The 72,089-nt window shown below is 38.4% G+C and overlaps 5 protein-coding genes across 8 annotated transcripts in view; all 5 read right to left on the reverse strand.

Annotated features, from left to right (window-relative positions):
* Positions 1 to 11,549, reverse strand: part of LOC131342046 (integral membrane protein 2C-like) — a 14,845-nt gene extending 3,296 nt beyond the window's left edge. The window contains exons 1-5 of the mRNA XM_058372763.1: positions 11,378 to 11,549; positions 10,683 to 10,805; positions 9,393 to 9,581; positions 7,922 to 8,047; positions 7,626 to 7,773 (exon numbers count right to left, since the gene is read on the reverse strand). Coding sequence (XP_058228746.1) covers positions 7,626 to 7,773; positions 7,922 to 8,047; positions 9,393 to 9,581; positions 10,683 to 10,805; positions 11,378 to 11,470 — 679 coding nt within the window. The 5' untranslated portion in view covers positions 11,471 to 11,549. The remainder of the gene's footprint in view (positions 1 to 7,625; positions 7,774 to 7,921; positions 8,048 to 9,392; positions 9,582 to 10,682; positions 10,806 to 11,377) is intronic.
* Positions 11,550 to 13,938: 2,389 nt separating this feature from the next.
* LOC131370618 (rho guanine nucleotide exchange factor 28-like) lies at positions 13,939 to 40,900 on the reverse strand. 4 transcript variants are annotated; one of them, XM_058417995.1, is made up of 26 exons: positions 40,764 to 40,900; positions 40,039 to 40,171; positions 39,317 to 39,598; positions 38,876 to 39,044; positions 22,403 to 22,601; positions 22,158 to 22,215; positions 22,032 to 22,078; positions 21,887 to 21,947; positions 21,755 to 21,810; positions 21,511 to 21,547; positions 20,703 to 20,763; positions 20,421 to 20,530; positions 20,162 to 20,269; positions 19,713 to 19,963; positions 19,517 to 19,642; positions 18,822 to 18,936; positions 18,488 to 18,742; positions 18,307 to 18,383; positions 18,052 to 18,230; positions 17,619 to 17,683; positions 17,163 to 17,315; positions 16,965 to 17,027; positions 15,513 to 15,565; positions 15,306 to 15,353; positions 15,037 to 15,126; positions 13,939 to 14,750 (listed from the first exon to the last, which is right to left on the reverse strand). In XM_058417995.1, the coding sequence occupies exons 1-26, from the start codon at positions 40,794 to 40,796 to the stop codon at positions 14,460 to 14,462; spliced, it is 3,120 nt and encodes a 1,039-aa protein (XP_058273978.1). In that variant the 5' UTR covers positions 40,797 to 40,900; the 3' UTR covers positions 13,939 to 14,459. The 4 variants fall into 4 exon arrangements, with proteins under 4 accessions (XP_058273978.1, XP_058273977.1, XP_058273980.1 ...); XM_058417994.1 differs by having other exon boundaries at positions 18,822 to 18,939; XM_058417996.1 differs by having other exon boundaries at positions 14,612 to 14,750; positions 15,302 to 15,353; positions 18,822 to 18,939.
* A 455-nt stretch (positions 40,901 to 41,355) lies between these two features.
* On the reverse strand, positions 41,356 to 42,147 carry insl3 (insulin-like 3 (Leydig cell)). Its single transcript, XM_058419118.1, has 2 exons — positions 41,924 to 42,147; positions 41,356 to 41,803 (listed from the first exon to the last, which is right to left on the reverse strand). The coding sequence occupies exons 1-2, from the start codon at positions 42,108 to 42,110 to the stop codon at positions 41,571 to 41,573; spliced, it is 420 nt and encodes a 139-aa protein (XP_058275101.1). The 5' UTR covers positions 42,111 to 42,147; the 3' UTR covers positions 41,356 to 41,570.
* Positions 42,148 to 43,191: 1,044 nt separating this feature from the next.
* si:rp71-39b20.4 (potassium voltage-gated channel subfamily V member 2) lies at positions 43,192 to 46,310 on the reverse strand. The gene is made up of 2 exons (XM_058418326.1): positions 44,997 to 46,310; positions 43,192 to 43,476 (listed from the first exon to the last, which is right to left on the reverse strand). Exons 1-2 carry the CDS (start codon positions 46,308 to 46,310, stop codon positions 43,192 to 43,194), a joined length of 1,599 nt encoding a protein of 532 aa, XP_058274309.1.
* Positions 46,311 to 47,974: 1,664 nt separating this feature from the next.
* On the reverse strand, positions 47,975 to 52,651 carry angptl4 (angiopoietin-like 4). The gene is made up of 7 exons (XM_058418864.1): positions 51,989 to 52,651; positions 51,422 to 51,532; positions 51,263 to 51,329; positions 49,780 to 49,893; positions 49,433 to 49,528; positions 48,981 to 49,259; positions 47,975 to 48,891 (listed from the first exon to the last, which is right to left on the reverse strand). Exons 1-7 carry the CDS (start codon positions 52,487 to 52,489, stop codon positions 48,725 to 48,727), a joined length of 1,335 nt encoding a protein of 444 aa, XP_058274847.1. The 5' UTR covers positions 52,490 to 52,651; the 3' UTR covers positions 47,975 to 48,724.
* Between the last annotated feature and the right edge of the window lie 19,438 nt (positions 52,652 to 72,089).

Genomic DNA, 72,089 nt, shown 5'->3' on the forward strand with positions numbered 1-72,089 from the left:
CACACTCACTATAATCACACACTTATTATAATCACACACACTATATTCACACACTTATTATAATCACACACACACACTATAATCACACACTTATTATAATCACAAACTCATTATAATCACACACACTATAATCACACACTCACTATAATCACACACTTATTATAATCACACACACTATATTCACACACTCACTATAATCACACACTTATTATAATCACACACTCACTATAATCACACACTCACTATAATCACACACTTATTATAATCACACACTTATTATAATCACACACTCACTATAATCACACACTTATTATAATCACACACTCACTATAATCACACACTCACTATAATCACACACTCACTATAATCACACACTCACTATAATCACACACTTATTATAATCACACACACTATAATCACACACTCACTATAATCACACACTTATTATAATCACACACACTATAATCACACACTCACTATAATCACACACTTATTATAATCACACACACTATAATCACACACTTATTATAATCACATACTCACTATAATCACACACTTATTATAATCACACACACACACTATATTCACACACTTATTATAATCACACACACTATAATCACACACTTATTATAATCACATACTCACTATAATCACACACTTATTATAATCACACACACACTATAATCACACACTTATTATAATCACACACTCATTATAATCACACACACATTATAATCACAAACTCATTATAATAACACACACTATAATCACACACTCACTATAATCACACACTTATTATAATCACACACACACACTATATTCACACACTTATTATAATCACACACTCACTATAATCACACACTTAGTATAATCACACACTCACTATAATCACACACTTATTATAATCACACACTCACTATAATCACACACTTATTATAATCACACACACACTATACCAGTAATCACACACTCATTATAATCACACACACACTATAATCACACACTCATTATAATCACACACTCACTATAATCACACACTTATTATAATCACACACTCACTATAATCACACACTTATTATAATCACACACTCACTATAATCACACACTTATTATAATCACACACACTATAATCACACACTTATTATAATCACACACTCACTATAATCACACACTTATTATAATCACACACACTATAATCACACACTCACTATAATCACACACTTATTATAATCACACACACTATAATCACACACTTATTATAATCACACACACTATAATCACACACTTATTATAATCACACACACTATAATCACACACACTATAATCACACACTTATTATAATCACACACACACTATACCAGTAATCACACACTCATTATAATCACACACACACTATAATCACAAACTCATTATAATCACACACACTATAATCACACTCACTATAATCACACTCACTATAATCACACACTTATTATAATCACACACTCACTATAATCACACACTCACTATAATCACACACTTATTATATTCACACACACTATAATCACACACTCACTATAATCACACACTTATTATAATCACACATACATTATAATCACAAACTCATTATAATCACACACACTATAATCACACACTCACTATAATCACACACACTATAATCACACACTATAATCACATACACACTATAATCACACACTATAATCACATACACACTATAATCACACACTATAATCACACACTCACTATAATCACACACACTATAATCACACACTCATTATAATCACACACACTATAATCACACACTCACTATAATCACACACTTATTATAATCACACACACACTATACCAGTAATCACACACTCATTATAATCACACACACACACTATAATCACACACTCATTATAATCACACACACACACAATAATCAAACACTCATTATAATCACCCCCCCACACACTATAATCACACACTCACTGTAATCACACACACACACACACACACACACACTATAATCACACACTCATTATAATCTCACACACACACACACAAACACAATAATCACACACTCATTATAATCACACACACACACTATAATCACACACTCATTATAATCACACCCACACTATAATCACACACTATAATCACACACTAATCACACACTCATTATAATCACACACACACTATAATCACACACTATAATCACACACTCACTATAATCACACACACACTATAATCACACACTCATTATAGTCACACACACTCACTATAGTCACACACTCATTATAATCACACACACTATAATCACACACTCACTATAGTCACACACACTCACTATAGTCACACACTCATTATAATCACACACACTATAATCACACACTCACTATAATCACACACACACTATACCAGTAATCACACACTCATTATAATCACACACACTATAATTACACACTCATTATAATCACACACACACACTATAATCACACACTCATTATAATCACACACACACTACAATCACACACACTCTATAATCACACACTCATTATAATCACACACACACACAATAATCAAACACTCATTATTATAATCACACACTCACATTATAATCACACACTCACTGTAATCAGAGACACACTATAATCACACACACAGTATAATCACACACACACTATAATCACACACTCACTGTAATAACACACACACACACACACTATAATCACACACTCCTTATAATCACACACTCACTGTAATCACACACACTCATTATGATCACACACACACACACACTATAATCACACACTCATTATAATCACACACACACACACTGTAATCACACACACACTATAATCACACACACTGTATAATCACACACTCATTATAATCACACTCATTATAATCACACACTCATTATAATCACACACACACAATAATCAAACAATCATTATAGTCACACACTCATTATAATCACACACACACACACACACACACACTATAATCACACACTCACTATAATCACACACTGTAATCACACACACACTATAATCACACACTCATTATAATCACACACGCACTGTAATCACACACTATAATCACACACTATAATCACACACTCACTGTAATCACACACTATAATCACACACTCACTGTAATCACACACTATAATCACACACTATAATCACACACTCACTGTAATCACACACTATAATCACACACTCACTGTAATCACACACTATAATCACACACTATAATCACACACTCACTGTAATCACACACTATAATCACACACTCACTGTAATCACACACTATAATCACACACTCACTGTAACCACACACTCACTGTAATCACACACTATAATCACACACTCACTGTAATCACACACTATAATCACACACTATAATCACACACTCACTGTAATCACACACTATAATCACACACTATAATCACACACTCACTGTAATCACACACTCACTGTAATCACACACTATAATCAAACACACTGTAATCACACACTCACTGTAATCACACACTATAATCACACACACACTGTAATCACACACTCACTGTAATCACACACTCACTGTAATCACACACACACTGTAATCACACACTCACTATAATCACACACTCACTGTAATCACACACTATAATCACACACACACTGTAATCACACACTCACTGTAATCACACACTATAATCACACACTCACTGTAATCACACACTATAATCACACACTCACTGTAATCACACACTCACTATAATCACACACTCACTGTAATCACACACTCACTATAATCACACACTCACTGTAATCACACACTATAATCACACACACACTGTAATCACACACACACTGTAATCACACACTCACTATAATCACACACTCACTGTAATCACACACTATAATCACACACTCACTATAATCACACACTATAATCACACACTCACTGTAATCACACACTATAATCACACACTATAATCACACACTCACTGTAATCACACACTATAATCACACACTATAATCACACACTCACTGTAATCACACAGTATAATCACACACACACTGTAATCACACACTCACTGTAATCACACACTATAATCACACACTCACTGTAATCACTCACTGTAATCACACACTCACTGTAATCACACACTGTAATCACACACTCACTGTAATCACACACTATAATCACACACTAACTGTAATCACACACTCACTATAATCACACACTCACTGTAATCACACACTATAATCACACACTCACTGTAATCACACACTCACTGTAATCACACACTATAATCACACACTCACTGTAATCACACACTATAATCACACACTATAATCACACACTAACTGTAATCACACACTCACTATAATCACACACTCACTGTAATCACACACTATAATCACATACTCACTGTAATCACACACTATAATCACACACTCACTGTAATCACACACTATAATCACACACTCACTATAATCACACACTCACTGTAATCACACACTATAATCACACACTCACTGTAATCACACACTCACTATAATCACACACTCACTGTAATCACTCACTATAATCACACACTCACTGTAATCACACACTCACTATAATCACACACTCACTGTAATCACACACTATAATCACACACACACTGTAATCACACACACACTGTAATCACACACTATAATCACACACTCACTATAATCACACACTCACTGTAATCACACACTATAATCACACACACACTGTAATCACACACTCACTGTAATCACACACACACTGTAATCACACACTCACTGTAATCACACACTATAATCACACACTCACTATAATCACACACTCACTGTAATCACACACTATAATCACACACACACTGTAATCACACACACACTGTAATCACACACTATAATCACACACTCACTATAATCACACACTCACTGTAATCACACACTATAATCACACACACACTGTAATCACACACTCACTGTAATCACACACACACTGTAATCACACACTATAATCACACACTCACTGTAATCACACACTATAATCACACACTCACTATAATCACACACTATAATCACACACTCACTGTAATCACACACTATAATCACACACACACTGTAATCACACACACTGTAATCACACACTATAATCACACACTCACTATAATCACACACTCACTATAATCACACACTCACTGTAATCACACACTATAATCACACACACACTGTAATCACACACTCACTGTAATCACACACACACTGTAATCACACACTATAATCACACACTCACTGTAATCACACACTATAATCACACACTCACTATAATCACACACTATAATCACACACTCACTGTAATCACACACTCACTGTAATCACACACTATAATCACACACACACTGTAATCACACACTCACTGTAATCACACACACTGTAATCACACACTATAATCACACACTCACTGTAATCACACACACACTGTAATCACACACTATAATCACACACTCACTATAATCACACACTCACTGTAATCACACACTATAATCACACACACACTGTAATCACACACACACTGTAATCACACACTATAATCACACACTCACTATAATCACACACTCACTATAATCACACACTCACTGTAATCACACACTATAATCACACACACACTGTAATCACACACTCACTGTAATCACACACACACTGTAATCACACACTATAATCACACACTCACTGTAATCACACACTATAATCACACACTCACTATAATCACACACTATAATCACACACTCACTATAATCACACACTCACTGTAATCACACACTATAATCACACACACACTGTAATCACACACTATAATCACACACACACTGTAATCACACACTATAATCACACACTCACTGTAATCACACACTATAATCACACACTCACTGTAATCACACACTCACTATAATCACACACACACTATAATCACACACTCACTGTAATCACACACTATAATCACACACTCACTGTAATCACACACACTGTATAATCACACACTCATTATAATCACACACACTATAATCACACTCATTATAATCACACACTATAATCACACTCATTATAATCACACACTATAATCACACACTCACTGTAATCACACACACTGTATAATCACACACTCATTATAATCACACACTATAATCACACTCATTATAATCACACACTATAATCACACTCATTATAATCACACACATACTACAATCACACTCATTATAATCACACACACTATAATCACACTCATTATAATCACACACTATAATCACACTCATTATAATCACACACTATAATCACACACTCACTGTAATCACACACACTGTATAATCACACACTCATTATAATCACACACTATAATCACACTCATTATAATCACACACTATAATCACACTCATTATAATCACACACATACTACAATCACACTCATTATAATCACACACACACAATAATCAAACACTCATTATAGTCACACACTCATTATAATCACACACACACACTCACTGTAATCACACACTGTAATCACACACACACTATAATCACACACACACAATAATCAAACACTCATTATAGTCACACACTCATTATAATCACACACACACACACTCACTGTAATCACACACTGTAATCACACACACACTATAATCACACACTCATTATAATCACACACTATAATCACACACACACTATAATCACACACTCAATATAATCACACACTCATTATAATCACACACACACACTATAATCACACTCATTATAATCACACACTCAATATAATCACACACTCATTATAGTCACACACACACACTATAATCACACTCATTATAATCACACACTCAATATAATCACACACACACACTCACTGTAATCACACACTGTAATCACACACTATAATCACACACTCACTGTAATCACACACTATAATCACACACACACTGTAATCACACACTATAATCACACACACACTGTAATCACACACTATAATCACACACTCACTGTAATCACACACTATAATCACACACTCACTGTAATCACACTCACTATAATCACACACACACTATAATCACACACTCACTGTAATCACACACTATAATCACACACTCACTGTAATCACACACACTGTATAATCACACACTCATTATAATCACACACACTATAATCACACTCATTATAATCACACACTATAATCACACTCATTATAATCACACACTATAATCACACACTCACTGTAATCACACACACTGTATAATCACACACTCATTATAATCACACACTATAATCACACTCATTATAATCACACACTATAATCACACACTCAATATAATCACACACTATAATCACACTCATTATAATCACACACTATAAACACACACTCAATGTAATCACACACTAACTATAATCACACACACACACACTATAATCACACACTCTTTTTTCTGTTCTATTTGGCCACCTTTAGTTTTTTGGTTTTCACTTATTAAATTCTTTCCGTCTTCAATTTCTTCAATATTTTCAGTTTGTGGAATTTCAATAAATACTTCTACTTCTTTATAGAATCTTATAATTAAGACAATTAAGACGTTATTAACACACGGCGGCGTGTGAGGCGGCGGCGTATCTGGTAGGTGGGTTTCCCTTCACATAGTCTGTGGATGAAGACGCCAAAGTCACGTGTGTTCATCACTTGCTCAGACACCACCATCTCCTCCTGAACCATGTACGTCTGTGGAAAAGAGGCCTCCTGAAGAAGGGGGACATGATGCAGTCAGTGGTGAGATTTACACAAACACACAAACACACACACACACACACCATCTCTCTCTCTCACACGCATACAACACACACACACACATCATCTCTCTCTGTCTTTTACACACGCACACACATACATTGCCAGTTCTCAGTTTCACATTGATGAGGAGTTTCCACAGGTTCCTTGGTGGCAGAACGACGCTGTTGTTCAGGACACTGATGTAACACTTATCCAGAGTGATGTCATGATATGCAGTCAAACCCTAAACACACACACACACACACAGAGTGTAGCTGTACAGTACTGCTAGCACTATATATATATACAGCTCTGGAAAAAATAAGAGACCACTGACCAATCTCCAGATGTGAACCCTACTGAAAACCTCTGGAATGTCATCAAGAGGAAGATGGACCACACACTACACACAATACACTCCGGTTTATACAGAACTCTCAATAAACTGAAATTTGTACAGGACTCATAAACACGCAGTTTTTGCACATCAACTAGGTCTGTAACCTTAAACACTTGTTTTGCACATTACTTATCTTGTTTTTCATCTCATTCTCCATATTTATTCCTAAATCTCTGTATTTAGCTGTATTTATTTCTGCTATATTTTGTAATATTTTATATTTTGTTATTTGATATATTTTTTGTTATATTTTTGTACATTAATTTGGGTATTCTATCTATCTATCTATCTATCTATCTATCTATCTATCTATCTATCTATCTATCTTGATGGTCACAAACCATCAGGTAAAGCTGTACTGTTTGCTTTTTTGTAAAAAGAGTGATATAAAGTTCCCCAACAGCAGTGTGAGAAACTGGTGGAGATCATGGAGCCAAAACACATGCAGATCGGGGTTATTCCACCAAATACTGATCTCTTAATGTTATTTATCCAAAGCATTAACACAATTTATTCACAAGTGATTTACATTTTGTTTTATTTGAGTTATTAAAGTTCTGTAATACTGCATGATCTTGGGTTATTTTGATGTGTTGCCATTTCCTTTAAATATACACTCTAAATAACAATAGTTATATTTGGAATTTAGGAGAAATATTGTCAGCAGTTCACAAAAAATCAAACAAAACTCTTCATCTGACCAATACATGACCCTGGAAGAAAAAAACAGAAGAAACTCATTATTTTGCAGTGGGCTCGTATTTTTTTCCAGAGCCGTATATATGTATATATTTTGTAAATCTTTTCATGTGACAACACTGAAGAAATGCCCCTCTGCTCCAATGTACAGTAGTGAGTGTCCAGCCTGTATAACAGTGTAAATTTGCTGTCCCCTCAAAAGAACTCAACACACAGCCATTAATGTCTAAACCGTTGGCAACAAAAGTGACTCCACCCCTAAGTGGAAATGTCCCCCTCATCTCTGTAGGCTGTCGCATCTGCATTAATTATGAGACCCAAGATAGAAGCAACCTCAGCAAACTTAAATATAATGTAGGAGCTGTGTATGTGAACAGGGAGTACAGAGGGGGCAGAGGACACACCCCTGTGGAGCACCTATGCTCAGAGTCATGCTTTAATCAATAAAGAGCATTCTTACAGGTGTGTGTGTGTGTGTGTGTGTACACACCTTGGTGAAGTCATGTATAATGGTGGCAGGGCGTGTGCGTGGGTTTGTGTTGCCAGCATTGATGCTAATCCTCTCATAGTTGCTCTGCAGGTTGATGTTGACATTCTCCTGCAGTTCCTCCCGATTGTGCTGGGGTGCCTTCAGATTATCTTCATAATACACATTGCACCGGAACTGAGACTCATTTGCCTACACCCACCCCCCCACATACACACACAAAATGAACAATACTTTTTATTTCTCTTGAACTGCATGTTTTTATACACCGTTCAGCCATAACATTGTGAGCAGCATACTCATCATGGCACCTGTTAGTGGGTGGGATATATTAGGTAGCAAGTGAACATTTTGTCCTCAAAGTTGATGTTAAAAGCAGGAAAAATGGACAAGTGTAAGGATTTGAGTGAGTTTGGTGAAAAGGACTAAATTGTGATGGCTAGACCACTGGATCAGAGCATCTTCAAAATTGCAGCTCTTGTGGGGTGTTCCTGGTCTGCAGTGGTCAGTATCTATCAAAAGTGGTCCAAGGAAGGTCAGGTCATGCCGGCCAAGGCTCACTGATGCACATGAGCATCAGAACTGGACCACGGAGCAATGGAAGAAGGTGGCCTGGTCTGATGAATCACGTTTTCTTTTACATCACGTGGATGGCCGGGTGCGTGTGCGTCTCTTACCTGGGGAACACATGGCACGAGGATGCACTATGGGAAGAAGGTGAGCCGGTGGAGGCAGTGTCCTGCTTTGGTCAGTGTTCTGCTGGGAAACCTTGGGTCCTGCATCCATGTCGATGTTCCTTTGACACGTACCACCTACCCAAGCATTGTTACAGATCATCTACACCCTTTCATGGAAACAGTATTCCCTGATGGCTGTGGTCTCTTTCAGAGGATAATGCGCTGTGCCACAAAGCAGAAATGGTTCAGGAATGGTTTGATGACCACAACAACCAGTTTGAGGTGTTGACTTGGCCTCCAAATTCCCCAGATCTCAGTCCAATCCAGCATCTGTGGGATGTGCTGGACAAACAAGTCTGTCCCATAGAGACCACACCTAACAACATACAGGACTTAAAGGATCTGCTGCTAACATCTTGGTGCCAAATACCACAGCACACCTTCAGGGATCTAGTGGAGTCCATGCCTCGACGGGTCAGGGATGATTTGGCAGCAAAAGGGGGACCAACACAATATTAGACTGCTGGTCATAATGTTATTGCTGATCAGTGTAATGTCTATCAAAAAGAACACATTTATTAAATCATGTATCGTGTATGTGTGTGCGTGTGTGTACCTGAGGGACAATATAATAGCGGTAGATGTAGACTGAGGCGTACACCAGGCTGCAGGTGCTAATGATGAGAGCAATCAGTAAACAACAAAGTCCACTCAGAGACGATCGCCGGAACACGCCCACCTGCAGCGAGAGAGAGAGAGAGAGAGAGAGAGAGAGAGAGAGAGTAATTGGTCCGGCCTGCTGGTCTAACAACACATACAGTGTGTTACGGTCATGTCACACACACACACACACACACACACACACACACACACATGAAAGCATTTTTTTTCAGAGCTGAGATAAAAGTATAAATGTACCAATCGGATCTGCACACGTCACTGCGGAACCCAGAAGCATGACGTCAAGTGTTCCATAGCCAAAATGTGTACATTTATATGATTACATGTTTACAGATTTACAGAAATACATTTACATTTTCTACATTATTAATCAGTCCATCTGCGGTGTGTGTATGTGTGGTTGTGTAATAACGGACATTATTATTTTCTATAATAATATTTAGTGTGAGGATCAAAGCTTTAACCGCTGGTGCAGGTCTACTCCTCCCCGGCACGCGACCGTTTATTATACATGAAGATACATGACAAAATGTATCAGGGTATTTATATTAACAATATTAATGAATGTTATAAAGATTATGATGATGATGGTGATGATGATGATGATAAAGAAGCCTGTAATTATCTCACATGCTGCGGCGGGATGTAGATGCGCTCCGGTCCCTCGCGCTCCTCTTTCTCGGCTTTAACGCCGTTTATTGCCGCGCAGCTGATCTTCACCATGATGGAGCTGCAGCTTCACCCGCACCGTTACAGCGCGAGACCCCGCACCTTACACACACACACACACACACACACACCAGAAATCAACCGGAAGTGCTGCTGTTCTTTTATTTCCGATTTGTAAAGCCGCAACGCCCCTCCCTTCTCGGATTTGAAATAATGAAATATTATACAATTAAATGCGTATGTGGGTGTACGGCAAAGTCAGGACTTTATTCAAGTTTATCTGCTAAATATGTCTATTTCCATTATTTTATTGTATTATTCATACAATGGACAATTATTCAGTTATGTATTTTAATCCCCATGAAATCCATTTTAGTTAAATTCAATTGGAAAATGGTGTTTCTGAATCTCCATTATGTGCAAATAGAACAACCAGCAGTGTTGTGGACAGTGGAGATGATGAAGGTCCAAGAAAAATCACCAGCCATTATAGATATTCTGTTTGTGTTAGATGTATTATTAAATGAAAACACTCTATATAACTAATAGGCCCAAATCTGCTCCAGCATGACAATGCCCCTGTGCACAAAACCAGCTCCATGAAAACATGGTGTAAGTTTAAAGTCTCCTGCACAGAACTCTGACCTCAACCCCACTGAAAACTTTGGGAAGAACCAATGACTCAGCTGTTCACAGATCTTGGGGAAGTTCATTCCTCCACCTGGGTGCAGAACTGTGAAGTGTGTTGATGCAGGTCTTCTTCATACCCTGAGAGATGCTGGATCAGTGGAGTTGTGCTGGAGGATCAGTAGGAGAGTGCAAACATAAACACTGGTGCAGCATGAATGAATAGAGGCTTTCAAAAGAAAACTACACATGTGGAAAACCTGTGTCTCCTCCGGAATCAGTGACAGCACACCCATGCATTTATTGCAGACATTGAACGTCAAATAACAGTGCATCTATCAAAGGTCCTGGAGAAATTTGATAATTATTTCCCAGCTCTAACTGAGGAGCAGGCAGCTGATTTTCTGTGGATCAGAAACCCCTTCACTGAGAACACTGAAGCAAAGCTTTCAGCTACTCTGCGATCAAGACTGCTGGAAGAGGTTATAGAAATATCCTCTGATGCCAGCCTGAAAGGTTCCATTGGAATCATTCTGGTCTGAAATTGCAGAAGAACACCCAGTCTGTCACACAGCTGCAATGAAGGTGCTGATTCCCTTTAGCACCACCTACCTTTGTGAAGCTGGGTTTTCAACCATGACAGGCCTTAAAACCAAATACAGGGCCAGACTGACCCTTGAGGATGATATGCGTCTTGCCCTGTCAAAGATCTCTCCATTGACAAAATTATTACTCACTGCCAGCAGCAATCCCCACACTGATTGATAAAGCCTCACAAATAACATGTAAGTATTGAGGAGCCAGACAGCAGTCATTTTGTAATAGCCTATATTCATTCTTTTTTTCCTAAACACCAGTGAAAATACTGATATTTTTGTTATTGCATTCCAAATAGGGCCAATTTATAGGCTATTCCTAGGCTTATGTTTTTATATTACAAATGGCCTGCTGATGTTTTTGTTATTGTATTTTCAATATTATATATAGGCTATTATTTGTGCACAAACATATCTGGTTATAGTGATAAACATACCGTTTGTTAGAAAACAACATTTTTTTTGTCATCCTTGCTGCAATCTTACAAGAACGATAATATCATTAAATGTGAAGGGGGGCCCTAAAATATTTTCATGGGAAAAAGGGGGTCTCAGACAAAAAAGGTTAGAAACCACTGATATAGGGTACACAGTGTGATCACATAGCACCACCTACTGGTCATAATTCAACTCCCTTTCCACAGTCATCAGTCTGCGTAATCAGCTTTTTAAAGTTTGCATGGAAACACAGTGACCACAAACAGCACCTGAATAAAATACTAAAAAATCAGAATAGCATTGAAGTCTTACTAATCAACAAACAAGCTGTGTGTGAAATAGATAAATAAATAAATTAGACCCATGTCAGCATAAACCCTTAGCCTAACGCATCTGTAGTGCTTTCAGGCTGGAATTACATTCTGACAAACATACATGGATTGTAAACTTGAAATATGATCCGGTTTCATGCCTTGAATGTTTGAGTGTCAGTTCCGTCTCTTTCAGGTCCTTGAGTGTGTAACTGTTGATATGTTAAAATACTCTGACCACAGTGAAGTATGAGGTGAGTATGTTATGGCTGTAACTAAAGCGTGATAGACACAAACTGTCAGTCACGCACATGACACAGCTGCTATGCTACATTCTGGCCACCAGATGTCGGTACAGCGCTGTAACACTGTAATAACTATTTGTGACTGCAGAGTTCATTCCTGACTGTTAAAGAGTTAAAGTTAACGCTACACTGAACTCATCTGTGTTAGTGACTAGGCCTCTTTTGCATAGTGACATAACTCCATTAATAAACACAAATTCACAGTGATATTTATTAGACATAATATTTACACAAATAAACACACTTATACACTCTACACCATCACCTGCACCCTCCCTACATGTACATACTACACACTCCTTACATATACGTTTAAATTTCCCTTTGGAATGAATAAAGTATCTATCTATCGATCTATCGATCTATCGATCTATCTATCTATCTATCTATCTATCTATCTATCTATCTATCTATACACACTACATCCTCACTACATGTACATACTACACACTCCCTTCATGTACCCCCTAAACCCTCATTGCATATACACACTGCACCAATCACTACATGTACAAGCTACACCTTCACTACATATACTTACTACACAGTTATTATATACACACAATACACTACACCCATACTAAATATTCACACTACCATATCACTATGTTTACAAAGTAAATATACATATACACCTTTACAGCATAGTGTATGTGTACTACTCTACAAATTCATAAACTAACCCCCTATAACTGGTGAGAGGTAAGCAGTTATGAAGAAGGTTGGGGTTATAATTACTAGGTGTTAAGTATAAACACACACACACTTATTTGTCCAGTGGGATGATGGACAGGCTGTGTTGGCGATTAGTGGAGTTTAGCTGTGAGAGGTGGAGTTTCCTCTGCATCCTCTCTCTCTCTTTCCTTATTCGTTTCTCATCTTGTTGGATTCGCCTTCGTTCTTGCTCCACCCCTGCTTCCTCCTCTCTCAGAGCCTGAGATCGCTCCGCCCATTGCTGAAGCTCCACCTCCAGATCCTCCTTCTCTGTTTTCATCCTGTCAATTTCTTCACTGGCTCTCTGCTCCACATTCCACTGGCACAGACTCCTGTCATCAACCTGAATACAGCATTTATTAACACACAGACCACGTTACACATGCACACACACACACAGACACACACACACATTACACAGCATTCAATATAACACAGACATTACACAGTCTTAATTAACACAAACACACACACACACATTACACAGTTTTCATAAATACACACTATCTTTTACAGCATTCATAATTACACGTTAAACAGCATTAACAAACACACACAATACACATTACACAATGTTCAATAATCCATTAAGCCACACCCATACTGCCTTTTTATTAAGCCACACCCACCTTCCCATCAGTGTCAGGCTGCTGAGTTTCTTCCTCCACAATCAGGAGTTTCTGAACCTCGTACACACTGTCCTGCATCATAACTGCAGCCTGTGTCAGTTCCATAATCTCATTTACATAATCTCATTTACACCTATACAGTCATCTACATTACCATTATTTACAAAGCAATATTTGCATATGTACATATTTAAATTAATAAATCATGAAATACAAACTACATGAATAAATACAAAATACATGAATACAAATATATTGTACATACAGACCTGCAGGCTGTACATGATCTGAGTTAAACTCCGCACACAGTCCACCACCTGTAGTCAGACACCGCCCACCCGACACACACACACATGTAAATTTATGTTTTCAGAAGTTATAAATCCCAAATTTATTTGTCACATATATCACTAAGCATATTAGCCAATTAGCAATGTTAGTCAGACTGTTTGAATTATTATTATGATTATTATTACCTTTAGTATAAGAGGTTCCTTCTGTTTCAGATGTTTCTTGCTCAGTTCTTCAGCTGAAGATAAAACAATTATTATTATTATTATTATTATAATTATTGTTATTATTTTTAAAATGGTCCAAAAGTTCTAAAATCAAGCCACAACCATTTTGAAAGTAGGCTACTACCTCTCCATAATCCATTATACATAAGGCTCACTATAAATAACTCATTAAAAAAACAAACATTATACCTTTAATCATTGCTTTTTAGGGAAAAGATTTAAGCTTTAAAGAGATTTTCTCTCTATTCACTATGCTATGTGTCAAAAGTCATTCACAGTAACAAATGAATTCTCCACATTTTGCTTCAGTCACTTCTGTTTAATGCACTGCATACACATTTTCACATTTTAAGCATGACGGATACAGCAAAAAGAATGTAGGAGAAAAAATCCCACAAGAAATGGCCTATTTTTTATCTGACCACAGCATTTTATCTCCCTGACTAACTGTTCATAGAACTTGTATATGAAGATCCCAGGTTCTCCCTGTACACTGACATGCAGGTGTATTATGACCTCATAAACAAATTACTCCTATTTTCTCAAGACACTATTAGAATAAACTCAGTGACTGCATTTCAGGGGTCTCTTATATCAGTGCTAATGGCATTCCAGCTCCATCTTACTAAAATGTTTAATCTGGTCTATATATATTTACCTGTTATGACTGTTGGGTGGATTATTTTGTGTGAAAGTATTTACACAATGGACATACTGATACATGCATATAAAAATAAGAGCAACAACAGTGTAATCAGTTTTGTTCCATAAGACAGTGTATGATATGATCAGTGGAGGACAATTATGTGCAGATCTAAATTCAGTGTGAAAGCAGTTAGAAATGCTGATAATGTTTTAATTCATTCGTTTTGCAGTATTTCACACAGGGTTGTAAAAAGAACGATGATTGTGCCAAAGCAACTGAGAAAAACGGTAATAAAACAGTAACAATAATAATAACAACAAAATATTTGTGTTATTTGGGGGCCAAGCACCAAAGCTGCAGAGGCACCCTACTGTTGTTCTACTTTTTTTCACTTCTTCTTCTTTGGGCCTAAACTGGAAGTACATCTCTGGTCACAACTATTGAACCATGTGTCCATTTAAAAACCAGGCATCCCTGGATTCCCTGGATTGAGAGAAGTTCAACCGACTCTATTATTATTTCTGCTTAATTAGATTTTTCACCATCTTTGATTTTGTCACAGTTTTTTCACCACTCTTTTCAATCATCACCAAATCTGACATTTGTAATCTTCAGACCAACTTGGACAAAAGTTATTAAAAGAATTTTGAGTACTCCAAATGGTCCAGGCAACACTGTACTGCTGTTAACATGAGGCTCAGTGAGTCTGGGTGCTTGGCCAGTTGGTTTGATTCTTTGTTATTTTTATACAATAACACACTCACCATGTTGAATGAAATTGTGATACCCAAAGAGCAGTGACATCATACACACCAGCAGATTTAATACTAAGAGATAAAAATACAGACACAAAGAATTGGTTAGATTTGTTATGTGTATGTCCATAGTGTGTGCATATTCAACATATCGGTAATGATGTTCACTGTGTGTGTGTTTGTGTGTGTGTGTGTGTGTGTGTTTACCCTCTGCTTGTGCAGCAGTCAGTAGTGTTGATCCACATGGGGTGTGTGAGTGTGTTTGGATGAGCAGGTGCTGGTGAGTTAAAGTCCCAACACACACCCTGAGTTTCTCCTCCAGAGCTGCATAAACCTGCACATCTAGAGACAACAGAGCCTCTACACACACACACACACACAAACACATCCTCTTATCCTTTTCGAGTTTTGACACATAATTTTAGACTGTGTACTAAAAAGTATTTATTTATGAACATATACTCCATTAATCCATTAAAAAAGTTTGAATGGATGAATAGATACGGATGGATAGAATAGATAAGTAAATGGATTATGGATGAATGGATGGGTGGGTTGATGGATAAATTAATGGAGGTATGATGGACAGATAAGTGTGTGGCGAATAGAAATGAATGAATTGATGGATAAACAGATAAGGGATGGGTGGACACAGATGTGTACCTTGCAGTGATTTTATATTTTTGCATTTCAGTTCTTCATTATTCTTCAGTTCATTATCAGGCAAACTGAAAAAAAAAAACAGACATCACATGAATAGAAACAGACGTCACAGAGTTATCTCCAGACGAATCGAACACTTTAATGTAGAAAACACACCACAGTGACGACTTCCTGACCACTGCCTCCACCTCTGTCTCTCTACCTGTCTCTCCATCTCTCTCTGTCTATCTCACTACCTGTCTCTCCATCTGTCTTTCTATCTGTCTCTCCAACTCTCTCTGTCTCTTCATCTCTCTCTGCCTGTCTGTCTCTGCCTGCTTATATCTGTCTGTAGATTCATCTCTCTCTCTGTCTGTCCCTCTGTCCTCTCTGTCTTTTTTCTCAGTCTCTCTCCTCACATATGACTGTCTCTCTCACAGATTCAGACACATACCTGTCTGTGGTGTGTTGCAGCAGTGTGATCCACCTGTCTCTCTCCTCGCGGTTGTGTGTGTGGATCTCATACATTTCCGGCTCTGTTGCATCACTGCTGATGAGAAACAATCCTCGATCCTGATTGGCTATTTCTCTCAAGATCAAAGCACGCAGAGGGACAACTGCAGGCTTCTGCTCCTGCACAAACACACACACACACAAATTCATGCACATACACACAAATATGTGTGTGTGTGTGTGTGTGTGTGTATACCAAAGCAGCAAATGTGAACTTCTGCTCTTTCTCCTGAAGGAAGACCAGAACATCAGAGAGAAGAAGTGCAAAAACATCTGGAGAACCACACACACACACACACACACACACACAAATTAGATTAAAAGTTATGGAAAAAAGCAACATACAAGAACTTAAGTGCACGCACACACACACACACCTCTCAGTCTGCCAGATGTAGTCCTGCAAGTGAGTTGTGCAGAGTGTGTGAGTGTGTGTGGTGTGTGTGAGAGAGTGTGTTTGCTGTAGATTTCTCCACTCTTCAAACGAGTGAAGCTCTTGTTGTCCACACGATTGATGATATCTTCAAGTTCTTGTGCACGCTGGATTTTCTCCACATGCAGCTCAACACCTGATAACACAAACCTCACCCCCTCCAGTGCTGCCATGACATCGTCATGTTCGACTCCAGCGCCTACAGGATAACAAACCACATTACGGTGTTTGGCTCCGCCCCCTGTAGGACAGTAGGATGTAACAGGTGTGTATTGTACCTTTGGTGTGTTGCATTAGCCTCTCCAGAAGGATAGGATATTTTGTGATCCTCTGTGTAATGAGCAGCAGGAATTCTGGAATTTCTCTGCGTTTAATAACAGAATTACTGCTCAGCTGCTGTACAAATAAACACACACACACACACACACACACACACACAGACAAACAAACAATCAAAATAACAAGTGATATAACAATCACTGTAATGTGTGTGGGTGTATGTGTGTATCATATTCTGTCCTAAAGTTTTAAGGTACATTTGTGTATGTGTGTTTGTGTATGTCCAACCTGTGTTAATGTGTGTATGTGTATGTGTAACCTATAACCTGTGTTAATGTGTGTATGTGTATGTGTAACCTATAACCTGTGTTAATGTGTGTATGTGTATGAAATGAAAGTTGAAATAGCCTTTATTTGTCACATATACATTACAGCACAGTGAAATTCTTTCTTCGCATATCCCATCCTTGGAGGTTGGGGTCAGAGCGCAGGGTCAGCCATGATACAGCGCCCCTGGAGCAGAGAGAGTTAAGGGCCTTGCTCAAGGGCCCAACAGTGGCAACTTGGCGGTGCTGGGGCTTGAACCCCTGAGAATATGAGTAACCTATAACCTGTGTTAATGTGTGTATGTGTCTTTGTGTATGTGTAACCTATAACCTGTGTTAATGTATGTGTGTGTGTGTTTGATACTCACTCTGAGGAACAGCTGTAGTTTCCTGTTGCTCTGTTGAAGTTGTTTATAAATTTTTAGTGCTTCAGATTGTTTACTGCAGAAATCTCCGTACAGAGCCATCATGTGACCTGCAGATGGACCTGAGAACTACACACATGCACACACACATGTAACATTCACAACCACACACACACACACACATACAACAGACACACACCTGCTGTAGCAGTATGTCTCCAATCCGATATATGATGAAGTTCTTGGTGTTGTTCAGGTGTGTTAACGAACGCTGTCTGCTCTCCATCTCTGTCAGGAAGTTCCTGTGCAATGCTAGGAGGTCATCCAAACATGGGAAAATCTGACCAACCACATCCTGTTCCAGCTGCACCTCCTCCAATAAGCCCCGCCTCAAAACATCATTCATCACCATGAGAGTCTGAACGTGATGAAACTCTGTTTGCATGAGCTCTGAAACCAAAACTCAAATTAACCAATCAGAGAGAAGAATAAATAACTACAAACCAATCAGATCACAGCGCCTAAAATACATACTTTTGTTTAATCACACAAAGTTCTTCTGGGTTACTAACCCAGATTGATATCATTTTTTATTGAATATTATTAAATATAGAATGCTGATTACATCGTGTTGCCATGGTAACTGACCATAGATCACTTCTTGTCTTTTTACAGTTTTTCTGTCAAGCGTGTGTGTGAATTCAAACCCGACAATGGCACTCCACGACTCAGCGGAATAATCCAGTGGTGCAGGAACTGTGCGCAATACACACACATAGAATACCACACACACACAAAAAAAACATTAACAGGGCATAACACACACACACACATCTACACCCTCACTAATGCTAATATCTAATCTAATGCCTGTTTTTTGTAGAAAAAATAAATGAAGCACACTCACCTGTGATTTTGCATGGAGTTGAGGAACTATTGACACAGTGACTAATCAGAGACCATGATTTCTTTATAATCATCTCATGACCACACCCTTCACTGTTACTCCTCCTTCTCCTACACACACACACACACACACATTCAGGTGTGAGTGTAGAAACTGTATTTCTCTCTTTGTCTTTATCTATCTATCTATCTATCTATCTATCTATCTATCTATCTATCTATCTATCTATCTATCTATCTATCTATCTATCTATCTATCTATCACACACATACGCACACACACCTGTGTGAGGTGGAGTTGTGGCAGCTGCTGAACAGGGATGGAGAGCTGTGACTTGATGAACCTGAGTAAGAATATAATAGAGAATAAACACATGCAAACCACACCCATTGATTAGGAACTTTACACCTTCTAAGTCCCATAAGGATGTAGCCTGTTAACTCCACCCTCATGACCATATTAAACACTCTTATAGGACTATAACATTTGAACATCTTATTTTGTTAGTAACAAATATGTACGATCTAAGTGACGAAAAACCAAAGGAACATTCCTTGCACTGACTTGTAATACCTGTCTAATGGGAACCTTAATGTGAAGCAGAGCGGTTTGGTTTATACTTGACATTTACATGAAAATTCAGACACAGTGGCAAGAAGAGAAGCATTGCATTACGACATGATGAGAGTTTGTTTAATAGAAGTAGCTGGACGGGGAAATGTGTTATTTTTATTGCGGATCTACACTTCAGTGAAGAAGACTAAAATAACACTGAGCCTATTAAGTTAACTGTGACTCCCAGCAACAGTTAAAATACTACAATATTTGTCTTTGGTATTTCTAACATTTATTTGTAAAATTAATTAATTGAACAAAAGAGGAGATTGTGAGTTTCTCTCCTGCGTCCATTTGTATATTATATGACCTCACCCAGGGTCTTGACCCTTAATTTGAGACATTCTGCTTCTATAGTGAGAAACAATAAGCATTCTGGAAAAGTGCTAAAATATATATAATAACGTAATAATGAGCCTGCAACTGCTGAAGAGTCAAATGATACAGAATGCAGCAAAACATCTGGCTCACTCACAAAGCAATACGGAAAGTGTAGTTGACTTCAGTGGGACCTGAGGATGAAAATGATCAATATAAACAAAACATTTCTAATTTATGAAATTATATAAATAATAAATTATATTTATTAAATTTAAATGTATTTATTTGACTGATAAATATATAATACATTAAAAACAAAATAAAACAATAAAATTAGCTAAACCTAAAATAAAATATTCACAACTTTATAGATGTAATTCTAATCTAATGTATTTTACCTTTTGTATGTCTGTAGATTCATGGTTAAACACAACTGCTTCAGTGTCTGACCCTCCTGTCAAAAAAAATAAAACTGATCCTTTTCTTTCCTTTTTCTTTTCCATTGTGATGTTAACATCAACAGATATTACCTGAGCTGATGGACAGTAAAAGTTCTTCATCTTCAGGGTCGCTGCAGCTGCTGATTAAATCCTGATCACATGCAATGACATTTTTATAAGACACAAAATCACAACAAAATCAGAATAAAATATATTTAAAATAAAGACTCTCAACTGTGTGTGTGACAACAGTGTGAGGAGATTCTCTTGATTGAAGATCCTCTAGATTAAAGAGAGACAACGACACTATTTTAGGACACACACACACAATATTTGTAATCAGAGATTTAAACTGACAAACCTGAAGATGATGACTCCTGATCTGATCTGCACTGTATATGTCCACATAATGATGTAATCTAAACACACACACACACACACACACACACGCAAACAGGTGATCAGCAGTGACTGATATCAGAACTGTTGTACTGTAGGTCATCACGGTGCTGGACTTCTTAATTTTATTATTCTGTGTGTGTGTGTGAGTTTGTTTGTTTGTTACACAATGCATGTGCCTGTTTGAATGTTCTGTAAATTTCTCACCTTGTGTATGAGTGCAGAATTCACAGCACACTGTCTGAGCAGTAAGATGGCTGAGTGTAGCTGAGGAGTGGACATACATTCTGACACACACACAGTCAACGACATCACTCCCGAGGCATGAATAAAGCGCAGAAGGTGTGATGAGTTAATGCGAATGTGAGACACTCCAGCAAGAGGTGTGACCAGTGGGTTTGGAGGACTGAGGGAGAAAAACAGGAGAAGAAGGACAAAAGGGAAAAAGGTGTTACAATCTAACAGTGCTTGTGTTGCTGTATTCGTGTTAGTGAAAGTTTCACAGTGTTAGTGTTAGAGTGTTACAGTGTTAGTGTTACAGTGTTAGTGTTACAGTGTTAGTGTTTGAGTGTTTCAGTGTTAGTGTTAGAGTGTTACAGTGTTAGAGTGTTAGTGTTACAGTGTAAGAGTGTTAGTGTGTTACAGTGTTAGTGTTAGAGTTACAGAGTGTTAGTGTTACAGAGTGTTAGTGTTACAGTGTTAGTGTTTGAGTGTTTCAGTGTTAGTGTTAGAGTGTTACAGTGTTAGTTAGTGTTAGTGTTACAGTGTAAGAGTGTTAGTGTGTTACAGTGTTAGTGTTAGTGTTACAGAGTGTTAGTGTTACAGTGTTAGTGTTTGAGTGTTTCAGTGTTAGTGTTACAGAGTGTTAGTGTGTTAGAGTGTTACAGTGTTAGTGTTAGAGTTACAGAGTGTTAGTGTTACAGTGTTTCAGTGTTAGTGTTAGAGTGTTAGTGTTACAGAGTGTAAGAGTGTTACAGTGTTAGAGTTACAGAGTGTTAGTGTGTTACAGTGTTAGAGTGTTAGTGTTACAGTGTTAGAGTGTTAGTGTTACAGTATTAGTGTTACAGTGTTAGAGTTTTAGAGTTAAATAATGTTAGTGTTACAGTGTTAGTGTTACAGAGTGTTATTGTTACAGTGTTAGTGTGTTACAATGTTTGTGTTAGAGTGTTACAGTGTTAGAGTTACAGAGTGTTAGTGTTAGTGTTACAGTGTTTGTGTTATGTTAGTGTTACAGTGTTAGAATGTTAGAGTGTTAGTGTTACAGTATTACAGTGTTAGTGTTACAGCGTGTTAGTGTTATAGTGTAAGAGTGTTACAGTGTTAGTTAGAGTGTTAGTGTTACAGTGTAAGAGTGTTACAGTGTTAGTGTGTTACAGTGTTAGTGTTAGAGTTACAGAGTGTTAGTGTTACAGAGTGTTAGTGTTACAGTGTTAGTGTGTTACAGTGTTAGTGTTTGAGTGTTTCAGTGTTAGTGTTAGTGTTAGTGTTATGTTAGTGTTACAGTGTTAGAATGTTACAGAGTGTTAGTGTTACAGTATTACAGTGTTAGTGTTACAGAGTGTTAGTGTTAGAGTTTTAGAGTTACAGAATGTTAGTGTTACAGTGTGTTAGTGTTATAGTGTAAGAGTGTTACAGTGTTAGAGTTACAGAGTGTTAGTGTGTTACAGTGTTAGAGTGTTAGTGTTACAGAGTGTTAGTGTTACAGTATTAGTGTTGCAGTGTTAGAGTTTTAGAGTTAAATAATGTTAGTGTTACAGTGTTAGTGTTACAGAGTGTTAGTGTTACAGTGTTAGTGTGTTTCAGTGTTAGTGTTAGTGTTACAGTGTTTGTGTTATGTTAGTGTTACAGTGTTAGAATGTTAGTGTTAGTGTTAGTGTTAGTGTGTTACAGTGTTAGTGTTTGAGTGTTTCAGTGTTAGTGTTAGTGTTACAGTGTTTGTGTTATGTTAGTGTTACAGTGTTAGAATGTTAGTGTTAGTGTTACAGTATTACAGTGTTAGTGTTACAGAGTGTTAGTGTTAGAGTTTTAGAGTTACAGAATGTTAGTGTTACAGTGTGTTAGTGTTATAGTGTAAGAGTGTTACAGTGTTAGTTACAGAGTGTTAGTGTTAGTGTTCGTGTTACAGTGTTAGTTACAGAGTGTTAGTGTTACAGTGTAAGAGTGTTACAGTGTTAATGTTACAGAGTGTTAGTGTTACAAAGTGTTTGTGTTAGTGTTACAGTGTTAGTGTTTGAGTGTTTCAGTGTTAGTGTTACAGAGTGTTAGTGTGTTAGAGTGTTACAGTGTTGGTGTTAGAGTTACAGAGTGTTAGTGTTACAGTGTTTCAGTGTTAGTGTTAGTGTTACAGAGTGTTAGTGTTAGAGTGTTACACTGTTAGTGTTAGAGTGTTTGTGTTAGTGTTTGAGTGTTAGTGTTACAGTATTAGTGTTAGTGTTAGAGTTTTAGAGTTAAAGAATGTTAGTGTTACAGAGTGTTAGTGTGTTACAGTGTTAGAGTGTTAGTGTTACAGTGTTAGAGTGTTAGTGTTACAGTGTTACAGTATTAGTGTTACAGTGTTAGAGTTTTAGAGTTAAATAATGTTAGTGTTACAGTGTTAGTGTTACAGAGTGTTATTGTTACAGTGTTAGTGTGTTACAATGTTTGTGTTAGAGTGTTAGTGTTAGAGTTACAGAGTGTTAGTGTTAGTGTTACAGTGTTAGTGTGTTACAATGTTTGTGTTAGAGTGTTAGTGTTAGAGTTACAGTGTTAGTGTGTTACAGTGTTAGAGTGTTTCAGTGTTAGTGTTAGTGTTACAGTGTTTGTGTTATGTTAGTGTTACAGTGTTAGAATGTTAGAGTGTTAGTGTTACAGTATTACAGTGTTAGTGTTACAGCGTGTTAGTGTTATAGTGTAAGAGTGTTACAGTGTTAGTGTTACAGTGTAAGAGTGTTACAGTGTTAGTGTGTTACAGTGTTAGTGTTAGAGTTAGAGTGTTAGTGTTACAGAGTGTTAGTGTTACAGTGTTAGTGTGTTACAGTGTTAGTGTTTGAGTGTTTCAGTGTTAGTGTTAGTGTTAGTGTTATGTTAGTGTTACAGTGTTAGAATGTTACAGAGTGTTAGTGTTACAGTATTACAGTGTTAGTGTTACAGAGTGTTAGTGTTAGAGTTTTAGAGTTACAGAATGTTAGTGTTACAGTGTGTTAGTGTTATAGTGTAAGAGTGTTACAGTGGAAGAGTGGTACAGTGTTAGTTAGAGTGTTAGTGTTACAGTGGAAGAGTGTTACAGTGTTCGTGTTACAGAGTGTTTGTGTTGCAGTGTTAATGTTAGTGTTAGTGTTACAAAGTGTTTGTGTTAGTGTTACAGTGTTAGTGTTACAGTGTTAGAGTGTTACAGTGTTAGTGTTACAGAGTGTTATTTTTACAAAGTGTTTGTGTTAGTGTTACAGTGTTAGTGTTACAGAATGTTAGTGTTACAGTGTTAGTTACAGTGTTAGTGTTTTTGTGTTACAGTGTTAGTGTTACAGTGTTAGTGTTACAGAGTGTTTCTGTTACAGTGTGTTAGTGTTACAGAATGTTAGTGTTACAGTGTTAGTTACAGTGTTAGTGTTTTTGTGTTACAGTGTTAGTGTTACAGTGTTAGTGTTACAGAGTGTTTCTGTTACAGTGTGTTAGTGTTACAGAGTGTTTGTGTTACAGAGTGTTAATGTTACTGTGTTAGTGTTACAGTGTTAGTGTTAGTGTTACAGTGTTAGTGTTACAGTGTTAGTGTTACAGTGTTAGTGTTACAGAGTGTTATTGTTACAGTGTTAGTGTTACAGTGTTAGTGTTACAGTGTTAGTGTTACAGAGTGTTATTGTTACAGTGTTAGTGTTACAGTGTTAGTGTTACAGTGTTAGAGTGTTACAGTGTTAGTGTTACAGAGTGTTATTGTTAGTGTTAGTGTTACAGAATGTTAGTGTTACAGTGTTAGTGTGTTTGTGTTACAGTGTTAGTGTTACAGAGTGTTTGTGTTAGAGTATTAGTGTTACAGTGTTAGTGTTGCAGAGTGTTATTGTTACTGTGTTAGTGTTACACTGTTAGTGTTACAGAGTGTTAATGTTACTTTGTTAGTGTTACAGAGTGTTTGTGTTAGAGTGTTTGTGTTACAGTGTGTTAGTGATAGTGTTATTGTTACAGTGTTAGTGTTATGTTAGTGTTACAGTGTTAGAATGTTACAGAGTGTTAGTGTTACAATATTACAGTGTTAGTTTTAGAGTGTTAGTGTTACAGAGTGTTTGTGTTACAGTGTGTTAGTGTTACAGTGTAAGAGTGTTACAGTGTAAGAGTGTTACAGTGTTAGTGTTACAGTGTTAGTGTTACAGAGTGTTATTGTTACAGTGTTAGTGTTACAGTGTAAGAGTGTTACAGTGTTAGTGTTACAGTGTTAGTGTTACAGAGTGTTATTGTTACAGTGTTAGTGTTACAGTGTTAGTGTTACAGTGTTAGAGTGTTATTGTTAGTGTTAGTGTTACAGAATGTTAGTGTTACAGTGTTAGTGTGTTTGTGTTACAGTGTTAGTGTTACAGAGTGTTTGTGTTACAGAGTGTTAATGTTACTGTGTTAGTGTTACAGAGTGTTAATGTTACTGTGTTAGTGTTACACTGTTAGTGTTACAGAGTGTTAATGTTACTGTGTTAGTGTTACAGTGTTAGTGTTAGAGTGTTAGTGTGTTACAGTGTTAGTGTTGCAGAGTGTTATTGTTACTGTGTTAGTGTTACAGTGTTAGTGTTACAGAGTGTTTGTGTTAGAGTGTTTGTTTTACAGTGTTAGTGTTAGTGTTATTGTTACAGTGTTAGAATGTTAGTGTTAGTGTTACAATATTACAGTGTTAGTTTTAGAGTGTTAGTGTTAGTGTTACAGAGTTTTAGTGTTAGAGTGTTAGTGTTATAGTGTAAGAGTGTTACAGTGTTCATGTTACAGAGTGTTAGTGTTAGTGTTACAGTGTTAGTGTTACAGAGTGTTAGTGTTACAGTGTTAGTGTTAGAGTGTTAGTGTTACAGTATTAGTGTTACAGTGTGTTAGTGTTACAGAGTGTGAGTGTTACAGTGTGTTAGTGCTAGAGTGTTACAGTGTGTTAGTGCTAGAGTGTTACAATGTTAATGTTACAGAGTGTTAGTGTTACAGAGTGTTAGTGTTAGGTTGTTACAGTGTTAGTGTTGCAATGTGTTAGTGTTACAGTCGTAGTGTGTTACAGTGTTAGTGTTACAGTGTTAGTTTGTTAGAGTGTTAGTGTTACAGTGTTAGTGTTACAGAGTGTTAATGTTAGTGTTAGTGTTACAGTGTTTGTGTTAGAATGTTAGTGTTACAGTGTTAGTGTGTTTGTGTTACAGTGTTAGTGTTACAGAGTGTTTGTGTTACAGAGTGTTAATGTTACTGTGTTAGTGTTACAGTGTTAGTGTTACAGAGTGTTAATGTTACTGTGTTAGTGTTACAGTGTTAGTGTTAGAGTGTTAGTGTGTTACAGTGTTAGTGTTGCAGAGTGTTATTGTTACTGTGTTAGTGTTACACTGTTAGTGTTACAGAGTGTTAATGTTACTGTGTTAGTGTTACAGTGTTAGTGTTACAGAGTGTTTGTGTTAGAGTGTTAGTGTTACAGTGTTAGTGTGTTACAGTGTTAGTGTTACAGAGTGTTAATGTTACAGTGTTAGTGTTACAGAGTGTTTGTGTTAGAGTGTTTGTTTTACAGTGTGTTAGTGTTACAGTGTTATTGTTACAGTGTTAGAATGTTACAGTGTTAGTGTTACAATATTACAGTGTTAGTTTTAGAGTGTTAGTGTTAGTGTTACACTGTTAGTGTTACAGAGTTTTAGTGTTAGAGTGTTAGTGTTATAGTGTAAGAGTGTTACAGTGTTCATGTTACAGAGTGTTAGTGTTAGTGTTAGAGTGTTACAGTGTTAGTGTTACAGAGTGTTAGTGTTACAGTGTTAGTGTTAGAGTGTTAGTGTTACAGAGTGTTAGTGTTAGGGTGTTACAGTGTTAGTGTTGCAGTGTGTTAGTGTTACAGTGGTAGTGTGTTAGTGTTAGTGTTACAGAGTGTTATTGTTACAGTGTTAGTTTGTTAGAGTGTTAGTGTTAGTGTTAGTGTTACAGAGTGTTAGTGTGTTACAGTGTTAGTGTTAGAGTGTTAAAGTTAGTGTTAGTGTTACAGTGTGTTAGTGTTACAGTGTTAGTGTGTTACAGTGTTAGTGTTACATATTGTTTGTATGTTACAGTGTTAGTGTTACAGTTTTAGTGTTAGAGTGTTAATGTTACAGTGTTCATGTTAGTGTTAGAGTGTTAGTGTTACAGTGTTAGTGTTACAGAGTGTTAGTGTTACAGTATTAGTGTTACAGTGTGTTAGTGTTACAGAGTGTGAGTGTTACAGTGTGTTAGTGCTAGAGTGTTACAGTGTGTTAGTGCTAGAGTGTTACAATGTTAATGTTACAGAGTGTTAGTGTTACAGAGTGTTAGTGTTAGGTTGTTACAGTGTTAGTGTTGCAATGTGTTAGTGTTACAGTCGTAGTGTGTTACAGTGTTAGTGTTACAGTGTTAGTTTGTTAGAGTGTTAGTGTTACAGTGTTAGTGTTACAGTGTTAATGTTAGTGTTAGTGTTACAGTGTTAGTGTTACAGTGTTTGTGTTAGAGTGTTAGTGTTACAGTGTTAGTGTTACAGAGTGTGAGTGTTACAGTGTGTTAGTGTTAGTGTTACAGTGTTAGTGTTACAGTGTGTTAGTGTTAGAGTTTTACAGTGTTAGTGTTACAGAGTGTTAGTGTTAGTGTTACAGAGTGTTAATGTTACTGTGTTAGTGTTACAGTGTTAGTGTTACAGTGTTAGTGTGTTACAGTGTTAGTGTTAGAGTGTTTGTGTTACAGTGTGTTACAGTGTTAGTGTTAGAGTGTTTGTGTTACAGTGTGTTAGTGTTACAGTGTTATTGTTACAGTGTTAGTGTTATGTTAGTGTTACAGTGTTAGAATGTTAGTGTTAGTGTTACAATATTACAGTGTTAGTTTTAGAGTGTTAGTGTTAGTGTTACACTGTTAGTGTTACAGAGTTTTAGTGTTATAGTGTAAGAGTGGTACAGTGTTAGTTACAGAGTGTTAGTGTTACAGTGTAAGAGTGTTACAGTGTTCGTGTTACAGTGTTAGAGTGTTACAGTGTTAGTGTTACAGAGTGTTATTTTTACAAAGTGTTTGTGTTAGTGTTACAGTGTTAGTGTTACAGAATGTTAGTGTTACAGTGTTAGTTACAGTGTTAGTGTTTTTGTGTTACAGTGTTAGTGTTACAGTGTTAGTGTTACAGAGTGTTTCTGTTACAGTGTGTTAGTGTTACAGAATGTTAGTGTTACAGTGTTAGTTACAGTGTTAGTGTTTTTGTGTTACAGTGTTAGTGTTACAGTGTTAGTGTTACAGAGTGTTAGTGTTACAGTGTTAGAGTGTTTGTGTTAGTGTTACAGTGTTAATGTTACAGAGTGTTAGTGTTACAGTGTTAGAGTGTTTGTGTTAGTGTTACAGTGTTAGTGTTGCAGAGTGTTATTGTTACTGTGTTAGTGTTACACTGTTAGTGTTACAGAGTGTTAATGTTACTGTGTTAGTGTTACAGAGTGTTTGTGTTAGAGTGTTAGTGTTACAGTGTTAGTGTGTTACAGTGTTAGTGTTGCAGAGTGTTATTGTTACTGTGTTAATGTTACACTGTTAGTGTTACAGAGTGTTAATGTTACTGTGTTAGTGTTACAGTGTTAGTGTGTTACAGTGTTAGTGTTGCAGAGTGTTATTGTTACTGTGTTAGTGTTACACTGTTAGTGTTAGAGTGTTAATGTTACTGTGTTAGTGTTACAGTGTTAGTGTGTTACAGTGTTAGTGTTGCAGAGTGTTAGTGTTACAGAGTGTTTGTGTTAGTGTTACAGAGTGTTTGTGTTAGAGTGTTAGTGTTAGAGTGTTAATGTTACTGTGTTAGTGTTACAGTGTTAGTGTTACAGAGTGTTTGTGTTAGAGTGTTAGTGCTACAGTGTTAGTGTTAGAGTGTTTGTGTTACAGTGTGTTAGTGTTACAGTGGAAGAGTGTTACAGTGTTCGTGTTACAGAGTGTTTGTGTTGCAGTGTTAGTTAGTGTTAGTGTTACAAAGTGTTTGTGTTAGAGTGTTACACTGTTAGTGTTACAGAGTTTTAGTGTTAGAGTTTTAGAGTTACAGAATGTTAGTGTTACAGTGTGTTAGTGTTACAGAGTGTTAGTGTTATAGTGTAAGAGTGGTACAGTGTTAGTTACAGAGTGTTAGTGTTACAGTGGAAGAGTGTTACAGTGTTCGTGTTACAGAGTGTTTGTGTTGCAGTGTTAATGTTAGTGTTAGTGTTACAAAGTGTTTGTGTTAGTGTTACAGTGTTAGTGTTACAGAATGTTAGTGTTACAGTGTTAGTTATAGTGTTAGTGTTTTTGTGTTACAGTGTTAGTGTTACAGTGTTAGTGTTACAGAGTGTTTCTGTTACAGTGTGTTAGTGTTACAGAGTGTTTGTGTTACAGAGTGTTAATGGTACTGTGTTAGTGTTACAGTGTTAGTGTTAGTGTTACAGTGTTAGTGTTACAGAGTGTTAATGTTACTGTGTTAGTGTTACAGTGTTAGTGTTACAGAGTGTTAATGGTACTGTGTTAGTGTTACAGTGTTAGTGTTAGTGTTACAGTGTTAGTGTTACAGAGTGTTAATGTTACTGTGTTAGTGTTACACTGTTAGTGTTACAGAGTGTTAATGTTACTTTGTTAGTGTTACAGTGTTAGTGTTAGAGTGTTTGTGTTACAGTGTGTTAGTGATAGTGTTATTGTTACAGTGTTAGTGTTATGTTAGTGTTACAGTGTTAGAGTGTTACAGTGTTAGTGTTACAGAGTGTTATTTTTACAAAGTGTTTGTGTTAGTGTTACAGTGTTAGTGTTACAGAATGTTAGTGTTACAGTGTTAGTTACAGTGTTAGTGTTTTTGTGTTACAGTGTTAGTGTTACAGTGTTAGTGTTACAGTGTTAGTGTTACAGAGTGTTTCTGTTACAGTGTGTTAGTGTTACAGAGTGTTTGTGTTACAGAGTGTTAATGTTACTGTGTTAGTGTTACAGTGTTAGTGTTACAGAGTGTTTGTGTTACAGAGTGTTAATGGTACTGTGTTAGTGTTACAGTGTTAGTGTTAGTGTTACAGTGTTAGTGTTACAGTGTTAGTGTTACAGAGTGTTAATGTTACTGTGTTAGTGTTACACTGTTAGTGTTACAGAGTGTTAATGTTACTTTGTTAGTGTTACAGTGTTAGTGTTAGAGTGTTTGTGTTACAGTGTGTTAGTGATAGTGTTATTGTTACAGTGTTAGTGTTATGTTAGTGTTACAGTGTTAGAATGTTACAGAGTGTTAGTGTTACAATATTACAGTGTTAGTTTTAGAGTGTTAGTGTTACAGAGTGTTTGTGTTACAGTGTGTTAGTGTTACAGTGTAAGAGTGTTACAGTGTTAGAGTGTTACAGTGTTAGTGTTACAGTGTTAGTGTTACAGTGTAAGAGTGTTACAGTGTTAGTGTTACAGTGTTAGTGTTACAGTGTTAGTGTTACAGAGTGTTATTGTTACAGTGTTAGTGTTACAGTGTTAGTGTTACAGAGTGTTATTGTTACAGTGTTAGTGTTACAGTGTAAGAGTGTTACAGTGTTAGTGTTAGTGTTACAGTGTTAGTGTTACAGAGTGTTATTGTTAGTGTTAGTGTTACAGAATGTTAGTGTTACAGTGTTAGTGTGTTTGTGTTACAGTGTTAGTGTTACAGAGTGTTTGTTACAGAGTGTTAATGTTACTGTGTTAGTGTTACAGTGTTAGTGTTACAGAGTGTTTGTGTTACAGTGTGAGTGTTACACTGTTAGTGTTACAGAGTGTTAATGTTACTGTGTTAGTGTTACAGTGTTAGTGTTACAGAGTGTGTGTTAGAGTGTTAGTGTGTTACAGTGTTAGTGTTGCAGAGTGTTATTGTTACTGTGTTAGTGTTACACTGTTAGTGTTACAGTGTTAATGTTATAGTGTTAGTGTTACAGAGTGTTTGTGTTAGAGTGTTAGTGTTACAGTGTTAGTGTGTTACAGTGTTAGTGTTACAGAGTGTTAATGTTACAGTGTTAGTGTTACAGAGTGTTTGTGTTAGAGTGTTTGTTTTACAGTGTGTTAGTGTTACAGTGTTATTGTTACAGTGTTAGAATGTTACAGTGTTAGTGTTACAATATTACAGTGTTAGTTTTAGAGTGTTAGTGTTAGAGTGTTACACTGTTAGTGTTATAGTGTAAGAGTGTTACAGTGTTCATGTTACAGAGTGTTAGTGTTAGTGTTAGAGTGTTACAGTGTTAGTGTTACAGAGTGTTAGTGTTACAGAGTGTTAGTGTTAGGGTGTTACAGTGTTAGTGTTGCAGTGTGTTAGTGTTACAGTGGTAGTGTGTTACAGTGTTAGTGTTACAGAGTGTTATTGTTACAGTGTTAGTTTGTTAGAGTGTTAGTTTGTTAGATTGTTAGTTTGTTAGTGTTAGAGTGTTACACTGTTAGTGTTACAGAGTGTTAGTGTTATAGTGTAAGAGTGTTACAGTGTTCATGTTACAGAGTGTTAGTGTTAGTGTTAGAGTGTTACAGTGTTAGTGTTACAGAGTGTTAGTGTTACAGTGTTAGTGTTAGAGTGTTAGTGTTACAGAGTGTTAGTGTTAGGGTGTTACAGTGTTAGTGTTGCAGTGTGTTAGTGTTACAGTGGTAGTGTGTTACAGTGTTAGTGTTACAGAGTGTTATTGTTACAGTGTTAGTTTGTTAGAGTGTTAGTGTTACAGTGTTAGTGTTACAGAGTGTTAGTGTGTTACAGTGTTAGTGTTAGAGTGTTAAAGTTAGAGTGTTAGTTACAGTGTGTTAGTGTTACAGTGTTAGTGTTACATATTGTTTGTATGTTACAGTGTTAGTGTTACAGTTTTAGTGTTAGAGTGTTAATGTTACAGTGTTCATGTTAGTGTTAGAGTGTTAGTGTTACAGTGTTAGTTTTACAGAGTGTTAGTGTTACAGTATTAGTGTTACAGTGTGTGAGTGTTACAGTGTGTTAGTGCTAGAGTGTTAGTGTTAGGTTGTTACAGTGTTAGTGTTGCAATGTGTTAGTGTTACAGTCATAGTGTGTTACAGTGTTAGTTTGTTAGAGTGTTAGTGTTACAGTGTTAGTTTGTTAGAGTGTTAGTGTTACAGTGTTAGTGTTACAGAGTGTTAATGTTAGTGTTAGTGTTACAGTGTTAGTGTTACAGTGTTTGTGTTAGAGTGTTAGTGTTACAGTGTTAGTGTGTTAGTGTTAGAGTGTTTGTGTTACAGTGTGTTAGTGTTACAGTGTTATTGTTATGTTAGTGTTACAGTGTTAGAATGTTAGAGTGTTTGTGTTACAATATTACAGTGTTAGTTTTAGAGTGTTAGTGTTAGAGTGTTACACTGTTAGTGTTACAGAGTTTTAGTGTTAGAGAGTGTTAGTGTTATAGTGTAAGAGTGGTACAGTGTTAGTTACAGAGTGTTAGTGTTACAGTGTAAGAGTGTTACAGTGTTCGTGTTACGGAGTGTTTGTGTTAGTGTTACAGTGTTAATGTTACAGAGTGTTAGTGTTAGTGTTACAGTGTTAATGTTACAGAGTGTTAGTGTTAGTGTTACAGTGTTAGAGTGTTTGTGTTAGTGTTACAGTGTTAGTGTTACAGTGTTAGTGTTACAGAGTGTTATTGTTACAAAGTGTTTGTGTTAGTGTTAGTGTTATAGAATGTTAGTGTTACAGTGTTAGTGTTACAGTTTGTTAGTGTTAGAGTGTTACAGTCTTACAGTGTTAGTGTTACAGAGTGTTAGTGTTACAGTGTGTTAGTGTTAGTGTGTTACCGTGTTAATGTTACAGAGTGTTAGTGTTAGTGTTACAGTGTGTTAGTGTTAGAGTGTTACAGTGTTAGTGTGTTACAGTGTTAGTGTTACAGAGTGTTAGTGTTACAGTGTTAGTGTTACAGAGTGTTAGTGTTACAGAGTGTTAGTGTTACAGTGTTAGTGTGATAGTGTTAATGTTACAGAGTGTTAGTGTTAGTGTGTTACAGTGTTAGTGTTACAGAGTGTTAGTGTTACAATGTTAGTGTTGCAGAGTGTGAGTGTTACTGTGTTAGTGTGTTAGTGTTAGAGTGTTAGTGTTACAATGTTAGTGTTACAGAGTGTTAGTGTTACAGTGTTAGTGTGACAGATTGTTAGTGTTAGAGTGTTAGTGTTACAATGTTAGTGTTACCGTTTTAGTGTGTTACAGTCTTAGTGTTACAGAGTGTTAGTGTTACAGTGTTAGTGTTACAGTGTCAGTGTTACAGAGTGTTAGTGTTACAGTGTTAGTGTGTTACAGTGTTAGTGTGTTACAGTGTTAGTGTTAAAGAGTGTTACAGTGTTAGTGTTACAGAGTGTTACAGTGTTAGTGTTACAGTGTCAGTGTTACAGTATTACAGTGTCAGTGTTACAGTGTCAGTGTTACAGTATTACAGTGTCAGTGTTACAGTGTCAGTGTTACAGTATTACAGTGTCAGTGTTACAGTGTCAGTGTTAGTGTTACAGTGTCAGTGTTAGTGTTACAGTCTTAGTGTTAGTGTTACAGTGTTAGTGTTACAGTATTACAGTGTCAGTGTTACAGTGTCAGTGTTACAGTATTACAGTGTCAGTGTTACAGTGTGTTAGTGTCACAGTGGTAGTGTGTTACAGTGGTAGTGTGTTACAGTGGTAGTGTTACAGAGTGTTAGTGTGTTACAGTGTTAGTGTTAGTGTTACAGTGTTAGTGTTACAGTTTTAGTGTTACAGAGTGTTAATGTTACAGTGTTCATGTTAGTGTTAGAGTGTTAGTGTTAGTGTTACAGTGTTAGTGTTACAGAGTGTTAGTGTTACAGTGTTAGTTTGTTAGAGTGTTAATGTTACAGTGTTCATGTTAGTGTTAGAGTGTTAGTGTTACAGTGTTAGTGTGTTACAGTTTTAGTGTTACAGAGTGTTAGTTACAGCGTTCATGTTAGTGTTAGAGTGTTAGTGTTAGAGTGTTAGTGTTACAGAGTGTTAGTGTTACAGTATTAGTGTTACAGTGTGTTAGTGTTACAGAGTGTGAGTGTTACAGTGTGTTAGTGCTAGAGTGTTACAGTGTTAGTGTTACAGAGTGTTAGTGTTACAGAGTGTTAGTGTTAGGGTGTTACAGTGTTAATGTTACAGAGTGTTAGTGTTAGAGTGTTACTGTTAGGGTGTTACAGTGTTAGTGTTGCAGTGTGTTAGTGTTACAGTCGTAGTGTGTTACAGTGTTAGTGTTACAGAGTGTTAGTGTTACAGTGTTAGTTTGTTAGAGTGTTAGTGTTACAGAGTGTTAATATTACAGTGTTCATGTTAGTGTTAGAGTGTTAGTGTTACAGTGTTAGTGTTACAGAGTGTTAGTGTTACAGTGTTAGTGTTACAGTGTGAGTGTTACAGTGTTAGTGTTACAGAGTGTTAGTGTTACAGTGTTAGTTTGTTAGAGTGTTAGTGTTACAGTGTTAGTGTGTTACAGTGTTAGTGTTACAGAGTGTTAGTGTGTTACAGTGTTAGTGTTACAGTTTTAGTGTTACAGAGTGTTAGTTACAGCATTCATGTTAGTGTTAGAGTGTTAGTGTTAGTGTTACAGTGTTAGTGTTACAGTGTGAGTGTTACAGTGTTAGTGTTACAGTGTGTTAGTGTTAGAGTTTTACAGTGTTAGTGTTTCAGAGTGTTAATGTTACTGTGTTAGTGTTACAGTGTTAGTGTTACAGAGTGTTAGTGTTAGTGTTACAGTGTTAGTGTGTTACAGTGTTAGTGTTAGAGTGTTTGTGTTACAGTGTGTTAGTGTTACAGTGTTATTGTTACAGTGTTAGTGTTATAGTGTTAGAATGTTAGAGTGTTAGTGTTACAATATTACAGTGTTAGTTTTAGAGTGTTAGTGTTAGTGTTACACTGTTAGTGTTACAGAGTTTTAGTGTTATAGTGTAAGAGTGGTACAGTGTTAGTTACAGAGTGTTAGTGTTACAGTGTAAGAGTGTTACAGTGTTCGTGTTACAGAGTGTTTGTGTTGCAGTGTTAATGTTACAGAGTGTTAGTGTTAGAGTTAGTGTTAGAGTGTTTGTGTTAGTGTTACAGTGTTAGTGTTACAGTGTTAGTGTTAGAGTGTTAGTGTTAGTGTTACAGTGTTAGTGTTACAGAGTGTTAGTGTTAGTGTTAGTGTTAGAGTGTTTGTGTTAGTGTTACAGTGTTAGTGTTACAGTGTTAGTGTTACAGAGTGTTATTGTGTTACAGTGTTAGTGTTACAGAGTGTTAGTGTTAGTGTTACAGTGTTAGTGTTACAGAGTGTTAGTGTTACAGAGTGTTAGTGTTACAGTGTTAGTGTTAGAGTGTTAGTGTTAGGGTGTTACAGTGTTAGTGTTGCAGTGTGTTAGTGTCACAGTGGTAGTGTGTTACAGTGTTAGTGTGTTACAGTGTTAGTGTTACAGTTTTAGTGTTACAGAGTGTTAATGTTACAGTATTCATGTTAGTGTTAGAGTGTTAGAGTATTAGTGTTACAGTGTTAGTGTTACAGAGTGTTAGTGTTACAGTGTTAGTGTTACAGTGTTAGTTTGTTAGAGTGTTAGTGTTACAGTGTTAGTGTGTTACAGTGTTAGTGTTACAGAGTGTTAGTGTGTTACAGTGTTAGTGTTACAGTTTTAGTGTTACAGAGTGTTAGTTACAGCATTCATGTTAGTGTTAGAGTGTTAGTGTTAGTGTTACAGTGTTAGTGTTACAGTGTGAGTGTTACAGTGTTAGTGTTACAGTGTGTTAGTGTTAGAGTTTTACAGTGTTAGTGTTTCAGAGTGTTAATGTTACTGTGTTAGTGTTACAGTGTTAGTGTTACAGAGTGTTAGTGTTAGTGTTACAGTGTTAGTGTGTTACAGTGTTAGTGTTAGAGTGTTTGTGTTACAGTGTGTTAGTGTTACAGTGTTATTGTTACAGTGTTAGTGTTATAGTGTTAGAATGTTAGAGTGTTAGTGTTACAATATTACAGTGTTAGTTTTAGAGTGTTAGTGTTAGTGTTACACTGTTAGTGTTACAGAGTTTTAGTGTTATAGTGTAAGAGTGGTACAGTGTTAGTTACAGAGTGTTAGTGTTACAGTGTAAGAGTGTTACAGTGTTCGTGTTACAGAGTGTTTGTGTTGCAGTGTTAATGTTACAGAGTGTTAGTGTTAGAGTTAGTGTTAGAGTGTTTGTGTTAGTGTTACAGTGTTAGTGTTACAGTGTTAGTGTTACAGAGTGTTATTGTGTTACAGTGTTAGTGTTACAGAGTGTTAGTGTTAGTGTTACAGTGTTAGTGTTACAGAGTGTTAGTGTTACAGAGTGTTAGTGTTACAGTGTTAGTGTTAGAGTGTTAGTGTTAGGGTGTTACAGTGTTAGTGTTGCAGTGTGTTAGTGTCACAGTGGTAGTGTGTTACAGTGTTAGTGTGTTACAGTGTTAGTGTTACAGTTTTAGTGTTACAGAGTGTTAATGTTACAGTATTCATGTTAGTGTTAGAGTGTTAGAGTATTAGTGTTACAGTGTTAGTGTTACAGAGTGTTAGTGTTACAGTGTTAGTTTGTTAGAGTGTTAGTGTTACAGTGTTAGTGTGTTACAGTGTTAGTGTTACAGTTTTAGTGTTACAGAGTGTTAGTTACAGCATTCATGTTAGTGTTAGAGTGTTAGTGTTACAGTGTTAGTGTTACAGAGTGTGAGTGTTACAGTGTGTTAGTGCTAGAGTGTTACAGTGTTAATGTTACAGAGTGTTAGTGTTACAGAGTGTTAGTGTTAGGGTGTTACAGTGTTAATGTTACAGAGTGTTAGTGTTGCAGTGTGTTAGTGTCACAGTGGTAGTGTGTTACAGTGTTAGTGTTACAGTGTTAGTGTGTTACAGTGTTAGTGTTACAGTTTTAGTGTTACAGAGTGTTAATGTTACAGTATTCATGTTAGTGTTAGAGTGTTAGAGTATTAGTGTTACAGTGTTAGTGTTACAGTGTTAGTTTGTTAGAGTGTTAGTGTTACAGTGTTAGTGTGTTACAGTGTTAGTGTTACAGAGTGTTAGTGTGTTACAGTGTTAGTGTTACAGTTTTAGTGTTACAGAGTGTTAGTTACAGCATTCATGTTAGTGTTAGAGTGTTAGTGTTACAGTGTTAGTGTTACAGAGTGTTAGTTACAGCATTCATGTTAGTGTTACAGTGTTAGTGTTACAGTGTGTTAGTGCTAGAGTGTTACAGTGTTAATGTTACAGAGTGTTAGTGTTACAGAGTGTTAGTGTTAGGGTGTTACAGTGTTAATGTTACAGAGTGTTAGTGTTACAGAGTGTTAGTGTTAGGGTGTTACAGTGTTAGTGTTGCAGTGTGTTAGTGTTACAGTCGTAGTGTGTTACAGTGTTAATGTTACAGAGTGTTAGTGTTACGGTGTTAGTGTTAGTGTTGCAGTGTGTTAGTGTTACAGTGGTAGTGTGTTACAGTGTTAGTGTTACAGTGGTAGTGTGTTACAGTGTTAGTGTTACAGAGTGTTAGTGTTACAGTGTTAGTGTTAGAGTGTTAGTGTTACAGTGTTAGTGTTAGAGTGTTACAGTGTTAGTGTTACAGATTGTTAGTGTTACAGTGTTAGTGTTAGACTTTTGGTGACAGTAAAGTGTGTTATGGGAGTCTTACTGTGTTAGCAAGTGCACCAGTGTGTGCTGATTGGTCCGCTGGGCCAGCTGAAGTGGAGTGTCTCCTTCCTGATTAGCTGAATTAATGACCATCAGAGCTCCAGGTTGGGAGAGCAGGAACTCACACACGTGCACAAAACCTAAACGTACACACACATGCAGCAGAGACTCTGTACACACACACACACACACACAGACATTGAACAGACAGGAAAACTGAAAAAATGTTTATAAAACACTAAACAGAAACACACACGCAGAGCTGCACCAATGCACCTATCACGCTGTCAGTGTAATTAGTTTAGTCTCTGGTTTCCATGGTGATAAAATTTCATTACAGCCACGGCTTTAACTCTAACTGAATTTCAGATGTGTGTGTCAGCTGGACATATAACAGAACACTCACAAACACACACACACACACACACACACGGAGCTGCACCATGTGTGTGGTTCAGCAGGTTGTGGTTGGTCTGCAGGTTTGCCAGAGCGAGTGCAACTTTTTTATCCATCTCTGCCTGCACACTGCTGTCACTCAGATCGTATCGACCAATCAGATCACTGTATTCGATGGCGGCGAGCTGGTTACTTTGGGTTACAAAGTACTCCGCTATCTCTTGTGCATCGTCCACAACATACTTCAGAAATGAGACACCAACATACCGCAGCACACCTCTAACATGTGTGTATGCTCTCACACACACTGTCTCTGGCTGGTTATGGCCTGGACACACACAGAACAAGATTAGCACATTTCAGGCAGACAACAGGAATTCAACATAAGAAACATATAAAACATCAAACTACAGCAGATCATTTCAGTAAAAATTGAAGAATGTTAATTAAATGAAATCTTTTAGGACATTTGTAGATCTTGTTCAATTAATAGAAATCATATTGATAGTTATTGGGTTTAATTCTAATTCTAGTTTAGAAAAAGTCACCTAACACCAGTGATGGGAAAAAAACCCAGCTTCCATGACTAAAGAAATAAAACAGAATGCTCAGCGTATGTTTACATAAAAAAAATTTAATGTGATTTTATTGAAATTAATAGTTAACCATTTAAACAATGTGAAACCGTGTAGAGTGTTTAAATGTGTAGAGTAGTATACTAGTGTGTGTGTGTGTGTGTGTGTGTGTGGTGTTATCAGTGTTAGTTACCTGGAGTGATGAAGTAGGTCAGTGTGTGTACTTTAGTCTGCAGAATATGAATTAAACTTGAACCTTCTAAAACCACGAATATTTCCTCTGATTCTGTTTGAGATGGAATTAACACAAAGACTCTTGCCTTGCCCTGATTCACACAAACACACACACACACATAGAAATTAAATTTGAAACTTTATGTACTGGTCAAGTCTGAAATGTTTGGAGAAGTACTAGATGGTGAGATGGGTAAACTGGTAGAGCTGCTGAGCTACAGGTTTGGGTTTGGGTTTGCTTGAACAAGTGTGGAGCTGAAAAAAGCAGTGGCTGTTTACCAACCTGAGAAAACCAGCAAACACCAAAAGCTGGAAAAGTTCTTCCTAATTTATATCAATTTCCAAAGTGAGCACAGTGAAAGTTAATATAAATAGAAGCATCTGTGTTTGGTTCAAAACTCTCATGTTCTCAAAAGGTCTAAAGAATTATTTTAAAAATCCATTTGAAGTTGATCTTTCCTGTGATGACTATCTATCTATCTATCTATCTATCTATCTATCTATCTGTCTGTCTGTCTGTCTGTCTGTCTGTCTGTCTGTCTGTCTGTCTGCCTACCTGTCAATCTATGTATCTATCTAACATAATCCTAAAAATACATACAACAAACCTAGATGTTAACACATTAGCAAAATACAAACCCAACAACTCATACCATCACACACACACACACAAACTTTACCTACATAAAGTGGAACTTCTTTCCTGCTCAACTCCATCAGACAAATCAGAAAAAAAATATATATATATATATATATATATAATCTAGTGTGTATTCAAATTGCTAAAGAAATAAATGTATTTCCTCTAAAGGTGAAGCTGAAGAAGAAGAGAGAGAACAGAAGAAGAGAGAGAACAGAAAACACAATGATGGAAGGCGGAGCAAAAAAAGGGAGGAGAAAATGAGTAGGATGGAGGATGGATGGGAGAGAAACAGATAAACTGATTAGTGAATAATGATAAACAATTTTATGCATTAACAAGGGTGCTTGTGTACATACCCCTAAAGTTAACACACACGCACACAGCCCCCAGATGGTACTGCAAATTTGTCTGACTTATGGGATATATTTTGTATTACAATTAATAATAATAATAATAATAATAATAATAATAATAGATACTGTGAATAATAATTCCTTAGATACTGTGAACGTATTTATGCTGCACATAACAGGATACAAAAAAAATGATCAATTTTATTCATTCATATGTATGTACTGGATTTATTTACATATTATTTGTTTACCAGTCAATGAATTTAAAACAATTGACAATAAATATGAAAAAACCCCAAAATACCAGTTACATGAACTACACAGATATTCCCTTTTATATGTACGAACTCAGTTGTGTTTTATTTCTGATTACATCACCACAATGAGACCAAACAGAAAGTTATTCTGAAATTAGACATCCACATTTACTGCAAACAAAGCAATGAAAGCAAAGAAAAAAAAGAGTTTATGTTCAGTAGTGTTGAGTGTTTATGTTCAGCAGTATTGAACCAGCTCAGTCTTGGTGCATCCGGATCTGCAGCACACTCCTGCAGGACCGATGTCACGCTGCAGCCTGGAGGTTGAATGTTTTGCAGACTCCATGATTTTGAGAAATGATGATAATGAAGAGTTTAACCCTTTCTCTGGTGATTTGCTGATTGTCTGATCTTCACTGTCGCTCTTTATTTGTGTCAGAGTGGAAAACAGATCACTGTTGTATCGAATTGCTGGAATAAAAGTAAATATAAATTTAAAGTGAAGACTTTGTAGTCTTCATATCTTAACCCCTCTATTTGAAAGCACGAAAATTCTGTTTATATAACTTGCCATAAAGATTAAAGACCCACCGTGAGCACTGATGGACACAGGGCTAATCTCAGGTGCATAGCGTCTCAGTCGTGAACTTCCACACAATGTCACAACCATCCTGATAAACTCACGGCCACAAAGCTTCACTCGTGCGTCTTTTGCCCAAATCCCTTCATTCTCAGCAATTAACAGAAGCGTGAGAGTGATGATCCATTTAATGTTCATGTTGTGTTTCTGCTGAAGTGAACTGGTGAAGGTTTCAGTGCAGTGCTGGAGTTTCCATGATCATTTCAGTATCTGATGGGTTTTATATCACCATCATGCCTGATGCTTTTACACTTGGCCTTCAAAATGGAAAATCATGTTCTGATCTGTGTGAAGTTCATCAAGGCTGTAGATAAAAAATGAGGTGATTTATTAGACAGCCTTAGGTCAAGGAATGCTAACAGAGATTTTAGTGGCTGAAAAACATTGTCCATTGTCTGCGTCATGTATTTCAGTTGGAACATAATGTTTTATTTTCATGGCATTTTAGCAAGTCTATAATAAGAGTATGAATGTGAAGATCTCTTTAAATTCAAGTCAATAATTTGCATCTGCACACAAGCTCATGATTTCCTGTATTCAGAACCACACATAGAACCATGTAGAACACAGTCACACAGCACATCATATAAGAAATCAATAAAGAGCTACACAGATAAATACATAGATGTGTGTGCATGTAAACATGTGACAATGCTAGGACAACAAAATGTCATTTAATTTGAAATTTCCAACTAAAAATTTTAGATCATGTAGCTGTAACAGAAAGTTTATCATTTTGTAATAAAATTTTAAATCAATTTAAAAAAATTATCTGATGTTTTTTCATTCCTTAAACTTGGTCAAAGACTAAGAGAGTAAAGACTCTAGTTTGTCTGTTAATGCTTTAAGTCATAAAGCTGATTAACACGTTATCCTTAAATCACTTAGACTGTTCGGGACATTAAATCTCCATAACACAGGTCAGTGCTGTGTTCACTGTTCAGTTTTAAGACATTAATACATGTGTTAAATATCATCTGCTACATTATTTCAAAATGATTTATTTTATATGCCTTATGAGGACAATGATGAGTATATACACCTAATACATGATACACACCTAAGCAGCATAACATATTTACCTAAAACCAAAATGAGAAATTTTATTGAGGTGCAATTTTAATTAATTAATAAATACCACTAAAAATAAATTCAGAAAACAGACATTTGATCAGAATGTAATAAACCAGTGTGTAAAATTTCATCTCAAAAAAAAATTTCATTTCTGGTGCTGAAATTCATTGTCGATTTGACTTTCTGGAGGATTAAAACAATTCTCGAACTTTTGTTGTAATCGTTTTCTAAGGTGCAGACTGCGCTGGACTTTAGTGTTGGTATATTCCTGTGCTTTGAGCTTGGCGTAGTAATCAGAAAATTTATTAAAGAGGATAGAAATTGGCATTCCATTTAAAATAATTCCAAAGGAAATGCAGCCAAATGCCACAACACAACCAGAAAATGAAACTGGAATCACATCACCGTAGCCCACAGTGGAGATGCTCACCTGCAGGAGAGAAAATAAATAACAAATAATCAATAATTAATTTTTTCACATCCCAGAAGCATCAAGCTGTCATAGCTAGCCCAATGGCCTAGCTGTATCCTCAATTTTTAGGCAATTTTGAAACAATATCAGCAAATGAGGTAAATGTTTATTTTTACAATATTATTAAGGTCACTAAGCTTATTAGAATACATAGACAGGGTCTCAGGATTAGTGGTTGCTTTTCATTTTGTACATTTGATTGACCCAACTAGCTAATTTTCCCACTGCACAATCAGATCAGTAGTTAATAAACACACACAGGACATCATTGACAGTTTCAGCATCAACCAAAGAGAAACACAGGAATCCACAAAACCCAAACCAATGAGATATGGGCAAGTGTTGTACATGGCCCAGGAAGTGCTGGAGCAGCATGTTTTATCCTTCACTTCCTGCATTTAAGTAGTTTCTCTGTAAAATGAGAGGTAGTAACATGAAGCAGGGAATGAGAGTGAAAGGTAGGAGAAAAACAAGGCTTAAATGTTATCACATCTATATACAGCTCTGGCACAAATAAGAGAGCACTGCCCAATCTCCAGAACCCTATTGAAAACCTCTGGAATGTCATCAAGAGGAAGATGGATGATCACAAACCATCAACAAAGCTGAGCTGTTTTTTTTTTCTTCTTCAAAAAAGAGTGGTATAAAGTTCCCCAACAGCAGTGTGAGAAACTGGTGGAGATCATGGAGCCAAAACACATGCAGATCGGGGTTATTCCACCAAATACTGATCTCTTAATGTTATTTATCCAAAGCATTAAAACAATTTGTTTACAAAGAAACTGCATGATCTTGGGTTATTTTGATGTGTTGTCATTTCCTTTAAATATACACTGTAAATAACAATAGTTATATTTTGAATTTAGAAGAAATATTGTCAGCAGTTCACAAAAATGAAACATCTCACAAAAAATGGTGTTCATCTCACCAATACATGAACCTGGAAGAAAAAACAGAAGAAACTCATTATTTTGCAGTGGGCTCTTATTTTTTCCAGAGATGTATACTTGAAATGAAAGCTGTGTGTGGTGATTTGGTATTTTCAGGAGCTGTGAAGGATGTGAGGGCCAAACACCCTGGTGGTGTTTTACGTCAACCAAGAAATTGAGCACAAAATCATGTAATGTTTATGTGAACAATCTGTGGAAATAGGCAGATGTACAGTTTGCAGTTTTAAGCAATCAGTCAGACAGTATGCCTGCATCAGGACTGGCAAATTCACACAAATGTGGTTCAGTCAATTCAGCTAGAGCAGAGTGAAAGAAACACACTAATTTGTTTCAGAGTCTCTTCACTGATGAACGCTTCTGCACTGATACAGAATACAGATCATACAGATGATTTTTAGCAACAATTAAGCAAGTGCTTGGTGCTTTAGCAGTGCTATAAAAGCCTGATAAAATGACACTGCAGTTTATTTACCTGACCAGAGCAAGTGCATGTGTGTGTTCTGTAAGTGTGTGTGCACGTGTACTCACAGCTGCCCACCACCACGTATCTGGAATGCTGCTGAACGGAGTTCCCATCACGTCCTGTTCCACAGAGTACATTAGAGCCGAAAAAGCAAAGATTCCCAAAATAATAAATAAAAATAAGCAGCACACCTGCTCAAAACACTGACGCAGAGTGAAACCAAATGCTCGCATTCCTGTTGAGTGTCTCGCTAATTTTAAGATACGAAAAATTCTCATCAATTTGACAATTTTTAGCACTTTGCTGACTTTGCTTACTCGTGCCATTGTTTTGAGGTCGTCCTGAACACTGAGATCTTCCTGATCAGAAAACGCCTCAAACACCAGCTGGATAAAATACGGCATCACTGCTACCAAGTCAACAAAGTTCAGGGCACTTTTCAGGAAACTCTTCACATCGCAGGTGGTCAGGAGCCGAAGGAAATACTCGAAGGTGAAAAAGAGAATTGACATGATCTCAACAAACTCCATGTATGTTTTTCCATAAATTTTATACACTGTCAGTTCACTCACAGTGTTTAGAGTCATGGCCACAATCGAGATGAGTACAAGGGTGGTGGACAACACAGCAAAGAACTTTGCTCCCACAGACGAGTATGGATTTTCCATTAAATCCCAAAGAGTCTTACGGAAGTCCCCCAAAAACATTGTTTTAAAACCCTCATCGTTGTGAACAGGCTCGATTTCAGCCATCAGTTCTTTATTTACCTTCAGCTGGTCTCGAATTTCATCTACTTTTTCCTCGTACAGGATTCGACAGCAGCGAGGTGTGTCATTCAGGTTTAAACCCCAAAACTCAAGTTCTTCCTCAAAGTGAATGGGACACACACTCTCCATCACCCACAACAAGTTACTGTAGTAAAGGTGGAAGATGTAGTGGAAGAATGTTGGGTCTCTGTCAAAGAAAAACTCATTATTGGTCACACAGTAATCATCGCAGAGCGTTAGCCGCTTCACCGGATCTGAACACACAGCTAAAGTCCCAATTCGTGATTTAGGATATTTTATGGCCAGATGTTTTGAAAGATGGAACAATTTTCCACCTACATTAAGGCTTATCATTCCTGAATGTCTGTTCACTGGCATTTTATCATTATGTTTATTTCCTTTACTTGGATTTTTTAAATCTTCTGCTTTAGTCACCGGACTGTCGAGTCTGTCCATCGATGTCCATGGTTTAACAGAACTGTCCTGTGAAAAAGGAAAAGCACAATCCTCTTCTTCAATGCTTTGTGAGAAGCTGGCATTGAGTTTAATGCTAGCAAAAAGACTTGATCGCCTCTTTATCAACTGTTTGAAATGACGTCTCGATTGGTTCATCATTGCTGGTCCACAGAAAAAGAAGAGTTAGATGTTCACTCACAGATAATGAATCATTTGAGCAAGAAATCAAAATATGGCCTAAGTATTTTTCCAAGTTCAGTCAAAATAACAGTTTTAATCTGTGACTTAAAAAACACCCTAACAAAGCCAAAATCATCAATTCCTCACACGGCCACTCTTCAGTCCGCAAGATCAAGAAAAACAGAGCAGAAGACAAGGAGCAGGGGATTAAATCACTTCACACACTCTTAATCTCTTGGAGTTAAAAATACAGCCATGAGGATTAGTGTGGTGATTTAAAGTTCACACAGGAAATGCAGAAGTTCAACAGCATAACACACTGAGGAGCAAACCCATGTAAACGTTAAAGTGTCATCTCCATTCTTTATTCTTTGTATTATTTTTACATGTGACATTTACTGTTTCTGGACTTCATTATGTGTACATGTTGATACTGCCTAGTGAGGAATGAACATTTAACAAGTCTTTTGTAAATTTGTTCATTACAGAACACTTGATAATCTGCTCTAAAGTCATAACCAGATGCAAGGGCAAAGATCAAAATCCTGAATCACCCCATTACCCCTCTGTCATTCTGGTCCAATCCACAATATAATACACACCAAAATAAACCCAGTGACAGTCATACAGAAACACATCCTAAGCCTAATTCAAGGGGTTGAGGTAGACAACTACTAAGAAGCTCAGTACAGTTAAACATTCATTACACATAAATCAGAATAAAAAGAGCTGCTGGAAATTAAGAGAAAAAGAAAAAGGAAATTCCGTACAAGACAACAGCATCCCATACTGTTTATTTTATTAACACAACAGTATTTTTAATGGTTAAGGATATCCAGCAGTGCCATCTAGTGTTTAACATCCAAACATTAAGCTAAATCAGGGATCATGTTTGGAAAAAAGGTGATTGCTAGTGTACTGGATGGAAGTTAACACCCAGCTTACAGCTAACACAGTTATCATAAATCTGAAGAAATAATGAATTTTTCTTTCATTTTCACAAATTACCAAATGTTGTAATCTTCTTCTAAGCAGTTCCCCAGCACATTAAACCCCTGAGCCACCAATGCTCTTCCACACTCAGCACACATGCATGTAAAATCCTGCATGACAGAATAAAAAGAACAAAAAACTTCTCCACCAGAACAGAGACTATGGGTTCAAACCTGTACTCGGGTGGCTGTCTGTGTGAAGTTGCTTTTATTTCCGGGATTATTAAAACTAGACTAATGAGCACAACTAAATCAGACACTATTATATAGATACATATAAATTTAAAATTTGTCTCGTTTTTAATTCATAATGTTTGGCTTAAAATGTAATTTTATTTTTTAAATGAATTAAACTGGATATTATTGATTTAAGAAGTCTGAGAGAGAGAGGAAGAGAGAGACAGTGTGTGTGTGTGTGTGTGTGTGTGTGTGTGTGTGTGTGCACGTACACCAGGCAGCATGCAGACTGTAGACGTGTTCATGCTTGTGTTGTCGTCCCCCCCACCGACAGCCATTTTCGTCACTCCCCCGTCATACACCCCACCCCCACGCCAACCCAGTCACTCCCACATTACAAACCTCCACCCCACCACACCCATGCCCTCCACAACCCCAAATGATTCATTAATTTTAGAGAGGCAGCAAGAATGGTTTTAAAAAATAAGCTTTATTGGTCTGTTTAAGACCAAAAATGAGCTCCTTGTAAAAAATGGTAACACTGTGACTTATCTTGCGAACATAAATTATGAAAGAAAATAAAACTGTACAAAAAATGTTAAAACCACAACTATATTGTAAATAATACAAATATTTCAACGTATAACATTAACAAATAATACAGCACTGACACAGACACAGGAACACACAAACAATTCAACATTTAAAGTGAAAACAGCAGTTAAAATATTAACACCAGTCAATGTGACTGAAAGTTGGTCTGCAGGAATGTGCACAGGCTCAAACTCGCTGAACAACACACTCCTGTGAAGAACTCGTATTTTACATATATTTCTAGAGTTAAAATGAGTTATTTGAGTTTTTCACTGGAAAATGCCTCTAAATAATGCCATTTCTTTAAGTGGTTTAAAATGGATAATCTGTTGTTTGGTCCATCATTTCAGGATTTTTTGGTAAACAAATCTCATTAATAAACCTTCGAAAAAACTCTGCAATTTCTGTAGCTTTCTGACATGATTTGTATTTGAAAGTTCAGAACAGAATCGTTCTGACATGCAGAACTGGGCGTCGGCTCACCACTGCAATCTGCCTTTCTGCATTGTAGTTTCTCTCAGTTTCAAAATCAATGAATCCATACAAATTTAACAAAGGAGACCGGTCTGATTTTCTGATCACCAATAAATTCTTTAAGATGATCTTACAGAAGATCTTTCAAAAGTGTTAGTGAACAGGTAAAATCATCATCACTGTGGCTTTCAGAGAATAATATCGACCATGCCAGGTCTTCCAGAACATTCCCTGTTTCCTCTGATGCCTCTGTTTGGGAGGAGTGATGAAATACCTGCCATTGAGGTTGGAGCGGCCACAGTTACTGAACCACCAGCCACCTGAAAGGAGGAGAAAAAGAAACATTAGAACCGAGCTTAGACTATTTCCTTACAGTGGTGCAGATGGCCATTGCGGTCACGGTGCTCACCAGACAGGTGTTTGGCACAGTTGAAGTCGTGTTTCCGGTCATTGTCTCTGTCGCGGGTTGAAAAGGGCAGACTAGATGACTCGGTGCTTAAAGAACTTTCCAGATTCCCATCAGAACTTTCCAGAATTTGGAGAGAATAGTTAGTGTCCTCCCCGTTCAGACGGAAACGGTACTGCACGCTTTGATGCTCGTCTCTCCAGTCAGTCATTTGAATCTTCAGGATAAAATCTTCATCTTTGCTCACACGGTACATTTTGTCGAGTCCGAGCCAAAATTCACCTGCGTGTGAAATTAGACTTTATTTTACAATCCTCTGAGATTCCTGATGATAAGTTTGAGATACAGATTCTTTAACTGACAGTAAGGTAAATAATGTTTGTGTTAATGTTATTGGTAATACAGGCTAAATGCTAACTACTAAAACGTCCTTCGTTTTCTGAACAGAATCTCACCATCAAGGTTTCCAAATCCATTTTGATATTCATTCCACAGCTGATCAAAATCTACAGATCCATCGTGGCGTCTCTGGATAATGGTCCAGCCAGCATCTATTCACACATACAATTATCAGAGAGAAATATTTTATTATTTGCTATATAGTTTATTATTATTATTTAAATGTTTATAGACATTTAACATGTATACCTCTATTTTAGTTTTTAATCAATTTTTTGTTGCTACTAAATTTAATGAAGCAAAAAAATTTATTTTCAGCTTCATACTGATTTCTAAACTTAATTTTTTAAGTACAACACCTCTGAAGTATCTATTTATTTTGTGTATTGGTTTAAATTTGTACCAGAAGTCATTTCACAGTAGACATGGATCGGTGATGAGTCGCGAGGCTGCAGTGTGTAAACTCCACTTGCTGTCTCTCCACGCAGGAACATATCATGGCAATTTGCTGCTGTTGCTACAAAATGAAATGAAATACACAATTAATACAGCACAGGTTCTGTTTAAAACAAACAGAACCTTCTATTTAAAAACTGTATTAAACTAAAAGCTGTGTGTGTGTGTGTGTGTGTGTGTGTGCTATTGTTCCTTTGCAGCAAAATGAAGATTCACATTTGAAAGCACCGAGTGTGTAAACATGACCTTTCCCCTAGTTCCCAAGCTGAATACCCTCATCTGCTGTTCATTACACACACACACACACCCGCCATGCTTCTTTCACGTGCACAGCAGTGTGTGTGTGACGTCACAGCGAGTGAACAGCGAGTGCTGACATTTGAGATGCAGCCTTTAGGAGACACAGTGGAATAAACAGGCCACTAAACATGACCAAGAATACCAGCATTAAACCCATTAAACACCAGCATTAAACCCATTAAACATTAAACACCAGCATTAAACCCATTAAACACCAGCATTAAACCCATTAAACATTAAACACCAGTATTAAACCCATTAAACATTAAACACCAGCATTAAACCCATTAAACACCAGCATTAAACCCATTAAACACCAGCATTAAACCCATTAAACACCAGCATTAAACCCATTAAACATTAAACACCAGCATTAAACCCATTAAACACCAGCATTAAACCCATTAAATATTAAACACCAGCATTAAACCCATTAAACACCAGCATTAAACCCATTAAATGCACCACTTGCTTTTTAAATCACTGAACTGAAAATATTTAATCTATTCATAATTAAACAACTGCACACTTTTTGATTCAAATTTATATAAACATTAAGCTTTATTACTAGTGTGTATGTGTGTGTGTGTGTGTGTTTCTGACAGATCTAGGGGATAGGTCACACTGCTGGAGGAAGTGACTGTGTTCTTTGTGCCAGAATAAAATCGCCTCAAACAGCATAAAGTCTGTACAAAGTTCACGAGCCAAAAATATTCGTCTGCATTCCATCTGGATCGCAGCCAGATATCCGACCTAAACCTCAGCATCTCTGTGGATCAGATCAACACTCCTCAACTTTCACCTATTTGGAAATTTTACAGCTCATTTTATCATATAATTCCACCTCAACTCCAAAGCATTTCAGACTTATCCACCAAACAACTTAAAATAATGCTCCCTTTTATCAGGTCACCTAACAGATGTACAATTTCTGATATACATACACACACATACATATATATATATATATATAAAAATGGGTGTGTGTGTACACTTTGGCTACTGTACTTCACTAGTGATATAAGTCAATGCTGTATAATTGGTAATGTAAATATCAACTGTAATAAAATGTGTAATAAACACTTACATCTAAAGATATACTGTATACTTAGCAATAATAATAAGCTCACAGGTTGGCGTGTCCTGTTGTTCAGTCCGAACGGTGCTTGGGTTCAGTTTCTCCTTTCTCATCTGGATCTGTAAAGCAGATAAATAATTAACACGTAAACAGGATTGAATTAATGAACTTTAATAGATTTATTGAGAAATTATTAAACATAATAACTCACTTGATTCTGCAGTGCTCGAATCCGAATGTTCTGTTTGTCCAGTTTGTCCTGCTGCTGTTTAATTCTTTCCACAAGTTCATCAATTCGCTGATTCTGTGCCTCCAGCAACGACTAAAATCAAATTACAAAATATAAAATAAGTATGTGAAATGTAAGGCCTTATAAAATATAATGTGCACCTTAGAAAATATAACAGTGATTAACACACACACACAAACGTCAGAATAAAAACCTCAAAATTACTGTTGATATTAAAACAACTTGTGTGTGGCTCAGAAATTAAACTCTATGCACGTTTCTAAATCAACTTCACTCATCTGAGTTCTATGCTACAATCATGACATTAGTTGGAGTAAAATTTCATTCTGTTCCACTGTTATTGTTTGTGCACGTACAACACGCTTCTGCCAACGCAAACACACACACACACACACACACTCTCTCTCTACCTCTCTCTCTCTCTCTCTCTCTCTCTCTCACACACACACACACACACACACACAGGTGGACTGAAATGAAATTCGACTATATTTGTTTAATAAGACTAATATTCAGAAATAAACGTACCTGAATGGCGCGTGCGTCACTGTGATTGCCGCTTGTGAGCGCGTGCCTGTCTCTCTGCACAATGTTGTCCACCCTTTCCTCCAGGTTACCGATCCTGTCGTGCACGCCTTGTCTGTCCCTAAGCAGCTCTCCGGTTTTCTCCTGCAGGTCGGACATGTTGAGAATCCGGTTCTCGCGCTCATCCAGACTCTCCGCTCGCGCTTTAAGAACCTCACTTTCCACGTGCAAGCGTCGTGTCAGTGCCGCGAGCTCATTCACGCTGCCGTTAAATACACGGAGTTTGACAGAAATGTCCCTAATCTGCCCCTTCGTTTTGTCCACATGCTCTTTCAGACTCTGTCCGAGCTGCAGCAGGCCGTGTGCGAGCACGTTGACGTCATCCCAAGCGGCATATTGTACGCGTTTTTCTTTTACTGCAGGAGCTTTTCGCTCGTACGGAGAACCAGAACCGGAACTCACAAGTACTGTGATGCACAACAGCTCCGACAGCTTCATCTTCATTTCGCCCTGAATGTACAAGAACACCCTATAATCCTCGCGCTGAACACTCTCTTGTCTGTCTCTGTCTCTGTCTCTGTCTCTGTGTCTCTGTGTGTGTGTGTGTGTGTGTGTGTGTCTCTCTCTCTCTCTCTCTCTCTCTCTCTCTCGCTCTCGCTCTCTCGAACGCGCTGCTCTCTGCTTAATTTATACTCGCACTGTTCTCAGTTCCTAGCGTCTGATTGGTCAGTTTTTCCTCGCGGAATTTAACTCTTTCGGTACACATTGACGCAATAATGTAGCGGGTTACATGATCAACATCTCGAGATTTAAAGACAAATTACAGTCGAGTAATAAATAAAACCAAGATTACAACACGAGCAACGTTTGCGTTTGTGTGCGAGTTCAGATGCGCTCGCGCGCGTGTGTGCGTGTGAGAACTGGGGGAAAGGTCACTAACACGAACGTAGCAAAAAAGAAAAAGGACTGAATCACCAGAAAACGTTTTCCTTTGAGCAGGTGTGTGTGTGTGTGTGTGTGTGTCTGTGTCTGTGTGTGTGTTTTAATGTTTATTGTAATCTTTACAGAAATCAATCTAAAATCTTTGAAGGACAATATATACATTTATTATACATGTTTATTTTGAAACAACTTATTTGATCTACTATTTACAGCAAACAAACAAACCTTTCATTTCTTCATTTAACTCTTTGTTTAAAAAAGTGTAAGGTGAAAGTGAAAATAAAAGAAAATGCCAGAATCAATCATAAATATTACGGAGAAACAACAAATGTAATAATACAGAGCATTTCTACAATTAAAGTTATTTTTTAATAACAGCTATTTTTTTGATTATGTAACACACAAACAAAAGAACGTAAAAGCACAAAGGGAAGGGCTGGGGTCAGGGCAGGAAAAAGCTCCTAATTTCCACATGAACAGTGTGGAGTTACTGGTGTGTGTATGAGCAGTGTGGTGCGTGTGGTGCGTGTTAGTGAGTGTTCAGGCTGAACAGCTGCATTTCAGTTCACAGCACAACAACCTTTCACCTACATTCTAACACACATCTGTGCAGCTGTGAAAAATCCCCACTTCTGGAAAATGACCAGCTACAATAAAGCTTTACACGTACACCAACAGAACACAAATTTGAATTACACACACACAAGGTTTATATAGGTGTCACAAGGCACCAATGAGTCACTGAGTGAAAAAGCTCATCCAAAATGATTCATCATTCAAAATGAACTGTAAGGAAAAGCAGTGGCATTTCACATAGTCATTGTCAACAGGCAAAAAATTCATTTCACAGTTCAGCATAAACAGACACCTCACTCATTACAATTTTAAGGCCTCAATAATTAAAACCTGAATTACTGACTCATATGACCCGTTTCCATGCCATGTGTAATAAGGGTATAATGATAGACTCCATTCACAATTTGATTCATGATACTGGGCTCACAATTCAACAGTGTGACTGCTGTTGTTTAAACAATGTAATTGCATTGCATTAGATGCATAATTAATAGAATGCTAATGTCCAGCATTGACTCATGCTGTGTAATGGGAGTAAGCTTTGGGAAATACATAGTGTTGTCTTGTGAGATTAAGGGTCTAGTATCATGTCTCTTTTTCTCTTATGCCTGATGTTTATGTAAAATTCTCTAAAAAACCAAATTAAAGCCTGTTACATTCCACAAATGACACCACACAACCAAAACCAAGATTAGGGATCACACAGAACGCAGAACAGTGAAGCTGATCAAAATTTGCTGTTTGATTTTCTTAGTTCCATGGAACACAAATGTGGAGTGATGGGAACTGGACTGCACTCCAAACACTAGAAGTTCAAACATCTTAGAAAAGCAAAACATTATTGTGACACTGTCAATTTCAAAAAGGTTCAGAAAAAAATCCATAAGTTTATGTGTAAAACAGAGTATATATTAGATAGGGGTTTTGGGATTAAGAGTTTGGGGTTTAGGGTTTGGTGTTGAAGCTAAGACATTAGTATAAACAGTATATACTGAGACAGAAACTCTTACATCCAAAAGACATTAAACTTCCAAAATAAAAAAATAGTACAATCCAGTAAGGTGACATACAGATCTGTACATTAATGAGACACTTTGTAAAAGTCATCAAAACATAGGAAGCCAAAAAACAGAGTCCAGATGGTGGGAATGAAAAAGGGAATGAGCATGGCTTAGTCAGGAGCTTTTTTGGGTTATACTGAACCCAACTTTGGTCTTTGGGAGTACAAGACGATAAACTTACCAGTGACATCTGTAACCCCAGGAATGCAAGCACATACTGTTGTCTCTAACTGTGTATAAAATGCAGGAAGTGAAATTTGAAATTTGTATTGCGTTGTCGCATTAAACCCCAACATGAGAGCAACAGCGTCATCTTGTGGTCTATTCTCTTCTTAGATGAAATGTTTCATGCAAAAAACATTTGAACTTTTAATATTCAGCAGAGATGTATGAAATTACGTGTACATAGTAAACTACATAATCTCATAATGTATAAGAATTTTAACACTGCATGATATGCTTGAAATACTAATAAAAAAAGCGTAGCATAAAAACCCATAAATGGCAAAAACATAACCTATATTTACAGGTTCCAACATTATGAGGAACGAGGCCACATGAAAGCAATAATAATTTATATTTATGTCAATCACTTAACGAATGATATCAATCAAGAAATTTTACTATTAAATTACTTTAAAAGGTCTTGCCAGCTTGTGTCCTGATTCCTGCAGCGTGGAGGTCATGTGCTTATTTAACTATTTGTAACAGGTAATATTTAAGATTTTAATGAATAAAATCATGCAACCGTGCATCATTTTGAGGGGACCTCAGTTCTGTTGTAAAACAATACTGTCCTCCATTGGCAAGGCAGACCTAAAAAAATTGGTATGTACAGCCAACAGCACAGTAGTTAATTACTGCCGTGTGACAGCGCGCAAGGTAGCATTAAGCTTAAGAAAAGCACTGGCCAGAGAGGGACAGTAAAAATAAATAATACAATAGGATAATATGTGTTATGTTAGGTAAATGTTTAATAGTTTCCATTATCAACTACTACAACATTACATATTAGACATCTTCTGTTGACAGTATAAGTGCCATTGTGCATTAGTTTGGACTATAGTGGGTTTTAATGAAATAATCACTTGATCATTAAAGCTTGTGAATGATAGATAGATAGTTTTTTGTGCTTGGTACATACATACATGCACTATATTGCCAAAAGTATTCGCTCACCTGCCTTGACTTGCATATGAACTTAAGTGACATCCCATTCCTAATCCATAGGGTTCAATATGACGTCGGTCCACCCTTTGCAGCTATAACAGCTTCAACTCTTCTGGGAAGGCTGTCCACAAGGTTTAGGAGTGTGTTTATGGGAATTTTTGACCATTCTTCCAGAAGCGCATTTGTGAGGTCACACACTGATGTTGGACGAGAAGGTCTGGCTCTCAGTCTCCGCTCTAATTCATCCCAAAGGTGTTCTATCGGGTTGAGGTCAGGACTCTGTGCAGGCCAGTCAAGTTCCTCCACACCAGACTCTGTCATCCATGTCTTTATGGACCTTGCTTTGTGCACTGGTGCACAGTTATGTTGGAAGAGGAAGGGGCCAGCTCCAAACTGTTCCCACAAAGTTGGGAGCATGGAATTGTCCAGAATGTCTTGGTATGCTGAAGCATTCAGAGTTCCTTTCACTGGAACTAAGGGGCCAAGCCCAGCTCCTGAAAAACAACCCCACACCATAATCCCCCCTCCACCAAACTTTACACTTGGCACAATGCAGTCAGACAAGTACCGTTCTCCTGGCAACCGCCAAACCCAGACTCGTCCATCAGATTGCCAGATGGAGAAGCGCGATTCGTCCCTCCAGAGAACGCGTCTCCACTGCTCTAGAGTCCAGTGGCGGCGTGCTTTACACCACTGCAGCCGACGCTTTGCATTGCACTTGGTGACGTACGGCTTGGATGCAGCTGCTCGGCCATGGAAACCCATTCCATGAAGCTCTCTGCGCACTGTTCTTGAGCTAATCTGAAGGCCACATGAAGTTTGGAGGTCTGTAGCGATCGACTCTGCAGAAAGTTGGCGACCTCTTCGCACTATGCGCCTCAGCATCCGCTGACCCCGCTCCGTCAGTTTACGTGGCCTACCACTTCGTGGCCGAGTTGCTGTCGTTCCCAAACACTTCCACGTTCTTATAATACAGCTGACAGTTGACTGTGGAATATTTAGGAGCGAGGAAATTTCACGACTGGATTTGTTGCACAGGTGGCATCCTATCACAGTTCCACGCTGGAATTCACTGAGCTCCTGAGAGCGACCCATTCTTTCACAAATGTTTGTAAAAACAGTCTGCATGCCTAGGTGCTTGATTTTATACACCTGTGGCCATGGAAGTGATTGGAACACCTGATTCTGATTATTTGGATGGGTGAGCGAATACTTTTGGCAATATAGTGTACATATATGGCATGAGAACAGAAAACATTAAATAGTAACATTAAACAGAGGTGTGCATTAAATAGAGGTGTGCAGTGCAAAGGACTTGTCTCCTGTGGGAAATTTCTGAAACTTATACTTGTCCTACATCTAATCATTAAGTATGTTCGATTGATAATCAGTAAGGGAAGCATAAGTTTGAATTCTTTCCTTTAATCATTAAGACATTAAGATTCAGGTTTAATCATTAAAACATACAGAGATGTTATTAGGTAAATCGTTTAATCATAGATAATGATTAATGATAAATTGGTTAATCATTAAACTCAATCAGTTATGTTTAATCATATGATGATTTTTATTTTGATAACCAAGTTAATTTAATCAGTACTTACTCTCATTGTTATACACTGATATGTTGCCTATCTAATTATCGTCTCTAATTTACTGATTATTTGATTATTTGGTCATCTAATAATTCTTCCAAACTATATTAAGCACCTGCTATAATCATTAGTCAATGGTTACACTTATGATAAATAGATAAAATTAGCACAAACGTAGGTATAGAATCTGAGTAGGGAACCAGTTGGTTCGTTATAGGGGACAAAAAAATAAAAAATAAAATCACAAAAATAGAGATGAGCAAAACTGGCTGAGTCATCGTTAGTGGGTTATTATTCTCGAACTTTCTGGCTTTGGCGTAAACATCACAAGGGCATAGGCTAGCACATCGTACCATATCATGGAGTTGGCTCCACTGAGACCAAGAAAACATGTTGACAAAATTTAGAATCCTTGGGCTTAGGGGCGAGAACACCATAACGGTCTTATTTGACCTGACTCTAACTGGAGTGTTCATTTTAGAAAACTTTAACTGGAGTGTTTATTTTAGAAAAATTAAAGTTAAAACTACCTTTATATAATATACAGGTGTTATATTACACCTTATCATCTTATGCAAATAAGAAGTAGCTTACCGTAGTAAGTGGAAAGTTGGTAAAACTCCTTGTGGCGTAAGTAAGAACAAAACAATAGGTACTGAGACGGGAGGGGGTTTGGAGAAGATGTTATTGAAGCGTCAGCAAAATATTATTGCAGTGGCGGATGTTAATGTAAACATAGGGACACAACACACCGAGTAAGCGTAATGGAACATCACAGACTTTAAAGGGCTTGAAGCAATATAGAGGATTTAGGAATTTAAATTAAATTTAAATTAAAGTAAACTGACTCTACTCCTAGCCTAAATAAATAAATAAACTCAACGTAAAACAAACTAAACTACACTTCACTAAACGCAGAGCTATTTTATCCCTTTTACTTTTACCATATTAGCTGTGTCACATAGGTAACCTGACATAAAATAAGGATAGTGTCCACTCCCTAAATAGTGGCAAAAAAGTGATAACAAAAGTGGTGGCAAATTCCACAAAGTAAATGCCAGCCAGTCACCATGAACCACACAGGAACAACAAACAAGTACAGAAACATATGGAACATGTGGGTTATGTAGGTTAAATTATAAGTGATAAAGTAAAGGTGTAATGAAATAAATGTGTTTTTTGGCTAAATAAGTTCTGAAGGATAGATAGATCAGCAACTAATACATGTCAATATTAAAACTTGTGACCCATAGGTTGTATGAAGGCCACAGAAAAGTGGGGCTGTTTTTTAGGGGAAAGTTAAAACAACCCATAGAAAAAATCGACCCCAGCAAGCCTAGGTAGTGGGGCTAGAGGGTATAAGTACTGGGGGATTTGTGAAGGGGGGTGTGCTTGACTGCATCGATTCATGAATCTGTGTATTTGAGTGCCAGTTTCGGTGATATTTTTCTAAATAAAACCGGTTGCTTTTTTCTCATCCAAGCCTGGAGGAATTCTTTATTTCTTTGTTTCTCCTGCAATTTCTAATCTGAACTACAAGACTATTGGATAATATTGGTAATTGAAGAAGGCTCTAGGACCACCCTGAAGTGTCCACCCGGAGGGGGGCTCTGGGTTCCGACACTCCTTTAGGGCCAAGTGCAGTTGTAAAATTGGGATATCTGACTCAAGAGAGGGGTCCAGTCCCACTTCCATTGTGGCATTGTGCAACAGTTCCACCCTAGCAATAGCTAGGTAATAGCTATGTCATTACCTAATTATTACACAGTAATAGCCTGGTATTGGTAATAGGTTGTTATATTTTATTTGTTTACTAGGGGGAAATGGTTTGTGGTCTGAGTAGAGCTTAAGATTAAGTTTGGGTATTAGGTTTTAGAGTCTGGATAGGGATTAGGTCTAGTTTTAAGCATCAGCCATACAGTTTACTTTTTCAGGGTCATTTACTTATTTATTTAACTTATGTTTGTTAGGTTGTTGATTTATTCAATTCAATTTATTTTGTGTAGCACCATTTACAATGAACATTGTCTCAAAGCAGCTTTACAAAAGAAGAGAAACAGAGACAGGGGAGGGGAAAAAATGAAAATAAAAAATATATTAAAAAAAATAACTAAATACCTAGAAATAAGAATAAATTATTAAATTAAATTATTAAACTATTTTAATCCATCCCCAATGAGCAAGCCTGTGGCGATGGTGGCAAGGAAAAACTCCCTGGGATGATATGAGGAAGAAACCTTGAGAGGAACCAGGCTCAGAAGGGAACCCATCCTCATTTGGGTGACGCTAAACAGTAAATGATGTAACTGTAACTGATTAATGTCCTTTCTACAACAGCAATCAATGGCCCATGAGGAACTCTTAGGTCAGTGTAGTTTCTGAGGTCATTATAGACACTAATTCTTTGCTGTCACAAGCTGACAGATGAAATGGCAGATCTGTGATGGTGTGAAAGTCCCCAAGTGGCTCTGTCCATGGCCGTCTCCTGGTCCACACAGATCCATCCACAGTATCAGTGGGCACCACCAAGCGACGAGACTCCGACCAGGGGTAGAGGTAATGGTCACAATGGAAACTGGCAAACACTGGGAGCTCAGGAGTGGGGTGTATAGCTTGACAGAGAGAGAAGGAGAAAGATATTAAGTATGATTCTGATCATGTGATGTTTAAGACAATGTAGATTATGTGTAAAATGATTTATTTACTTAGTTTCAAGTTTGGGGGTCATATCTGTGGTTTATGTTGTAGTTTTAACTATGGTATTTGGGGTTGATTCCAATCCATGTGGATCATTTGGGTTGGAATCAGGATCAGATGTTAGAGGTTCAGGATAGAATTTCAATTCTGTGTTGGGGTTAGTGTCAGGGGTGGCAGGTGAGGACCCAAATGCAGAACACAGTCCAAGTTCAAACTTAGAGTCTTTATTAAGAATGGCACAGAAAAATGACAGTTCTCAAACAACTCCAATAGAAAAAACTGAAAAAAACAGGATACAGCAGGCTGGTAGAATCAGTAAAAGAAAACAACCGCATACAGTCCAATAATCCACAATCCAGAGAACAGGTTAAACGTAGGACAGGCAGAGTCATTAACAGCATACAGTCCAATAATCCAAAATCTAGCGAACAGGCTCGGATAGGCTTGAGTCTGGAGACATGGAATGTAGGGTGGATGCGAAGGGCCCGGGGAAGCTTGAGTCGGATGGATACTGGATTGAGCACTTTAGAGATCGGGAACGGACCAACAAAGCGAGGAGCGAGCTTCCTACAGGCGATTTTCAGGGGCAGATCCCAAGTGGACAGCCAAACACGTTGGCCAACATGGTAGGGGGGCGCCGGGTGGCGCTTACGATTGGCCCACCGAGCATAGCTTTTGGATGAACGAGGAAGCACTAAGCGGGTCCTCCTCCAGACCCGTCGACACCGTTTAACCAGAGCGAGGGCAGAGGGAACCGAGGCCTCTAATTCTTGGGTGGAGAACAGAGATGGTTGATAGCTGTAAGCGGCCCGGAAAGGGGAGAGGCCTGTGGCTGCCGAGGGAAGAGAGTTGTGTGGCATATTCGACCCAAATGAGGTTGGATGACCAGGATGTAGGGTCTTCAGAACAGAGCATTCTGAGCCCAGTTTCCAACTCTTGGTTTAATTGCTCCGTCTGGCCGTTGGTTTGTGGGTGGAAACCAGATGAAAGGCTAATGGAGGTACCCAGGAGGTGACAGAACTCCTTCCAGAATCTCAAGGTGAACTGTGGCCCCCGGTCCGAAACAATATTGCGAGACAACCCGTGTAAGCGGAAGACATGTAATAGTAGCATCTGGGCAGTCTCCTTGGCGGAGGGAAGCTTGGCCAAGGGCACAAAATGGACCATTTTCGAGAACCGGTCCACCACAGTAAGGATGGTAGTGTGGCTGGCACCCGACTGGGATCCATCTGTATGCTACCGGCCGAGAGTATGAAACCCAAAAACGTGGTGCTGGAGGTGTGGAATTCACACTTCTCGGCTTTCACATACAGACGGTTCTGAAGCAAGCGTCGGAGCACCGACCGGACATGGTGAACATGCTCCTCTAGGGAGCGGGAGAAGATGAGGATGTCACAAAGTACACAGACAAACTGGTTTAGGTAGTCTTGGAGGATGTCGTTGACCAGGGCTTGGAATAGAGCAGGGGCATTAGTGAGCCCGAATGGCATTACCAGATATTCATAATGGCCTGTTGGGGTGTTAAAGGCAGTCTTCCATTCGTCACCCTCTCGAATATGCACCAGATGACAGGCGTTGCGGAGATCGAGTTTGGTGAAGACAGTGGCCCCTGGAGGAGTTCGAAAGCAGTAGACATGAGGGGTAATGGGTAACGGTTCTTGATAGTAATGGCATTGAGCCCACGGTAGTCGATGCATGGACGCAGGGACCCATCCTTCTTCCCTACAAAGAAGAACCTAGCCCCAGCAGGTGAGGAAGACGGACGAATGATCCCGGCCGTGAAGGAATCTTGAATATATTCGGTCATAGCCTCTCTTTCGGGTCCTGAAAGCTGGTAGAGCCGACCCCGAGGAGGGGTAGTGCCAGGCAGGAGGTCAGTAGCACAGTCATATGGACGATGAGGGGGTAAAGAGGAGGCTCTAGCCTTGCTGAATGCCATTCCCAGGTCATGATAATCGAAGGGTACTGAGCTGAGGTCAGGGGGTGGTTCATCCATGTCAGACACCTTGGTTGGAGGTACAGATCCTAGGCAATGGGCTAGGCAGTAGGTGCCCCAATCCAGAATACGGCCGCTGGTCCAGTCCACATGAGGATTGTGCTTCTGGAGCCATGGAAAGCCCAACATAACAGGGGCGAATGGTGAAGGGATCAGAAGAAAGGACATCCACTCTTGGTGATGTTCAGAGATGGTGACAAGCAAGGGTTTAGTGCGTTGGGAGGCATGATGGAGGACGTGGCCGTCCAAGGCTCGAACTTGGAGGGGCGAGAACAGAGGCACCGTCTCAAGGCCTAGTTGTTTAGCCAGGTCTTGATCCATAAATTCAGAGTTGGCTCCAGAGTCCACAAAGGCAGATAGGTCGTAGCCCTGCTGGTCAACTGAGATGCGGATCTTGAGCAGTGGCTTGGAAGGGACTGATGGTCATAGACTCGCCGCTGGCCCCTCTTTCAGCGACGAGCCCGGCCTTTTGCTGGGCAGGAAGCGGCAAAATGTCCAGCCTCTCCACAGTACAGGCATAGTCCTGAGGCCTGACGTCTATCCTTCTCAGCAGGGGATAAGTGACGACGACCGATCTCCATGGCATGGGGAGAGGAAGGCTCTTGGATGCAGAGACAGGGAGGGTAGGAGAAGGCGGGGAGTGAGAGACAGTGGGTTGATAGTTGGGCTGACCTCTCAGTTTGGCGTTCCCGAATGCGTCGATCGATGCGGGTAGCCAGGGCGATCAGGTTGTCGAGGTCGGCTGGTAGCTCCCGGGCAGTGAGCTCATCCTTAATTTCAGAAGCCAGCCCCCGATAGAAGGCATCGGAGAGTGCGGTGGCATTCCACCCGCTGTCGATGGCAGCTGTGCGAAAATCCACCGCATATTCCGCCACGGTTAGGCTCCATTGTGAAGCTTCAAAGAGGGAGCATGCAGCATCCTGCTGGGGAGCAGAGGTGTCAAAGACCTTGCGGAGTTCATAGGAAAAAGACTCAAAGGAGGAGCAGAGTACAGACTGACGTTCCCACTCGGCGGTTGCCCAGAGCTTGGCCTTGCCTGACAACAGGGAGATGACATATGCTACCTTGGAGCGGTCTGATGGGAAGGAAGAGGGTTGAAGTTCGAAGATCACTGAGCATTGCATCAGAAATGCGCGGCATAGTCCTGGTTCACCAGAGAAGCGTTTGGGGTGAGGCAGGTTTGGCTCTCGAAGATGACTTGGTGAGCTCGTGGGTGTCGTTGTCGCCGAGGGAGCTGAAGAGGGTGGAGTGACTGAAAGCTGATTCATGCGACGGATCAGTTTGTGTGTAGCCGAGGCGAGATCCTGGAGACGACGTTCGTGAGAGGTGGAGGTCTCAGACAAGGAGCTTAGAAGGGCTTGCATGTTCTGTGGCTCTGCTGGGTCCATGTGGGCCAGATGGTACTGTCAGGGGTGGCAGGTGAGGACCCAAATGCAGAACACAGTCCTGCAGTTCTCAGACAACTCCAATAGAAAAAACTGAAAAAACCAGGATACAGCAGGCTGGTAGAATCAGTAAAAGAAAACAACCGCATACAGTCCAATAATCCAAAATCCAGAGAACAGGTTAAACGTAGGACAGGCAGAGTCATTAACAGCATACAGTCCAATAATCCAAATCCAGGGAACAGGTTAAACATAGGACTGGCAGAGTAATTAACAGCATACAGACCAATAATCCAAATCCAGAGAACAGGTTAAACACAGAGCAGGAAGAGTCAGTAATTGAAGCAAGGCAGAGACAAACCAGGCAGACAGGAACCGGGCAAAAAGGGCAGGAAAAAAGGGCAGGATGACGTCTCAGAAGCTCAAGGCTGACTGAAGAGACCATCTGGCAAGGAGCATGGACTGCTCGCTGGCTTATATAGGACTGAGGAGCATAAAATGGCGGAAACCGGAAATGAGATCGAAAAACCGGAAGTTGCGTCCCGGAACCGGAAGTGGCAACACGGAACCCGGAAATGCATGCCTGACAGTTAGGGCTTTAACTGAATACTTTAGGGAAGTGTCCCCAGTAAGGGGTTAGGGTTAGATTAGATTAGATTAGATTCAACTTTATTGTCACTGCACATGTGGGTACAAGGCAACGAAATACAGTTAGCATCTAACCAGAAGTGCATTTCACAGTGCAAATAATTAGCATATATAATAAGTATATAACAATAAATAATTTGCATATATAAACAATATACAAAAATATATAAATAATTTGCATATATAACAGTATATAAACAGTATACAGTGGGAGGTAAATGCAATGAGTGCAAATGTGCAATGATTGTAGTGGTGCAATAAAGAAGGTATTTTATACCATGATAATAATTAAATATGTAAACAGTATTCAGAGAAGGAGTTATGTACAATGAGTGCAATGATTTAGATGTGTGCAATGAGGAAGATATTGTATACTATGATAAATAATTTGTATATGTAAACTGTACACGTGTAAACTGTACATAGAAAGGGTTATATACAGAAAAAGGTTATATACACTGATAATAATGTGTTCAGTCAATGTGTGTGTGATCGGGTGGACGCAGAGTTCAGCAAAGAAACAGCTGTGGGGAAAAAGCTGTTCCTAAACCTGCTAGTCTTGGTCCGGAGGCTCCTGTAGCGCTTCCCAGAAGGCAGGAGGGCAAAGAGTCTATTGGCAGGGTGGTAAAAGTCCTTTATGATTGCGTGCTCTGGTGAGACAACGCTTCGATGTCCTTGATCTTAGGAAGTGGAATGCCTATGATGCATTGGGCAGTTTTCACCACCCTCTGCAGTGCTTTCTGGGCTGACACAGTGCAGTTCCCATACCAGATAGTGATACAGCTGGTCAGGATGCTCTCGATGGTGCAACGGTAGAAGTTCACCAGGATGTCTGAAGAGAGATGGTTCTTCCTCAGAGCCCTCAGGAAGAAGAGGCGCTGGTGAGCCTTCTTGGCCAGACTGGAGCTGTTGGTAGTCCAGGAGAGATCCTCGGAGATGTGGATACCCAGAAATTTGAAGCTAGTGACACGGTCCACCACCTCTCCATTGAGATGAATAGGTGTGTGTGTCACCTTTCTCCTTCCTGAAGTCCACTATGAGCTCCTTGGTCTTCGCAGTGTTGAGCAGCAGGTTGTTGCCAGCACACCACGCAGCTAGACGGTCCACCTCCTCTCTATAAGCTGACTCATCGCTGTCTTTGATGAGTCCAATCACCGCGGTGTCATCTGCAAACTTGATAATTGTGTTGAAACTATGTACAGGCTTGCAGTCATAGGTGAAGAGAGAGTAGAGGAAGGGACTCAGCACACAGCCTCGTGGTACTCCGGTGCCAAGGATGAGGGTGGAAGAGCATTGGCGATCTATCTGAACATGCTGGGGCCTGTTGGTCAGAAAGTCCAGAAGCCAGTTGCAAAGTGATGTGTTGATGCCCAGATCTCCAAGTTTGGTGACTAACTTGGAAGGGATGACAGTGTTAAATGCTGAACTAAAGTGCAGGAAAAGCATTCTGGCATAGGTGTCTTTATTGTCCATGTGGGAGAGGACTGAGTGCAGCGCTGTGGAAACTGCGTCCTCCATGCTTCTGTTCTGACGGTAAGCAAATTGATGAGGGTCAAGGGTGGCAGGAAGACAGGTTTTGAGGTGTGCCAGGACCAGCCGCTCAAAGCACTTAGTGATGATGGGGGTGAGCACTACTGGGAGGTAGTCATTAAGGCAGGATGCAGTGGAATTTTTTGGTACAGGCACAATGGAGGCGGTCTTAAGGCAGGTGGGCACAATAGCTTGGGCTAGAGACAGGTTGAATAAGTCTGTTAGGACCCCCGCCAGCTCCCCAGCACATGCTCTGAGGACACGCCCGGGGATACCATCAGACCCTGCTGCTTTCCTTGCATTGATCCTGCTTAGTACTGCACTGACGTCATTAGTGGAGAATGTGAGTGGCTGGACGTCTGCTGGGAGCTTGATTTTGATTGCTGGCTCCAGATTATCCCTTTCAAAGCGAGCATAGAAATTGTTTAGCTCATTGAGAAAGGAGATATCAGTAGACGGGGGTGAAGCATTGATGGGCCTGTAGTTGCTAAAGGCCTGAATGCCCTGCCACATCTGCTGGGGATTGGAGTTGAAGAAGTGTTCTACAATACTCAGCTTGTAGTAGTACTTGGCCTTCTTAATGCCCTGCTTCAGATTGGCCCTGCCTGTACTGTAGGCCTGTGCATCACCAGATCTAAAGGCAGCGTTGCGGGCCTTCAGTAAGAGGCAAACCTCTTTGTTCATCCAAGGCTTCTGATTTGGGTACATGGTGATCTGTTTCTGGGTGGTGATGCTGTCTGTTGTGGTGTTAATGTAATCCTGTATAGAGGAAGCGTAGCCTGAGTGGCAAACATGCTCCAGTGTGTTGAAACCAGTCCTGAAGTTCAGTGTCTGCCCCCACTGGCCACACTTTGATTGTCTTTACTGTTGGCCCCACACGTTGGATGAGTGGTAATTATGCAGGGGAGAGGAACAAAGAGAGGTGATCCGATTGTCTCATGTGGGGGAGGGGGGTAGCCTTGTAAGCTCCAGGTATGTTGGAATAAACATGGTCCAGGGTTTTATTTTCTCTGGTATGGAAGGAAACGGGCTGGTGAAATCTAGGGAGCACTGTTTTTAAGCTAGAGTGGTTAAAGTCACCCGCAACAATAAAAACAGCATCTGGATGAGTTGACTGTTGTGTGCTAATGGCTGCATGTAGTTCTTTCATTGCAATTTTGGCATCTGGTGGAATGTACACAGCAGTAACAATGGTTGATGTGAATTCTCTGGGCAGATAAAAGGGTCTACACTTAACCATAATAAATTCCAGATTAGACGAGCAGTGTCTTCTAGTGATAACAGAGTTTGTACACCAAGCTTTGTTTATATAAAAGCACAGTCCTCCATCTCTGGTCTTACCGGTGTCCTCTGCTGTCCTGTCTGCCCAGAAAACATAGCGTTCGGCTAGCTCAATAGCGCTATCCGGAATGCCACTATTCAACCATGTTTCTGTGAAAATCATGATGTTTGAGTCCATAATCCTCTTATTGCTGAAGATGTGCAGTCGTAGCTTGCCCATTTTGTTGACCAGTGACTGAACATTAGCGAGGAAAATGCTGGGTAAAGAGAGCTGATGCAGCGTAAGCTTTAGCTTAGCCCTTAGCCCGCCACACTTCCCCCGCCTTTGTTTACGGTCTCGACACCACCTGCGAGCACTTCCGGGCCGGCCGGGCAGAGCGAGCAGCCTCCGGTGTTCTGGAGATCTCTGGGATGAGTCGGAGATCGGCGATAGAAGTAATAGAATGGCATAATCCAATGTCTAAAAGTTCTTGCCTGCTGTAGAATGTTAAAGCAAGGCTGTTCTTAGTGAACAAATCGGCAAGGAATAAAAAAATAACTGCTAAAACACAAAAACTGGTGAGACGCTGAGCCTCACGTTGTGCACGCGCCGCCATCTTGGTCATCAAGAAGGCAGGGTTAGGGTTAGGGTAATATGATACAAACCACGATTGTCAATTTTGATGATTGTAAATTTTGTTTATAATTTCTGACAGAAAGGTCATAGAGTGATGAAATTTGGCTCTTACCCCCCATTTTCAGGGGTGCCGGATCCAAATGGTGCCAATTGCATCCTGCTGGGACCTTGCGTTCCCGAGATATCAGCCCTGGAAGTCTTTTTTCTGTATCTCCAGAATAGAAGGTCATAGAGAGACGTGGCTACTGGTACTGTGGGAAAGCTTGACCCCAAATTATGGCAGGCAGATCCCACTTTCGTTTCAGTCCGACGTTTCGTTTGGACGTTATAAGTGAAAGTTTGTTCCCATTGAAAATGAATGGGAGCCCAAATTGCACGTAAAAGTGTCACGACCCAAATCGTTCATGTAGAAATCATTTAGAAGAACGTTTCAGACCATTTGGAGTATTTTGGTATATGTTCTTTGTTTATTTTATTGGTATGTTGTACTTATAGTAAAGTTTGTACAGAAGATCATAGACACATTGAATTGTGCATCCTGTCTGGGATAAAGGCTGTGTGGCCATTTTATAATGTTGTGCATTTGGGCACGACCACGTTTCCCACAATGCACCACTGTCCACTCTCCATCATCAACATATCCCATGATGGAGTTAGGGTTAGGGCAAGGAGTCAATTAAACAGGTGAGTGGCAATGGACATTTGACATACAGTTCAAGTTAGAGGACATCAAAGTGTAACATCTTTGAGGACGAATAATTTGTTTATGGAAAATGATAATGTTCATACATAATTGTGATCTAACTTCCCCCAAATTTCTAATAAAAAACAGTGAGACCAAAGTACAAGAGTGAATGGTTAATTTTATGTAATTTTTATTTTATACATATTTAATTTCATTTTCATTTTATATAATTATATTTAATTAATTTTAAAGACATAGATTTAAACTTTAAATCCTTTAATCAACCAACATCTCAGTATAAAACCCAACATGTCTGTACAAGGCCCTCATACCATTTAATTGAGATGTATTACAGAAATGTTGGATTTTATACTGAAATACTAGATCACATCCAACATTTCAGTATGAAGCCCAACATGTCCGTACAAGGGTTAGGGTAGGAATTAGGAAGGAAAGTTAGAGTGAAAGGAAATGAAAGGTAATAAACTGAATGACAGGTAAATGAACGAAAAAACTGATAAAATATTCTTTTATTTCAACAAAAATAATTAAGGAAGATCAAATTAGGGATCTGGATAAGTGCTACAAAATAAGTGCTAAAAATTATAAGTGCTCACACGTGTCACAGCAAAAGAATAAACACCACAATCAAAAAGTATAAGGAAAAAATGGGGGGAAAGGGGGTTATCACTATTAAGATCTTCCCATTTTATTATAATAATAATAATAATAATAATAATAATAATAATATTACTAATAATAAATGGTAACATTAATAATAATAATACAAACAGAAATATTAATAATAATAGCTTCAAAATATTGCTGATGACCAAGAAGGGATCTTACACACCCATGCCAAAGAATTCAAATGGAAAAAGACAATGATGGTTGAAAAACCTTTTATGACCTTTAATAGGTGTTGATTCACCTTTTATATTGAGTCACATGGGAATCCATTTTTCAAACTCAACAATATGAGCTTGTGATCCATTTATTGAAGTGTTTTCAAGGTGTCTAGTTTAGAATGTAATTTTATAGATTTAGTTGATCTGTCCAGAAATCAAAAACTAACTGTGCCGTACTGGCCGTCCAATGTATGCAATCTTTTTTGACCTTAAAAAGTAGCTTATTAATTTCAAACAATGGATCCCCATGAGACTCAATATATTTATTGATTATCTCCAGGTTCTGCTGCTCCTGTTGTGGCAAAAAATCTGAAAATTGGAAGATGGGTGTATGAATAGTAGCATTGAGAAAAACCACATGGGCTGCTCTCCACAGGCCCTGTAACTTTAATGACTGTTTTGTAGGGTTGTTGTTGCCTATTGTTGATACCTGCCACTAATACTATGTGTTGTGTGTGTGGATGTACCTGAAGGTTCTGCAAAACTTTAGATAAGTGCAAAAAGTTGGCCCCCAGAAAACTGTCTACCTGTATGTTTGTGTTCTTAATAGTAGGGATACGGCTCAAGTTTGAATCTGCTAAAAAGACGACTGGTTTATGGATGGAAATGGACCAGTCAACTGATTTTCTAACAGTCTTGATGTGTCTGTATGGTGTGTTTCTGAGTGGAATTTCATCAATTTCATTGTTCGCCCGAGGAGTCAGAGGACACCCTATAGGGTTCAACCACTGTAGATCTCTCTTTGTTGTGCCCCATCATCCTTATCCCTTTCCGAACAGCAGTGGTTTTACCTATGTACCCATCACACTCCCCGAACGTAGTTACAGTTCTGGAATGAGAAAAATGATCAGGGTTAGTTGTCTCAGCTATTGTGGACATGTCTAAATTTGAAAATACCGGCTCACCTCCCTATGGTGAACTAAAGCTTGTACTGTAACTTGATTGTGCTTTGGTTCTACTGTAAAGGAAGAAGTGGATGTAAATGAAAATACTGTGGCATGTTTGGTATCATCATGAAGTGATTTTTCATGGGCCTGGGCCCGTGGAGAGCTAGCCTTTTGAAATGGAATGGCATGTGGAGTTGGGCTCTTAAAGTCCTGAAATGTGGACTATTTGTTGGTAGTGAGCTGTTTAAAAGAGGTCAAAATTTCTTCTGTTAATTTGTGTTTATATCTATTACGAGCCCACTTCACTGCCACTTGCCATTCCATTTCTTTAAACCCATTGATGTTTTTTATGAGGTTATCTATGACCTGTGTGTAATGTGTTCTTAAAATGACCATGTTCGTGTACATCAAATCTAGTGTATTGTTCATGATTTCCTCTGTAGTGTGACTGCTAGGTGAAGATGGTTTAATAAATTGTATTTTTTCACTTGCCTAAGCATGCCTGCTGGGAAAGTGTGTTCAAAGTACTGAATGTTATGGTTTTCATGTGGTGTTGTGCCTGTATGAGTTTGAAATAGGTTACATTTGATAAAACTCTCAGTAAACACTGGCTAGATGTCTGTGTGTTTTCCCCATCTCCAGTTGAGCACTGGTCTCCTAAAACCGCAAACCTGTTCTGCAAAGTAATCATAATGTTAAAATAACAGGGAAGAAAAACAGCAGAAGATATATAAAATTAATAAAATAGTTCTTACCCAACCTACTCTAACAGATTGCGTTGGGTTTGCACTTCACCAGTAGCAAAGAGACAAAGAGTCTTGAGTGTGGGTCGAGCAATGAGTGTCCCTCAAGCCAACTCAAACAAATCGTGATAGAATCAGAAGAAACTCCCGTTGATCTTCTCGTAGCAGGTAAATAGACCTTCTTAAAGCAGGTATGTAGACCTTCTTGGTGGTGAGTTCCTTCTTTGTTGGTTTGGTTGGCTTGGTATTTTTTACTTTGGTGCTGTTCTTCCCCTGTGTAGATTTAAAACAAAAACTTTATTGGTTTTTTTAAAAAAAAAAAAATCTTTTAAGAAAACCTGCAGAACAAAGCCTGCAGTACAAAAGAGATTCCTTTAAAATCCTAATGTTTCACATTAACAAAACAATGCTTCCTTAAAGGATTACTAAACTGGAGTGGGGTGCTAGGCCTGCTTTTAAACCTGGGTGTAATTAAACTAGGGTGGGTCTTGTCTGAAAAGGTAAGTTGTGATTGGTTAAACCAGTAGTCACACAGGAACAGCTTCCTCTGGAGTCTTGAGTTTCCCGCCAAAAAGCGGGTGTGATGTGGCAGTCACTGGTTGGTTAACCTCCATAGAGTCTGTCATTTTTATTTTCAAAATAGAAGTTTCATCATTGTCCTTGAAATGAAGCTGTATTTAAATTTTATAAATTGAAGGTGAGGTCAGGGAGAAAAGAGAATCAGAAGGCTCTGGCAAGGTTAGGTTTTAGAATTTTAGGTTTAAATAATATCCACTTGGATTTTATAGGCACAGGCTCATCCAAGAGACTCTTTTCTCCCTGTGTAAATATTTGTTTTATTCTCATGAGATTTTTGACTGATAATGATCTAACCTTGTTTCTGTTTTCTTTTTTTCTCTAGGACAGGTGTGCAAGATCCTCCCTGGGCCAATGAAATCAAGTTCTGGATCTGGATAAAAGGTAAGTATTGAAAATGAGGAATCAAATCCCAGGTAAGTATAAATTTTGGATTTTGATTCCTCTTTTGTATCAATTTATAGGGGGGGAGGGAGTGAGGGGAGAAAGGATTAAGGGAAGGGAAGGGAAGGGAAGGGAAGGGAGGGGGAGAGAGTTGGGTTAAGGGGTGGGCTTAGGGTTAAGGAAATGAACCTGCCACCCATCTGAACGGGGCACAGGAAATGCACGGTCCTTCCTCCAAGTTGTTCCCATTCCTTGGTCCCAAACAGGACGTCTGTCCTGTCTGGGATAATGGCTATATGGCTGTTGTATAGTATTGTGCATATTTAAACCAAAATAAATGAAATAGAAAAAGTTTTAAATGTGTTTTTATTATTTTTTTTAAGGTTTTTTATTGTGTTTGTATTTTTGTTTTCATGTTTTTTTT

This window comes from Hemibagrus wyckioides, linkage group LG20, assembly GCF_019097595.1.
Source record: "Hemibagrus wyckioides isolate EC202008001 linkage group LG20, SWU_Hwy_1.0, whole genome shotgun sequence".
Classification (NCBI taxonomy): domain Eukaryota; kingdom Metazoa; phylum Chordata; class Actinopteri; order Siluriformes; family Bagridae; genus Hemibagrus; species Hemibagrus wyckioides.

Excerpts from the sequence above, each read along its gene's own strand:
- LOC131370618 (XM_058417994.1), bottom strand. The coding sequence starts at position 40,796 with ATGGAGTTGAGCAGGAAAGAAGTTCCACTTTAT. Across the intron at positions 22,216-22,402 it reads ATTCTGCACTCATACACAAG|ATTACATCATTATGTGGACA; the intron begins GTGAGAAATTTA and ends GTGTGTGTTTAG. Across the intron at positions 21,548-21,754 it reads AATCTACAGACATACAAAAG|GTCCCACTGAAGTCAACTAC; the intron begins GTAAAATACATT and ends TTTCATCCTCAG.
- insl3 (XM_058419118.1), bottom strand. The coding sequence starts at position 42,110 with ATGAACATTAAATGGATCATCACTCTCACGCTTCTGTTAATTGCTGAG. Across the intron at positions 41,804-41,923 it reads TGTGTCCATCAGTGCTCACG|CAATTCGATACAACAGTGAT; the intron begins GTGGGTCTTTAA and ends CTTTTATTCCAG.
- si:rp71-39b20.4 (XM_058418326.1), bottom strand. The coding sequence starts at position 46,310 with ATGAACCAATCGAGACGTCATTTCAAACAGTTGATAAAGAGGCGATCA. Across the intron at positions 43,477-44,996 it reads ATACGTGGTGGTGGGCAGCT|GTGAGCATCTCCACTGTGGG; the intron begins GTGAGTACACGT and ends TCTCTCCTGCAG.
- angptl4 (XM_058418864.1), bottom strand. The coding sequence starts at position 52,489 with ATGAAGATGAAGCTGTCGGAGCTGTTGTGCATCACAGTACTTGTGAGT. Across the intron at positions 49,894-51,262 it reads ACAACAGGACACGCCAACCT|CAACAGCAGCAAATTGCCAT; the intron begins GTGAGCTTATTA and ends TTCATTTTGTAG. Across the intron at positions 49,529-49,779 it reads CTACTGTGAAATGACTTCTG|ATGCTGGCTGGACCATTATC; the intron begins GTACAAATTTAA and ends ATGTGTGAATAG.